This window comes from Perca flavescens, chromosome 13, assembly GCF_004354835.1.
Source record: "Perca flavescens isolate YP-PL-M2 chromosome 13, PFLA_1.0, whole genome shotgun sequence".
Classification (NCBI taxonomy): Eukaryota; Metazoa; Chordata; class Actinopteri; order Perciformes; family Percidae; genus Perca; species Perca flavescens.
The window spans coordinates 28,067,620-28,129,841 of record NC_041343.1 but is presented as its reverse complement, the minus strand read 5'-3'; the positions used below and the strand labels follow the sequence as shown (position 1 = coordinate 28,129,841).

At 40.6% G+C, this 62,222-nt stretch overlaps 5 protein-coding genes, 1 long non-coding RNA gene and 5 other non-coding genes across 12 annotated transcripts in view; 8 read left to right on the top strand and 3 right to left on the bottom strand.

Moving 5' to 3' along the window:
- The first annotated feature begins 1,644 nt into the window (after window positions 1-1,644).
- On the top strand, window positions 1,645-26,165 carry ap2b1 (adaptor related protein complex 2 subunit beta 1). Its single transcript, XM_028595146.1, has 22 exons — window positions 1,645-1,797; window positions 3,478-3,532; window positions 3,622-3,727; window positions 4,770-4,905; window positions 6,197-6,442; window positions 6,854-7,044; window positions 9,281-9,502; window positions 10,131-10,251; window positions 10,807-10,902; window positions 11,800-11,915; window positions 12,332-12,497; window positions 14,011-14,109; window positions 14,677-14,936; window positions 15,720-15,912; window positions 16,605-16,646; window positions 18,271-18,423; window positions 19,019-19,164; window positions 19,512-19,641; window positions 20,066-20,150; window positions 21,304-21,390; window positions 22,471-22,625; window positions 23,640-26,165. The coding sequence occupies exons 2-22, from the start codon at window positions 3,496-3,498 to the stop codon at window positions 23,712-23,714; spliced, it is 2,862 nt and encodes a 953-aa protein (XP_028450947.1). The 5' UTR covers window positions 1,645-1,797; window positions 3,478-3,495; the 3' UTR covers window positions 23,715-26,165.
- A 1,292-nt stretch (window positions 26,166-27,457) lies between these two features.
- LOC114567276 (uncharacterized) lies at window positions 27,458-40,830 on the top strand. The gene is made up of 3 exons (XR_003694145.1): window positions 27,458-27,686; window positions 38,254-38,500; window positions 40,308-40,830. It is a non-coding gene; the product is annotated as an uncharacterized LOC114567276 (long non-coding RNA).
- On the bottom strand, window positions 28,858-28,943 carry trnay-gua (transfer RNA tyrosine (anticodon GUA)). Its single transcript is given in 2 exon segments — window positions 28,858-28,893; window positions 28,907-28,943. It is a non-coding gene; the product is annotated as a tRNA-Tyr (tRNA).
- trnay-gua (transfer RNA tyrosine (anticodon GUA)) lies at window positions 29,962-30,047 on the top strand. The gene is given in 2 exon segments: window positions 29,962-29,998; window positions 30,012-30,047. It is a non-coding gene; the product is annotated as a tRNA-Tyr (tRNA).
- On the bottom strand, window positions 31,143-31,228 carry trnay-gua (transfer RNA tyrosine (anticodon GUA)). The gene is given in 2 exon segments: window positions 31,143-31,178; window positions 31,192-31,228. It is a non-coding gene; the product is annotated as a tRNA-Tyr (tRNA).
- trnay-gua (transfer RNA tyrosine (anticodon GUA)) lies at window positions 32,251-32,336 on the top strand. The gene is given in 2 exon segments: window positions 32,251-32,287; window positions 32,301-32,336. It is a non-coding gene; the product is annotated as a tRNA-Tyr (tRNA).
- trnay-gua (transfer RNA tyrosine (anticodon GUA)) lies at window positions 32,439-32,524 on the top strand. The gene is given in 2 exon segments: window positions 32,439-32,475; window positions 32,489-32,524. It is a non-coding gene; the product is annotated as a tRNA-Tyr (tRNA).
- On the bottom strand, window positions 34,978-42,553 carry hepacamb (hepatic and glial cell adhesion molecule b). The gene is made up of 7 exons (XM_028596307.1): window positions 42,371-42,553; window positions 40,299-40,640; window positions 38,209-38,490; window positions 37,182-37,275; window positions 36,985-37,058; window positions 36,790-36,863; window positions 34,978-35,663 (listed from the first exon to the last, which is right to left on the bottom strand). Exons 1-7 carry the CDS (start codon window positions 42,453-42,455, stop codon window positions 35,517-35,519), a joined length of 1,098 nt encoding a protein of 365 aa, XP_028452108.1. The 5' UTR covers window positions 42,456-42,553; the 3' UTR covers window positions 34,978-35,516.
- A 2,707-nt stretch (window positions 42,554-45,260) lies between these two features.
- Window positions 45,261-52,079, top strand: LOC114567273 (serine/threonine-protein kinase pim-1). The gene is made up of 9 exons (XM_028596305.1): window positions 45,261-45,423; window positions 45,956-46,171; window positions 47,211-47,357; window positions 47,484-47,578; window positions 47,659-47,706; window positions 47,850-48,068; window positions 49,781-49,961; window positions 50,083-50,253; window positions 50,355-52,079. The coding sequence occupies exons 1-9, from the start codon at window positions 45,369-45,371 to the stop codon at window positions 50,444-50,446; spliced, it is 1,224 nt and encodes a 407-aa protein (XP_028452106.1). The 5' UTR covers window positions 45,261-45,368; the 3' UTR covers window positions 50,447-52,079.
- Window positions 52,080-52,826: 747 nt separating this feature from the next.
- Window positions 52,827-57,979, top strand: LOC114567077 (splicing regulatory glutamine/lysine-rich protein 1-like). The gene is made up of 3 exons (XM_028595976.1): window positions 52,827-55,925; window positions 56,307-57,119; window positions 57,614-57,979. Exons 1-2 carry the CDS (start codon window positions 54,824-54,826, stop codon window positions 56,426-56,428), a joined length of 1,224 nt encoding a protein of 407 aa, XP_028451777.1. The 5' UTR covers window positions 52,827-54,823; the 3' UTR covers window positions 56,429-57,119; window positions 57,614-57,979.
- A 3,589-nt stretch (window positions 57,980-61,568) lies between these two features.
- The window catches only part of styxl1 (serine/threonine/tyrosine interacting-like 1), a 9,494-nt gene continuing 8,840 nt past the window's right edge, over window positions 61,569-62,222 (top strand). Inside the window, exons 1-2 of one of the 2 annotated variants that reach the window (XM_028596021.1) lie at window positions 61,569-61,648; window positions 62,172-62,222. The exon at window positions 62,172-62,222 is cut by the window's right edge and continues 92 nt beyond it. In XM_028596021.1, coding sequence (XP_028451822.1) covers window positions 62,212-62,222 — 11 coding nt within the window. In that variant the 5' untranslated portion in view covers window positions 61,569-61,648; window positions 62,172-62,211. Of the gene's footprint in view, window positions 61,649-61,932 lie in introns of those variants that run through there. The other variant, XM_028596020.1, reaches the window with a different exon arrangement.

Genomic DNA, 62,222 nt, shown 5'->3' with positions numbered 1-62,222 from the left:
AAATCTACTTTTAAATGTAATGTAAATTTGACTGCATGACTTTTATTTGTAACAGATGGTTAGGGTTATTTTCACACCGTAGTATTGCTACTTTTACTTAAGTAAAAGACGTGACTACTTCTTCCACCACTGCCGACATGTATAACCTACATTAGATGATGTTTCCAGCAGAGTTTCAGCCCTGCAGCAGTATAATGCCCTACATATGTATGTTTACATAACACAAGTTCCAGCCTGTTAAACCAAAGTAGGTCTAGAAACCATGGTAATATGACCATGAGTCATATTACCAGGAAAGCTTCAGCTGAGTCATCATGTGCCAGGGGGTGGAGGGACCGATAAAGTGAAAATATTGGATTTTGTGAGGAGCATTATTCTATTGTTGAGTGCAGGTTGTCTACTTCATTTGGAATTCAATTCTACCTGAGCAATAGCCTCGTTTAGCAGACCAATCTATTGATGCTTACTAAAGTTACAACTCAAACGGAAAAGCGTGACCGACTGACACTCGAGTAGGCCTTTTTTTAAAGTGTTTTATTAATAGTTAACAGTAAACCGTCTGAGAACTTCTTCCACCCCTGCAGAAAATAGCCAAATGTAATTATTCAGTCATTGTCACACAGACAGTTCATTGTGGCTTCTAGTTTCCTCTCTGTCAGTCAGGACATCACTGTGTGATCCCAACCAAGACTTTCCTCTTGTGCTAGATTCAATGCTGTGGGAAATTGTGGGTCAGTTACCAGTCACGCCTAAAAAATTAAATATAAAATTCAGATCTCAATTTAGATATAGCTCTTACTGTACACTGATTTATGTACTTGTGTGAACTTAAATGACAACTGAACTGATTGATCTGATTGACCTGTCCACATCATCCAAATTCAGTCGATTATGGATGGTGTCATATTGCCCCTGGTGACCTTGCTGCGTGATGTGACCAACGACCGCTATATATCGCAGGCCTAACCATATAGAGTATAGCCGTCTATTAAGCATCGGGTCGGTAGAATTTGTCTGTGGCACAACCATAGACTGTTAACATTAATATACAGTCTATGGGCACAACAAATCCTGTTATGGTTCAAGGAACCTATAAAAACAAGGAAAAGTCATACGTGATTAGAATTTTGCATTGGTGCCAGACGTTGGTACCACTTTTATTTAAGGTCATGGCAAATCCCATGTATAACACGTCATATCTATGTTGTTTCACCTTGAAGTGAAAGATATTTTCACAAAATAAAACGCATTAAGTGATGTTGACTGATGCTTTTTTTTTTTAAATCTAAATGCGTGCTTGTTTTCTTTGTTATTGGTCTCCATTTAAAAAAAAAAAAAAAAAAGTACCGGTAAATCTATTCGATTTTATTTACATCAATGAATATAGGTATATCTATATAAGTGATAGAGGTCGCAGATTCATAGAGGCAAATAAAATCTGACGAGTAGCGCCACCACCTGATAATAGGAAACATTATGTTAGTCCTCCTGAATATTATTAAATAGCATTAACAGTTGGATTTTTGGGTAGTTATTGAAAACAAAGATGCTCTATTATAATTAAATGCATGTAGAATGCTACAGGTTTGGCACCAATGACGTATGTTTTGAAAATGACTGTTTCTTCATTCTATTTTCCTCGGTATGCTATCAACTCGACAGGGAAGTTGTCTAGTTTCCGATGACAACGAATGTACCATCACAATCCCGATTCTCCATCTTCCTGCAACCAGGCAAGGGACCAACCTGCGTCTTGCACCCTCCGTAACATTCCCCCGCTGACATACACTTAACCAGGTATCTGGAATATTCCACAGTTTACCATTTCTATAACGGTGTTGCTATTTGTATGTGGTTTCGTGGCGAACAGTTAGCTGGGTAGTTATTCACATTATGCATTACGTTAACATAGCTCCCTGTCAGCAGCAATGGAAACTGGGCCGCTGTTCACTCTTCTGTTTGGATGTCAGATTTAATGTTATAGCAATACAAGACTGGCTGAAAACGCTGGTTACAACACAGCTAATTGGGTTTGTAACGTTAGTTTGTCGTTGTTAACTAGTTAGCACCGCAAGTCCAGAGGTAACGTTAGCGTTAGCACTGATCAGTTAGCTAAACTGGTGCATTTACGTTAACGTTAGCATGCAGCAAGCTAACGTTAGGCTGTGGTTCGAGTTAATTTGAACGTATGAGGGGGGTGAAACCATAGTCTATGTCTCGAACCCGGTAATAAAATGCATCCTCGGTCAAACCATATTCCATTGGTCAAACCATATTATCTTATGGGTCAAACCATATGTTGATAGGTCAAACGTTTTGACGCCCAGCGCATTATCGAAAATGCCCAAGCTAATGGCTAATTGGTTAACTATAATTATTTAACAAATGAAATTGATTTGATTAACACATAAGTAAAAGTACTCACTATGCAGAATGCATATATCACTGGATTGTAATTATTGATGATTTAATGTGTGAGCATCACTAATGTTGCAGCTGGTGTCTATTCTATCTATTAATCGATTTGTATTTTCATTAATAATTGAATCTGCAAAGTAACTATTGTGGTAAAATACAAGTAGTGGAGTAGAAGTATAAAGTAGCATAAAATGGAAATACTCAAGTGAAGTACAAGTACCTCAGAATTGTACTTAACAGTGCTTGAGTAAATGTACTTAGTTACATTCCACCACTGGTGGACACCTGCCCATTTCTCTCAGCCATATGTGATTGTTGAATATGTCATTCTAAAATCATGTTTGTTTTCGCAACATACACTTTTGAACCTAATCTTGCTTTATGTTAACTTACATTTTTATGTCTTGTACTTTAGCTGTGTTACTTTATACACTTGTTTTCTAGTTTTTTTCTTACTCTATTTTTTTTTACTCCTAAATCTGACTGTGAGCAACTGCAACTTAACAAGGAAATCAATAATGTATTCTGATTTATATGCTGCTATGATACTAATGATAATCCAATTTCCTTGCGGTAGTCATCCCAAAAGGATCAATAAAGAGAAGTCTAAGTCTAACAGCCTCTACTCCTCTGGGAAGGATTTTCACAATATTGTGGAACCTGCTTGGGATAAATTGCTCCCACTCAGCTTCAACAGCGTTAGTGAGGTCAGGAATTGATAATGGGTGGAAAGGCCTTGGATGGGGCTGAGGTCAGCGCTCTGTGCAGGCTAGTTAGGTTCTTCCACAAATCCAGCCTCAATCCATTTGAATCTGAATACAAATTACAGATCATATCAAAATGTCAGCCAAATCAGATAACATTGTAGGCAGCACGGATAAATTAAATTACTGAACTTGTGTCACACATTGTCGCAAACCAGATCTGGGTGGAAGTAAAAACAAATGGACATTGCATTATTAAACGTATTGTATGTGGAAAGGGAAACTGTGGGTGCTTAAAGGAATCATTGATGCAGTTTTCGCTGATCACATGATGCAGTGTGTTTCTTCTGTACAGACCTAAAGGACAACAATCATGACGGACTCCAAGTATTTCACAACAAACAAAAAAGGTGAGTAAGGAAGGAGGTGGTGCTGAACTGTGTCTGGCAGTACATTCAAACTGTGCTGCTGCCAACACTCACTGTGATTCATCCAACAGGGGAGATCTTTGAACTGAAGGCAGAGCTGAACAATGAGAAGAAGGAGAAGAGAAGAGAGGCAGTAAAGAAGGTCATCGCTGCCATGACAGTTGGCAAGGATGTCAGGTACTTATTTAAATCTAAACTCTTGTAGAACTGTCTGGATTTATGTCAACTATCAACCGATTGTGGTTTGTCCAGCAAATAAAGGGAGGCCAGACTACAATTTTGTTCATCACATACTTCTATAGAGCTGAAAATATTAATTGATTAGCTATCAACTATTTAATTTATCGCCAAATATTTAGTTTTTATTTATTAACTATTTTGATAATCGATTAACCAGTTTGAGTAAAAAAATAAAAGGAAAAAAAACTCTTAAAAGTTTCTTCTCTCCTCTTTGACAGTAAACTGAATATCTTTGAGTTGTGGACAAAACAAGACATTTGAGGACGTCATCTTGGGCTTTGGGAAACACTGATCCACATTTTTCACAGTTTTCTGACCTTTTATAGACCAAAAAACGTATCGATTAATAGTGAAAATAATCAACAGATTAATCGACACTAAAAACAATCGTTAGTTGCAGCCCTATACTCAAGTGGTATTATCGTGGTAGCTAACAACTGACTTCTGCTTATAATTCTTCACAGTCTTGTATCACTGTGCAAGTATCTGTCGATTCAGTTCCACTGAATTAACTGATTTAACCCTCAACTAGCCCTTTTGCACTGCAGGAACTGTAAGTGATAGGAAGTGATACTAAATACAAGGTCTAATAATTCTCATGGCTTGCCGACAGTGCATTCAATTGTAATTGGTCAAGCAAATTAGGCATTAGGGTGGAAACGCATGGAAGAACCTTGTGCCAATGCATTATACGGTTCCTAAAAGTGAGAAGGGATGTAGTGGATGTAGGAATGTGGAGAAAACAGTTCACATTTCCCCACCTTTTCCCATCTGGGCAACAAACCTGAACACTGTTTTGTAGAGTAACACAAATGAAGAAGGTTGAGCTTTCAGATCGTCCGAACATATCTGAGAGAGTTTATATTGGCCTTTAGGGTGACTTGTTTATCACACTGCTCACGATTTAAACATAAGATAAAAGAAACAGCCTTGAAGCCTCATACTGTAAACTGACGGAGTCCTCTTGCTTTGCTATCAGTTCTTTATTCCCAGATGTGGTGAACTGCATGCAGACCGACAACCTGGAGCTGAAGAAGTTGGTCTACCTCTACTTAATGAACTATGCCAAGAGCCAGCCTGACATGGCCATCATGGCTGTCAACAGCTTCGTCAAGGCAAGGCCCTGAATGAACCTGATTTGTTTTTCCAACTTGGTATTATACTGCCAAGGTATCTGAAACTATGACTACATATACTGTACTGTGCGCTTAGGCAGATAAATATAAATAAAAAATTGAGTTTATATTTTTCCCTGTCCACACTCCGATGAGAAAGCAGCCTTTTCAGATTTATCCATTCTGGACAGCGTTTTTGAAAAGCTCAGTTTTTGGGGAACGAAAAGATGGATTTTCATATTTAGCTGCTGTAGTGTGGACATGACTGTGACTCCCACAGTTTCCCATCACAGAGTTCCCACAGAAAAGAGTCATCAGAGCTCCAACGATAAGCCAATATGTGGATTAGCAGAAAGTTGATAATAATTTGTTTCAGTTATTTCTTTAAGTAAAAGTGATAATAAAATCAGTGGTTCCAGCTTCTCAACTGGGAGGTTAATTTAGTTTGTCATATAAGGCAGTAAACGAAACATTTTATGTGTTTCTGTCTGTTGGTCGGACGAGAAAGGAATTTAGGTAAATTCCCCTCGGGCTGTGGGAAGTTACAACAAACATTTCAGCTATTTTATCACATTTTATAATCCAAACGATTAATGGAGAAGATAAATGACAGATTAATAATCCTTAGTTTTAGCCCTAATTGTCATGAATTGAATTGAAGATGTGTTTTCTACACAAGACAAGTCATGAATTTCAAGTTGCATGCTCTGGAGATGTCAGGTAAAAATGTATAAAATTGTGATTGATTTAGCATGAACATGTTTAGGAAAGGAGTATGGTAGTATGCACATTTGTGTTGACATTGTTATTACATTATAATATTCTTTAAAGCTGTTTTTCTTCCCGAAAAGAAAAGCTGTATTGAAAACTTTTTCGTCATCACCACCCACCAGACAAAACTCCAGAGAAGATGACACAGTAACGATATTCCAGGCTATTATTAAACTAGTCTGGACCCAGCTTCTTATGTGCTTATCCATCCCCCTTAGGATTGACCCATCTCCCAGAACAAATAATCTTGGGCTGAAAGGAACCTGGGTCCCTGCAATCCGACATAGGTTATCATGTATCCCTGTCCAAAATTCCAGGACCTTAACACAGGACCATAGGACATGAAGTAATTGTCCGTCCTCTGTGAAAACTATGTTGGGTACTACTATCAGACGTTAATTAGCTGGAAGTTTGTAATAAATACACAAAAGGATACATTTAAGGTCTTAGATTTGCTCTGACTTAGTCATAGAAAGTTATGGAATTTCCCATCACAACTGCCTTTCTTGTCTCCCTCCAGGACTGTGAGGACCCCAACCCTCTGATCCGGGCTCTGGCCGTCCGTACCATGGGCTGCATCCGGGTGGACAAGATCACAGAGTACCTGTGTGAGCCGCTGAGGAAGTGCCTGAAGGATGAGGACCCATACGTCAGGAAGACGGCGGCTGTTTGTGTGGCTAAACTTCATGACATCAATGCCCAGATGGTGGAGGACCAGGGCTTCCTGGACTCCCTGAGAGATCTCATTGCTGACTCAAATCCCATGGTAGGTCTTGGTTCTTTTCAACCTGAGCCTTGTTTTGGTACGTTTTGACTTCATTCCCAAACAGCCATGGAAACAGAGTTTGATTAAAATGTATGTCATGTATATCTGTTGTTCAATGTTCAACACAGCTATAGCGCTGTCTACCTGCCGCACATCATTCTGTGACTCCGCGGGAAAAATGAAACCCGGGAGGAGGCCTTACTAAAAATGATATACTGTATAAATGGCGTTCTTTTCACTGTTAGTCTTGTTTGTTGTTACAGGTTATTTAAGACTATTGTATGAAAAATGACAGAGTTTCAGAAAAATTCAAAAGTTACATATAGTCACTTTTAAAGAAATGTTGATTTACAGTGAAGTTGTTGATGAGTCCAAATAGCATAATAGCTACTAAACGCCTCCGTCCTTTAGGTTGTGGCCAATGCAGTCGCTGCCCTGTCTGAGATCAGCGAGTCTCACCCCAACAGCAACCTGCTGGACCTCAACCCGCAGAACATCAACAAGCTGCTGACAGCCCTCAACGAGTGCACGGAGTGGGGGCAGATCTTCATCCTGGACTGCTTGTCCAACTACAACCCCAAGGACGAGCGCGAGGCCCAAAGGTAGCAGTCGCTCCTACTTAAGTATGGAATGTAGGCTTGTGCCGATTGGCCGTCATACCAACTATTGACTTTTTTTTTTATTTATTTTTTTTTTACTCATTTTCTATTTAAACTTCACAAAACCAGACATACACCATACACATGTTATGCATTCATTAGATTGTGCCAGTAGAGAGATGTGACTGAAGTCTCCAGAGGCCAGACTCAAACAGGGACGGTATGGTTCGTGGTCAACCCCTAAACGCCGGGACTCCCCCAAAAATGTACATAGGCTATTAAGTATTTAAAAGGAAAAATATTTTACATGTTGTAGTTTACAAGTTAATTTCTGATACTAAAGAATAGGGATGTAACAATGCATCGTGAATCAGTTAAAAATGGATTTAAATGTGTAAAGCTCACAACCGGTTGAGATAAAAAATGAACCGCAATGCAATTTTTAAACAGCCCAGGGCATGACGCTAGCTAACATTACACAGCAGGTAAATAATGTTAGCCTGCCGTTAGCTAGTAACGTTAGCTGGCTTGAACACGGTTAAAATGCTGAAAGCTAGATAGTGTAAAGTTTGACTGTATTTCACTGGAAAGGATTCCAACACCGGGACGTAATGTTACAACAGTCTGCAGCTAAAGACACAGAGGAGACTCTCTTATGACTAGCTTTGAGACAGAATGGACATTGCTGCTGTAAACAACAGAGACGGGACTTGTGTTGCGTTCAATGTTGTTGTAACATACCCTTCTGCTATCTAGGTTTTTTTTCTTTTTGTTGTTTTAACAGCAAATTACTGGTAATAAAAGTTGTTCTTATAAGTTATTGTTTTTACATTTTAAATAAATCATTTAAATGTAACCATATGGCCTTAGCAATAAACAAGCCTTTCTTTAATTTTAATTTTATTTTTTGTTATTTAAGATAAAATATTATTTCATTTGCTTTTGATAAAAGGGCACATCTGCTGTTTTGCACAGTTTATTTAAATAAAAGTAGGGCTGCAGCTATCGATTCTTTTTGTAATCGATTAATGTAGCACTTTATCGATCAATTAATTAATTTTCTTTTGCATTTTTAAACAACCCAAACTAGGGAAAAAAGCAACATTTTTGGAAAAAAGCAACATTTTGTATTGCCTACATTGCTTACAATATCATCTCTCAAAAACTAAACATAGTGCATTTAAGTGCCATATTACATTGTTTTTAAAGAATATTTTTTTTCAAATGATATCAACCTCAAACTAAGGCATACATTAAACATACACAAACATTACATTAAGTTGTGCAACTTAACTTTCAACCTGTTTCAAGTTTCAACCTGACTGATCTGTATATACAGTAGGCCTATATGTAAATATTAGTTATACTCAACCTATTTTCATTTATATATTTGATTATAATGTCACACAGCTCTGTTACACTTATGCTATTAGATCGTTGATCAGCTGTTTCTCCGTGTAGAGAGAGAGAGAGAGAGAGAGAGATGCGCAACAATCAGCTGTTTTTCCGAAGGGATAGTCAACGCGTCAGCTCTTTAGATCAGATCGTGGTCTCCACTACGTATTTTCTTGTCTTTGATTTTGGTAGTTGTTGTGTTTGGTGTAGTTTCATCGTCCATACGACTCTGTGATTTACTTTAGTCGGTCCGCTTCGTGGAATGGAGGATTAAGTTAGACTCCATGTTTTCTGTTGAGATGCTAAAGCACTGACGTTACGCTAGTTTGATTTTGCAGTAGACAGACTGTACAGAGTTTTAATTACGTTTGAACTGATTCCAAACTTTGGACACTTTCTGTCGTTTTCTCCAGCCTGTCTCTTAGCCCCTCGCTATAAACGCTCTGGCATTGTGTCGCCAGCAGCAGACTGAGCCGCGTCTGTGCGACAGTAATAATACTCCGTGCGGGAACACCGTCCGTCAGCAATACAATGTTGGTAACATTGATTTAACGAAGCTTCTAGGCAAGTCGTTTTGCATCGAGGATTTTTTATAATCGAATTATTCGAGGAATTTCATTCTGTTGAAAAAAATTGTATCGTGAATAATATTGAATTGTGAGATGGGTGTATCGTTACATCCCTACTAATGAAGAATGGTGAAATTTAAAACTGTAAGAGCAGACATAAGACCAATACACACTCTACTTTCTCTTTTTAAATGATGACTTACTTCAGATTCAGATTGTTACCCTCCATGTCCCTTACTGACTCTCACCTTCTCTTACCTCCCTCCCTTTAAAAGCATCTGTGAGCGTGTCACTCCCCGGCTGTCTCACGCCAACTCTGCAGTGGTGCTGTCAGCTGTCAAGGTGCTGATGAAGTTCTTGGAGCTGTTGCCCAAGGACTCCGACTACTACAACACCTTGCTGAAGAAGCTGTCCCCGCCGCTGGTCACCTTACTCTCCGGAGAGCCTGAGGTCCAGTACGTGGCTCTGAGGAACATCAACCTCATCGTCCAGAAAAGGTGCGTGATCACAAACCGCAAAAGCTGGCTTGTTTTCTCTGATGCAGTTGACTCCCTGTTGCTGCTGCCCATGATATACTGTGTTGCTATCTTAAAAAAAGCATCATTAACCAGTGGATTTAGCTGTGTGGGGATATCCTGGTCCTACAAGCTCTGCTAATAGGCATTTCTTCTTCTCTTTCTTCTATTGTTTTCTGTCAAACAGTCACACACTACAATCTTCTAGAAGCTGTTGGTCTTCGGAACGATTTTCTCTGACTGTTAGCATGTTCAGGCTGTTTTGGGCCCACTGCTTTCTAACATAATATTATTTTAGTGTAACTGGGCTATCTAGACTCTCAGCAGTTGAAGCGTTGCTAGCCTAGCAGCATGAGGGCTACAAACAACCCATAATACAACACTCTCCAACAGTAAGAGCCGGTAGTGCTCCACTCAAAGGGAACATCTGCTGTTGTAAATGTGTGTAAATGTCTCGTCTTTCATTTGAAAATGTTTTGTTTTTTTTCTTTTCAGATGTAATTTTGATAAAGACAAAACATTGTCATATATTCAGGCTTCTTCTATGACTTGGTTCTTTTGGATCAGGTCTTCCCACTGTCTGATGTGTAATGTGCTGCATTGTGTGCAGGCCTGAGATCCTGAAGCAGGAGATCAAGGTGTTCTTTGTCAAGTACAACGACCCTATCTATGTGAAACTGGAGAAACTGGACATCATGATCCGCTTGGCCTCTCAGGCCAACATTGCCCAGGTACCAATATAGGAAACAACTACATAGGGACTTACATAGGATACTTTTGCAACATAGGGGTTTGCTCTCTTTAACAATTATGTTTTATAGTAGCAAATGTAATTGTATGTGTACATGATTGGAGGGAGTGAAATATAATGAATTTCAGGATGGTATTTGGTCTTTTAGGGCTCAAAAGAACCAATATGGGATTTTCATCATTGTGCCTTTTGTATACATCCCACTACGTGTACGGAATTGAAGTAAACTACATAAACATATTAAAGCTTTAGTGCGTCACTTTTTGATATTAATGAACGTCCGTTACATTCCAGCCATTGCCAAATGAGTTGCTACAAAGCTAATTAAGACTATCAGCTCCACACAACTCTCCCTGTATTTTTTTTTGTTCAAATCAAGTCCATTGTTAATAGTTTTAATAAAAACCTCAAACTGGAACAAAATCAATAAAATTGAATCACAACTGAAAAAATAGCTGTTAAATGTGTGCGTGTGTGTGGCGTTGTATTGTGTACACATGCGGTACATTTCACTGCCGTTGTCTGTCACTCTCAGGTGCTGGCTGAACTGAAGGAATACGCCACCGAGGTGGATGTTGACTTTGTGCGCAAGGCTGTACGAGCCATCGGACGCTGCGCCATCAAAGTGGAGGTAAGAAATGCATAGTACTTCATTGTGATAGTAGTAATATCCGAATACAGGTGAAGTAGCTCACTCACTAATCAGAGAGTAAAATAATGAACCATTCATAACACAGTGAAGGATTTATGTGTCTCCTCGATGGCGAGAGCTTTGCTTGTCTCTTCGCTGTGTGGTTATTGAAGAGTTGATTCTACCTGTCGTTTCGGGGTCGCAGTTGAAAAACAAATTATGTCTTTAAAGCTACAATGAATATACTGCTCTTTTTGTCTCCTCTGTCCTGATTGATAGTGCCTGTGCCCTCCGTTCATTATTAACATTACATTTATCAGGTTGTGACATTTTTATTGCAGATTTAGAGCATCTAGTTTTTTTTACATATCATTTTAGCTTTAGTTTAGAGCTGCAAAGATTAATTGATTAGTTGTCAACTATTAAATTAATCGGCAACTATTTTGATAATCGATAAATTGGTTTGGGTAATTTTTTTGATTCCAGCTCCTTTAAAAGTGAATATTTTCTAGTTTCTTCACTTCTCTGTGAGAGTAAACTGAATATCTTTTGAGTTGTGGACAAAACAAGACATGTGAGCACTTCCTTTTGAGCTTTGGGAAATGCTGTTCGACATTTTTCACAATTTTCTGACATTTTAAAGACCAAACAACTAATCGATTAATCCAGAAATTAATCGACAGATGAATCGATAATGAAATAAATCGTTAGTTGCGGCCCTACTGTAAGTTTGATGTTATGGATTGTAGCTTCGGGTTTCATAACCCACTTCAGTTGACTGATTCATTCTCCAATCTCTTCTGCATGTAGCAATACTTCGAGCCACAGCAAACAAATTGCAATGACAAGTCATGTTATGAGTCGTTACTAACTTTTATTGTCCTTTTCCCCCTTCAGCAATCAGCTGAGCGCTGTGTCAGCACCCTGCTGGACCTGATCCAGACCAAGGTCAACTACGTGGTTCAGGAGGCTATTGTGGTCATCAGGGACATCTTCCGCAAGTACCCCAACAAGTATGTCTCCCACTGAACCCTCTACACCTCAAATCATTTTATCCCCAAAGATGTTTCTGTCATTTTAAGTTGTTCTGATCACTCGGATGTTTGTTCAAGTGTTCATTTTAGTTTTATTAAGTTATTTGATTCAATAAAAATGGTGTAAAACGGCATAACTGACAGCTGGGATTGACTCGTGATTGGTCGGGCGGGTGTATGGGCGGGAAAATTACAAGATAGCGGCGCCCGTATTTGGGATATTTTGGCTTCACTTTTGTACAGTGGGAGGAAGTGGGGACGCATCATCCATCTTTATATACAGTCAATGGTTTTTGACCAGCAATCACATTTACAGCACTCATAAAGATGCTGACCTCTATATGCCTGCAGTAAAGTTTCATTCTGACCATTGAGATTGAGATACTGTTCTTCAGGTATGAAAGCATCATTGCCACACTGTGTGAGAATCTGGACTCTCTGGATGAGCCCGATGCCCGTGCTGCCATGATCTGGATTGTTGGCGAGTACGCCGAGAGGATCGACAACGCTGACGAGTTGCTGGAGAGCTTCCTCGAGGGCTTCCACGATGAGAGCACCCAGGTGGGTCCATTCATTTTACTAGCAATTAACTGAGATACAGTATCTTTTTTTTTGTGTGATTAACATTTTTTTTTATCAAAACATACAACGTGAGATACAGAATCTTAAACCGTTACTGACATCAAGGTCAGCAAATACACAGGTTGTGAGATGCAAAGAGTTTGTCAAATTCTGCACCTGTCCAGAAAGGTGTATTTTGTTGGTAGGGTTGAATGTTGTAGAATTTGAGATCAATTCATCCCTGTTGAGTTTGGATTCATCCATCTTCCAGGACCATCTTAGAATTTTATTGATAGGCTAATAATAATTCCTGTTTATTTAACTATTTGTTTGTATTTTCTTGAATGATGTGCCCATGGTTTCCATCACTTATGATAACCTTGTGCTCGTCAAGCTAATTTCTGAGGTCGTGGACGTTAAGGAAAAACTTTTCATTTCATTCATTTCACATACGTGAAGAAAGTTTGGGAGACTCTGATTGAGAACAGAAGTATTTAATGAACACTTAATTGAGGAGAATTTAGGATCACACAGTATAGCGTCCATCCCAACTCTCTAAAGTTCCTGTCCTCCTGAAGGTGTATTTAAACTCATGCTGGAGACTTTAAGTTTAACTGAACCTTTTAATGTAAACAAAGATATTGCAGGCGCCTAAAACACAAATGCTGAAGCCTAGTTCAGCCTATCTCTCTCTCTCTCTGGGAAGTGTGGCTGTGTGGCAGGCTCACCGATCTCCAAAAGGAGATGGCCCTGAATCAAAACATACCCTTATCATGCAGCTGCCTAGATTCCCTGAATCAATAGAGGTAAAACGTTTAAGTACTCCTCTGCCTGGGAAGGTTATGAGGTTATGTTGGACACTGACCTGAATGAGACCACTGTCTCAACTTACGTAGCATGGATTTGTAAGCTGAATATTCCACCACAGCGTACTTTCAGACAGATTGTAAACAAGCCAACAGTTTAGCTGCCAGATTCTCTAAACCACTTTATTGGAGGTAAGAGTGAGCACACTCTATAAAAATAGTCTTGGTCATATTAAAAATGGACGGCATTTAGTCAATAATACCTCATTATACATAGGAAAACGAGAATAAAACTAATGAAAGTACGTTAGGTCAAAGTTGAACAAGAGGTTGTTCTGTAAACTTTTTTTTTCCCAATCATGCCCTGTTAAGCACTAAGAATTCAAACTAAACTACCAGTGACTAAAACCATTCATGTCATTGTGTTGTGCACACAGTTAAGCATTCAGTTTTCCTGAATGCTTTCGAGATGTTTCCGTAATTGTTGCTAGCAGCTGCATGTGGTAATGCCTTCATGGCAACCATAACAGCGTGGACATCCCCCCCCACACACATTGCTCTGTTTGGTTGTTTCCAACTCCCACTGCGAGGATGAGAAATGGACTTTTGGAGGCATTGTAACATTGAAAATACAGTAATATAACTGTATAATATTATAATAGAAATATAATAGTAATAAAAAAAAAATATATATAATTGATTTACAGGTCCAGCTCACTCTTCTGACTGCCATTGTCAAGCTGTTCCTTAAGAAGCCGTCGGAGACTCAGGAGTTGGTACAGCAGGTCCTCAGCCTGGCCACTCAGGTGAGTGTCGTCTTTTATTCTGTGAAAGTGTGGTTTTTCACCGGTTGGATGATTTATTTATTTACTGCTGGATAATGTTGCATGTTTTTTTTCCTGCTCTGGGTTGTTAGCATTTCTTTAAACCAATCACAAACGTCTAAGGCGCCCCAATCCGGACGCAGCGACGCTGGCTCTGCAAAACAGAGTCGGGAAGGAACTTGTTTTGGTGGAACATTTGCATCCCACAAAAGAAAACGCCAAATAGAATATTACATTAAGTTAACTGTTCACACAATACAGTAAGGTAAGCTATTTAAATTAGCTGGATGCATGGTTAAACGTAATTTCCTCTTACCAGTGTATCGCTGTGTGTACTTTATCGACAATAGTCCCACACAATGCAACCAAAATTTGTAAGGCTTCTGGAAAGCCGTGCATGTGTTTGGATCTCTCCTCCGCGCACCGTTGATCCCGACTACTACTATAGTAACAGCTAGTCCAACTGTAAGATCTAATTACTAAGCTAAATAAATGAGTAAAGTAAATGTAGTTTACAGCACGTGTGTTTCTCTCTCTGCTCCTCTGCAGGACTCTGACAACCCTGACCTGCGTGACAGGGGCTACATTTACTGGCGCCTGTTGTCCACCGACCCTGTGACTGCCAAGGAGGTGGTGTTGTCAGAAAAGCCCCTGATATCAGAGGAGACAGACCTGATTGAGCCCACCCTACTGGACGAGCTCATCTGCCACATTGGCTCCCTGGCCTCTGTCTATCACAAGCCCCCCAGCGCCTTCGTCGAGGGCAGCCACGGAATCCACCGGAAACACCTTCCTGTGCAGCACAGCAGGTCAATATAAAGGCATTTTTGCTCATCAGCCTTCTTATTATTCATTAACATCGTCATGCAGATATATATTACTAAACTAATATTTCATGCATGTGACAATTGAGAAGGCAACACAAAGACAAACAGACTGTACTGTATATGTGCCCAAACACCAGTTTTTATGCTCATGAGCAATGTTGCATGGCCTAAACTCATCAAGTAGGGAATGCAGTCTACCATATGATATATGTAGACTCAGAACACTCCAGTCCATATACAAAATGTTCTAGAGAACAGGGAAGTGCCCAACACTCTGAACATATTGCCCCATACAGTATCTCACTGATATTTTAAAAGATCCGGTGCTGTATATTGACAGGAAATTGTGGATAATAGGTTTCACTTAGTCAGGGAATGTTCACAGGCTTGTCTTGTTTAATAATAATTAAAAAGAAAAAGGCCAATAAAAATAACACATATGTTTTGAATATATTAAAATTTCTGTTTTTGCGCATTATGGGGGCATAAGAGGGCAAACCAATCCAACGGGAACACAATGATGTAGCATAAGGGGACAAAATGTACCAAAGAAGATGAGAACAACCTGCAGTGCTTTGCAGAATGGTGTTGCTGGCCTTGGTTTGAATGTGTCTTTAAAGACCCCATAAAATAGACACTTTTTAAAGTTGTATACCTTAAGATCTTCATAACATTAAACTGTATTTTTTAAGTATTTGTGGCTATTTTTAGCAATACCAGTTAATCTCAAACCCTTACCAGTACTACTGTTTTCTCCTGTGATAGCATTGATACAGGTGAGAGCCCAGTGAGCAGCGGACCAGCAGCTGCCATGGACCAGCCACATGTGATCCCCAGCCAGGGTGACCTGCTGGGTGACCTGCTGAACCTGGACCTGGGCCCTCCAGTCAATGTGCCCCAGGTCTCCTCCATGCAGATGGGGGCGGTGGACCTTCTGGGAGGAGGCCTGGACAGTTTGGTGAGCTTGAACACACGCACACTGACGCACACTGACACACACACACATTGATAGGTTGATTACATCCGCTCACACCACAAAATCTCTGCAGCCGTTATTAAATGCATTGTTTTATATTTATATATTAATATATTTATATTTTTAGAAAGCGGTAAATGACAATATTTTGTCTTGCATGTAGTCATGGCTCAAGACTTTTAATCTCATAACGGTCAATATCTTATTTTCAAATGAAGTTTTGCTGAAATTACACCTACTCAGGGTTATAATGTTGCTTGTAATTAAAATTGCTCAATGATTTTAGCTCTTTAAACTAAAAATATACCTCAAATATTTTTGAAATGTTTAAAAATCCTGACTAAATTAGGTACATTAACATGTAATGAACATGATTGTTTTCCCAACAAAGCTACATTAAACCTTGTTGTCTTTTTCCTCTGTTGATGGTCACTTTTCCACTTCTTTAAGCTGCTGGAATAACTGGACTCCTTCGTAACCTTCTGGCACATTTTGATGTCTTGTTTTAATGTCTAACACACCATGCCGAGTTGCTATTTTCCCAGAAAGTAAGGGGTTCCTCTTGATGGGCTGCGGTTGCTAAGAAAGTCTCTGTCTCTGTCTTTGTTTGTGTGTTTGGTTTGTGTGTGTGATGTTTGGATGCTGTCTTTGGGGGCCTCTCTTCTCTCCTGTAGCTGGGGGGAGACCTGGGCGGCGGTGTTGGGGGAAGTCCAGCAGTAAGTCAAGCCCTTCTGTTTGGCAGTCTACCTGTCTGCATGCTCGCTGAATTTAACCCTAACACTCTCACACCAACTTCTTCAACTTTTTTTTTTTAACTTGGCTCCTCTGTCTCATACACTTATATATTTTCGGTTAGAAGACCATGCTGAAGTTTTGCATGTTTTAGCCCATTTTCTGTCCTGAAAAAACCACCCCACAATTTTAATTTGCACTCATCTTGGTCTGGATAGGACATCCATAAACATGCTACTATCCATGATTGACAGTTCTCACTCAGATATCAATACAAAGCTTTTTGTTTTGTTTTCGGGTTATGCCCGTGAACACGATATCTCAGGAACCCCTGGAGGGAATTTCTTCAAATTTTGCTCAAACATCCAGTTGGACTCAAGGATGATGATTAGATTTAGTAGGTCAAAGGTAAAGCTCACTCTGACCTCACATAGCACGTTTTTGGCCATAACTAAAGAATTCATATGCTAATTATGACAAAGTTTCACACAGATGTCTAATAGGATAAGATGATAAAGTGATATTTATACCCAAAAGGCCAAAGGTCAACCTCACTGTGACATCATGATGATCTGCAAAAAACCAGCCATTATTTGCCATTTACTTGGGTTATTGGATTGGAGATTGTGAGCATATTTCACATTTGGTCGGGTATTGAATTAGTGACACTAATCTTGGGTGTCAACCTTGAAACTGTGGTGATCGTATAGATCTCCTGTGCTGCCGGGTTGAAGATGTGTGTGTGGTAGGGATGCTAATTTAGATTTTTATTCTGAGCAATAGTTCAGGTACCGGTATCGGTACTCTCGTTAACGGATTATTAACCGTTAACCGACAGCAGGCAACTGAGTCCCAGTTCACCCTTCCACAAGGCTTGTTTGTTGTATTAATCAGTCAAAATTAATGGTTAATTATTAACATCACTGGTGTGAATCATCCATGTTTTGCCAGAAATACGCTTAATACCTTTTTTATTAAAATCCTTCGAAGTCTTCACTACATATATTATTATGAGTCTGGACAGACATGGATGTAAACTGCAACTTGACTGGTTGGTGGAGGCGTACAACTGCCAGGTGGTAATTCTAGTTACATCTGGATGAATGAACAAACCTGTCACTCAGCTGTAACAGAGTTGCTTGCATGATGTTTTTCCCATTCGTGCAATTTACTTCTTTCTATGTATACTTACATGTTGACGACTTTCTAAACTATACTAGTTCACTAGTTTTCTTTCTGCAAGTGCTAACTGATCTGAAAAGTTTGCAGTTATAACTTTCAAAAATGTAAAACACAATCGTATGATTGGGAGAGTGGTCATTATTTTCATTGTAGCTTTGTAATTAATGGGCTAAAACACACAAACCAAATGTAGGCTGCTTTTAAATTCACCTCACATTTCACACTCTGTCATAAGAGCTTTGGCTTAACGCTTGCTATAGTGTATTTTTTTATTTTTTTATTGTTTCTTTCTTTTGGCATGACTTAAGATTGTCTGTGTGCTTCTCTTTGTAGGTTTATAGCAAATTGTCAAGTTGCCAGTGATGCGTACTACAATTTTGGTAACTTAGAGTGTGTGTGTGTGTTTTGTTGTTGTTATTGCTTTAGGTGGGCCAGAACTTCATCCCCTCATCTGTCCCCAGTACTTTTGCTCCGTCCCCTACACCAGCTCCTCAAGCGGTCAGCAGTGGCCTTAGCGACTTGTTTGAGCTTTCCACAGGCATGGCCAACACCACTGGAGGCTATATTGCCCCAAAAGCCGTGAGTTCAGACATCTTCAGAATTCACTTGAATAATCAATAGCACGCATTCAGTTCATTCACACAATAAATTACAAAGCTACAAAGTAATGTGAGACCTTTCACGGTCGGGCAGTGTTACATGTGGTTTAAAAGTGTAATAAATACACTACCGTTCAAAAGTTATGAATCATGTTATATAGATGGTTTTCTTCTTTCCTTCAATAATAACTATATTTACAGAGATAAAAAACATATATAATTCAGACACCAAATGTGTTATTTACACTTGAAATAGTTATGGCTCCAAAAGAAGAAGAATAAAATGATTTAAACCTCCATTTCCACAGTGTTGCATGATGGAAGAACACTGTTGGAATTTGGATGTTGAATTAGTTTTCCAGTCCAGAAAAGCATAAGTGATCCTTGATCGTTATTGAAGCACAACCGTGCTAACCTTTTGTTTCTATTGTGAAGTTTGAAGAAGAGCTTTGCCAAAGCAACATGTTGCCACCTGAATGGACCAAATCAAGCTTTTGTGAAAGGAGATTACAAACCTTTGAACTGCAGTTTATATGCTATCTGTAGAATTGATTACACTGGTACTGTTATCCCAGGTGTGGCTGCCTGCAGTGAAGGCCAAGGGACTGGAGATCTCTGGAACCTTCTCTCGCCGCCAGGGCCACATGTACATGGACATGACCTTCACCAACAAGGCCCTGCAACACATGACCGACTTCGCTGTCCAGTTCAACAAGAACAGGTCAGTGAGATGACGCACAGAAAAACTTGGTTAGGCTACGTTATAACTAACCTAATGTGCCAAATGGTTTGTTACACAAAACCATCTGAGAAGACATCATTGTTTGGAAAAGGGCAGGCACGTTTACCTACCTGGCAGGTGATTGGATGAACCATCTGTCTTTCACGTCTGCCATTGTTGTTTTGAACAAACAGTGGGGTCACATTTTTACCAGTAGAGCTGCTATATTAGTCTTTTAGCAAGGTGTACCTCATGAATTGGAAAAGGAGTGTATATACTGTATTAATGCTGAATACATGTACTGTACTGCCACCCATGTTTGACTTTTGTTTGTTTCCTACATGTAGTTTTGGGATGATCCCTACCAGTCCTCTGCCCGTTCACACTCCGCTGATGCCCAGCCAGACTATCGAGGTGTCTCTGCCTATCAACACCATTGGGCCAGTAATGAAGATGGACCCACTCAATAATCTGCAGGTACAGAAGCACTCACTCACCACACATTTGAACAGCAGTGCAACACGTTTAAAAAGTTACAGACTAGGGCTGCAACTAAGGAAGCCATTAATAGATTATCAAAACAGTTGGTCGATTAATTTAATAGTTGCCAACTTAACGGTGAATCGACTAATCTTTGCAGCTCTAGTACAGACCAACATTTGTTTCAAGTCCGCCTTTAATCACCATCTGTATCTCCGTCTTGTGTCTTTCTGCAGTGTTTTTCGGAGCATGATGTGTAGTTTCTGTTGTCCCGTGAAGTAATATGACGATAATTTAAACCCCAGCTCATCTCCGCCGTAGAGAACAAGCATGACGAGTAGAAAGAGTGTTGGAACATTTCTTGTTAAAGCCAAGTTATCCAACCCGAAACCCATGTCCGCTTTTGTTTTCTCGTGCTCAGGTGGCTGTGAAGAACAGCATCGATGTCTTCTACTTCAGCGTACTCATCCCTCTCAACATATTCTTTGTCGAGGATGGAAAAATGGGTATGATTGTGACGCACAACTTTATTAAACATCATCACATCTCTCTTCACACCACAAACAATATCTTCCACAATCTTTAAAGCAGGGATAAAACATTACTCGGGAGATGTTTATTTATAGTTATACTCCCATTGGATGTGAAATGGTTTATGAAACAGACATGCAGAGTTTAAGACACTCTGACATTTCATGATGGCTTTAGGATTTATATTTATGAAAGCAAAGATTTGAATGTTATAAGCAACTTAAAATCTAATTATGTAGGTGAATGTCACGTGCTGAATCTACAGTCCTGAAATATTGAAAAACCATCTGAGTGTAAATTAAAACCCTCAATTTTAAGTTGTGCAGTTTCAAAAATCTATATATTTGGGATTCTCATATTTCAGAGATAAAACCAAGTGACCCAAAAACTACATTCAAATGGCTCAAATTCAACAGGCTCAGGTCTAAACATTCATATCAGGTCAAAAAAAAATCTAATTGAAACTTGAACATCTGGTTATACCAAGATTAACAATCTATCCTAAATAAAATACATATATCAGACCTCTGGCCTATTTTAAAACAAGAACTCTGTAAAAAGAGTCTTTAATACACACTTGATGGCTACATACAGTACATGCAGTGGTGGAATGTAACTAAGTACATTTACTCAAGTACTGTACTTAAGTACAAATTTGAAGTGCTTGTCTGTTTTTTTTCATGCCACGTTCTACTTCTACTCCGCTACATTTCAGAGGAAAATATTGTACTTTATACTATTGTACTCCACTACATTCATCTGACAGCTTTAGTTACTTTACACATTAAGATTTTTGCACACAAAACACGTCGTTAATAAAATATGATGCTTTATTATAAATTAAACTAGCAAAGAATATAACGGCCAAGTCCAGCTGAAATGATGAGCCGATTAAACACACTACTGTTTGGATCGTTTCCAGTTTCTAAAATGGGAGGATTTTTTACACGGAGTACTTTTATTTTTTAATACTTTAAGTACATTTTCCTGATGATCCTTACATAGTTTTACGTAAGTAACATTTTCAATGCAGAACTTTTACTTGTAACAGAGTATTTTTACAGTGTGGTATTAGTACTTTTACTAAGATCTGAATATTACTTCTCTTTTTTTTCCTCCCCTCTTCAGAGCGACAGGTGTTCCTGGCTACCTGGAAAGACATCCCCAATGAAAATGAGCTACAGTACCAGATAAAGGAATGTCACCTAAACGCAGGTAGGCCACGCTTGCGATTAAAGTTGTCCTCAGTTTCACAGCAATGTTTCTAACGTCTTGTTCTTTCAAAACAGATGAGAAAATATCTCTGGTGGATAAGTACAGTTGATCAGTTGTTGAAAGTTGATCTCCTCCATATTATGAGGACCTGTACTTTTATTCAATCCATTGGTGACTCATGGGTTGTTTTTCTTCTCTGTTATAACTAATACAAATTGGTAGAAAAATACACTAATTAGAATTTGTTTTTTTTTTCCATAGGAAATGTAGTCCCTTCACTGCTCCCATAGGAGTGGTTGTTACTTTCTGTTTAAATTATTTTTTAACATTTCTAACTTTTTCATTGCTGCAGTGAAGCTTCATACACGCATAATCATAACACATAGTTCTGGCCTAAGTTATCTCCCACCCCCCACCATCATCTACAATAAAGCCTAGATCTTAGATCTTTTGCAGTTCTGCCGCAGTGTCACTTTAAGTTCTAGGGACGGGCATTGGACGCCAGCAATAGCTATCAATACCGTGATGCTGTACACATTGGAGATTTGTTGCACAAATGTCTTATGCCGCAGCATCTGTCCCTGTTGTTCAAATAAACATGAAATTAAAAAAATAAATGTCATCAGATGTCACGTCTCCCAGCTGTTTTGCCAGCTACAACTCATCCAAAGACCTCACTCTTCTCTCTGTGTTTTCTTTCTCCTCCACATGCCTATCTTGGGACATTTCCTCTGTAGGACACTTACAACTCGCCCATAATTGAGCCACTATTATCCTGGCAGCAGGACGGCTAACAACCCATGGTGGTTGTTCTTAGCCGGCCCGGTGCTGTAGAATACCTGGCCAGGTTTACTCACATCTGAAGGGTTTCCAGTCATAGTTAATTGCAATCCTCTTAGAGCTAATTAACTGTCAATTCCCTGATAACCCTTTTTGCCAATAGAGTGTGCATTAGCTCGTGTGTGTACATTAGTGTTAGTGCCTTTAGTGATTACAGCCTCTTGTGTGTGTGTTTCATGTGGTTTCTGTTTGTTCGGTAATTCAGGTGTTAATTACTTGACCTTGGTTCTGGTCTTGCAGACACAGTATCAGGGAAGCTGCAGAATAACAACATCTTCACCATTGCCAAGAGAAACGTAGAAGGCCAGGATATGCTCTACCAGTCCCTCAAGCTAACCAACGGCATCTGGATCTTGGCTGAGCTCCGCATTCAGCCCGGCAACCCCAACTACACGGTAGAGCATTCAACCATTTGCACTCAGCTTTTACTTTTGGGCTTTCAGCTGTGCTTAATGTTTGTCTGGAAAAAGTCCAGGCGACATTTTCATGGTTTACTTTTCAATGCAGGTCAGTCAGTCAGAAAGGCATAGAAAATAAAATTAAAAGAAGAACTTTAAGGTCTTGAAAACTTTAGGGATTGATTTTAATTTAATTTTACCAAAAGTCTAGACAATAGTATGGGCTTTTCTTTGGTCCTTTCTTTGTATTTAACACATGTATTGTCCTTGAGTAAAAGACACATTCTTCTGCAAACTTTGAATTTGGACAGATCATTTTTGGATCAAATATTGACTATGGTAGTTCCGACTACACCGACTACAAACAAATTAAAATGTGTGAAAGGAACAGTCGATCATTGCCGTTTACCCCTGTTCTCATCCTGCATTCCTCAACCGTACAGGGAGTCGTTTAAAGACTGGTTTGATTAGGCTCTTAACCCTTTGTGTTGTCTTCCTGTCGACTAGCAACTTTTTGTTTTTTGTGTCATAATTTTAAATGAAATTTGTTTTTCAACCTTGTTGTTGTTCTTTTTCGACACTTGTCACTATTTGCTGTTTTTGTCGATTTTTATCCCCAGGTTTTTTGTCACTATTTCCGACGTTTCTGTCTTTTTTTTTTTATTTAAATTTTTTTTTAATGTTTTTTTTTTTTTTTAAAGCTTTTTCCAACATTTTTGTCACTTTTTTTTCAAATGCTTTAAAATGAATTAAAACTCCCAAATTCAATAAAGGTAGGGAACTGATCATTTATTTGACCTGTGAAGAGTAATGGTTGTATGGAACCATCCACGTTAGTTTCTTTGACAATTTGGTTGAAAGAAACCCAAATTTCTGATGTGGAAACTTTTTAAAAACTGGTCAAATTTGACCCGAAGACAACAGCAGGGTTAAAACAGCATCTTGGCCGTATGTATGAGTAAAAGGTGTCCCTCCGTTGTAACTGTGTGTTTCCTCTCCGTTTCCACACAGCTGTCCCTCAAGTGTCGGGCCCCCGAGGTTTCTCAGTACGTGTACCAGACGTACGACGCTGTGCTGAAGAACTGACCTGCTCTCGCACTTTGCAACTCTTCTTAATCCTGACAACACACTGCAGTGTTTTATCCTTTTCTGCCATCTGCAGCTAACTGCCAAAACAAAGGAACCCAAACAGTAAATGATACTCAATCATTTGGAACATTGGGAGTGTTTTTCCTCTGAAGAGATCAACCAGGCAAAATGTTATACTGGATAAGTTGAACAGTACAAACACTGTTGACGTTTCCTTCGTTTTGGCAGTAGCAAGCGTTATTGAATCCACTTATTCAACTCCCCATTTTAATTTTCACCTCCCAGTGAAAACATGTCTGCCATTCCATCCCTAACTCAGTGTCTCTAAATGTTGTAAAGATGTGACCGATGGTGAACCTGTCATGACTGAAAACGAATCTCCCCAGTTTCCATGAAGCCATTGTTTTTTATTTTGAACGCTGTATGGCTCACACTCCTTTTTTGGTTTTGATTTATTTTTGATATTGACTTTGCTTCAGTTGCACCTACAGAATAATACCAGTGTTGATTTGTTCCTTTTTTGCCTTTTAATGTGTGTGAAGAGTCGAAACCAACGATGTGATCGTCAGAAGCTACTTACGTCTGTCCTACAGCAGGTTATAGCTTATTTCTAGCAACATGCTAAATTAACCAACATTATAAATCACATTGAGCACATTGAGCAGCATATGTACTCCTGTTTTTCCTGTCATGACTTTAACACAGCATCTTGTATTTAATGGCATTACTTAGGATATGTGCAGTGTGTAGATTGAAACTACTTTTTCCTCCCTAAGTATGAAACTGTGCAGTAATTGAAAAAAAAAAAACTAACTTCAAATGACATTCCAAAACGTTGGAAAAAGAAAAGAGCACCAGGAACTCTAATGTAACTACTAAATCCTGGCATTTTATTGCTGCTTCCCTCCTGTGAATTATGTTACTCACACTTTCCTGCCTGTCTCTTGCCTTTTGTGGTCCATCTGGAGACCTCTACGTCGCAGGTGGTAAAACACAGAAGCAGGTCCCGCAGAGGTCTTAATCACAAACGGCTTTCCATCAGCTTTCATGCATCAGTCTTTAACACTCCACCTTTTTTTTACCTCAGTTGACGTGAATGACTTAGGAATATTTTTTCTTTTCAATGTTTTTAATGCTCAAATTTTAAAACAAATTGTAAAAACAGGTGACTAGTATGCACTAGAGCATTCTAAATGCAAAAAGCAATCAAATGTGAAATGCCAATGCGAAGAAGCTTCAATGGAACGGTTTTGGCATGAAAGAGCAAATATTTACGTGATTATAAAGTCATGTTAGAACAACAAAAAAATGCATCCAGCGTGGTGAGGTTTCTGCAGGCTTGTTTAAGTGGAAGAACACAAAACGTCAGTAAAACAGACGGTCAAGACGCTTCTGACTGCAAGTAACGCACAGTACATTTCTTTAATTCCTGTTTAAATTGCAAGGTTGCCATAATTGAAAAGTGTTCACTTATGAGCTTGGAACCACTACACAAACCACAGCAGCCACTGACTATGTGCTCACACAGCAGTGCCACTCTGTTTTAAGAACATTTGCTAGTTCATTTCACATGTAATTCTTTTTGTAATAGCCCCGTTTACTGCAACCACATAGTTTCACATGGCTTTATGCACCTATATTGTCATTCCTATTTATTGTGCATCTACCTCTGCTGTTTCCTTTTTTAACCGGCTTTATTGTGGCTGTAGCTTCAATTCTGTAATGTGCTTTAAATGTTGTCGCCTTTTCTTTTCATACCAGTGTTGTTTCTGTAATCTTCATGCCATTGTTGTCAAGCCAGTCTAAACCTGTGGCAAGTCAGGCGGACCAATCACACAGGACCAAGCAGTCACGCAAATTAAATGCCAAGCTTGTGTTTTAACACCCTAGTGTCAATATAATCTCCTAATGTTGGCTTTGTGTGTGCTATAGATCATAGGGTGCATACGCCCTAAGGCCCAGAGTTGGGCCAGTTAAGTGTAGTCCAGTGATGGTGTAGTTTATGTAGCTAATAAATTAAAATGTCTTGGTATTAGCCTGAAAAGGAAATGAAGCCTAACTTCTATCTATTCAACAGAAAAGGCCCTTTCAGCGTAACAGTTGTGTTGGTAACACTATTTTCCTACATGGTAATGTAAAAATACATTTATGTGCCTGCATGAACCCACTGTCCATTTTATCCTTTTTTCGTTTAGGCTGTGGCTTTGCTCCATTTAAAAATTATTCTCCCAACTTCATGTCTCTGTTGTAGATCTCATGTTTCTTTTTTTTGAGCAGCATTATCTCCAGCACTCCCACACATAGAGGTATATCCACAACTTTTGCCAGCAATACAGAAAGTATGGTGAGAGCTATCTTATTCCTAGCATCATTACTGTAGCCCTGTTGTCAATGATTTGTTATTGTCACAGTACCACATCTTATGTCATTAAAATGTCAAAAACATGATGCATCACTGTGTGTTCATATCCTACTGCTATGATTGTAGAGGCGGGTGTATTGCTTGGGGGACCCAAGTGCGTGCAGTGTTGAATTTGGTGCAGTTTGGACACGTTGAATATTAAATGATCGAACAGCTCTTTTATTCTTCTTTTTAATACTGTAAATACTTGATCAGTGGTTCCCTGGGGTCGTTAATTCCCCAGCAAAAGGGAATCATTTCTTTTCACTGTAATTCCATCCATAAGTAACACTATAATAATGTATGACTATTTTGGGCATTGGTTTCAAACCTTTTCTGTAATAAAACATCTAAAAGCAAAACGCCTATCAGATGATTATGTGACGAAACCTTATCTTTATTTTATTTTATTGAGCACATAAGTATACAGTCACAAATGTATAAAATACGAACAGGTCAAGTACGCCAGGGGAGATACAACCAATAATAGAACAAAAAAAAGAAAGAAAACAACTCAATTTACATAAAGCATTTGAAAAGTACAAATAGTGTGTGAGTTCTAACAGCTTTCTTATTACTGCAACAGGATATATTAGATATATAATGTTTAATGTGAATGGACAGCTCAACGAAGTTAGGTGTTTTATTTTGGAATTTTGACTTATGGATGTAAAATTTGGTCAAAATTAAAATCAGGTTGATTACATAAAATTGAGAGGTGAGATTTGTGTCAAAGTTAATGAAACCAAAAAGTACATTTTCCCAGCACAAGGAGAATTCAGGGATGACAAAACATTATCAAATGCGGGTCCATGGTCTAATTTGCGTCACTTTGAGGGGTCCCTGATGGGGAAAAGTTTGCGACCCAATGTACAAGATGTTCTGGTTCACCCTCCACACCAGATAGTGGCGGCAGTGGTGTAGTCTATGTGAAACGCAGGTATACGCAGTAATATACCCACTGAGAAATCTCCAGGATTTCCATATATCCACTTAAAAATGCTCAATGACCCACAACAACATTCTTTCCATTATAGTTTTCATTTAATTTGAATTGTCATCTGTGTTTTTTCTTCTTCACATAGGCTAAATAAAGGTATTTCCACCGTCAATTGGTGTATCCGAACACAGGAAAAGAAGTCGTTGATGCTCAAAACTTCCCTGGGGGAGGACACCCAGACCCCCCCACTATGATATGGCCCCCCTTCCTCAAAGGCAGATTCTGGCCAATATACAGTACAGTATACCCACTACAATACATTAGACTACACCACTGGGTGGCGGTATAGTACCAAATAGTATAATACTGCCACTTAACATCAAAGAAGACGGTGGAAGAAGCAGCAGCGGGGCGGGCTTCAGGCTCTGCGGAGTCGAGCATGTCGTCCGCAGCGGTTACCGGTACTTTCTAACCCTAACCACGGTGGTTATGTCAAAGTAAGCGACTGAAAGCCTTTTTGTATTTCACCGGTGTTTCCGACCGCGGAAACTGGATATACTAAAGTTACAACTGGTTAACTTCCCCCGGAGTCAGAGCACCAGCAAATATCCTACACCTACAGGATTGTGTAAGTTTGCCATACTAATGTTAGTTGTAGTATAGCCTAGTTTGTAGTTAAAGACAACTACGTGTGTGCAATTGACAAAAACATGATCATACACCAGTCCAGTCCAGTTCACATAATATGACGCACAACCGAAAAAAGTAAAGTAAGTAAAGGCTTGTTTTTCCCTATCCTATGCTAGCTTAGTTATAACACTAATAGTGTTACCCTTTGGCAAAATACATCCACAACTTAAATCCATCTACTTTATAACCGCGGTAGGAAATGAATACCTTCGCTGGTGTTTATAACCGTGAGCTGTGAGTTTTTCAGGGGCGAATTTTGTGTCCAATCTGAGTTTTCTGTTGCACGACTAAAACCATAGATATATCTATGGACTAAAACAACTTTTGAAGGTACACATGTTCCACCAAAGCAAGTTCCTTCCCGAGGCTATTTTGCAGCGACACCATGGCTCCGTCCTGCGTTTAGCACCGCCCATGACGTTTGTGATTGGTTTAAAGAAATGCCAATAAACCAGAGCATATGCTGTGTGGACTCGCCATACCCTCCTCCGCAGCGCTGTGGAGGAAGGTCTGGCAATGCGAGACTACACTCAACTTAACAGGATGCTGTGCGCACTGCACATAATATGGCATTAAAGGAGAAAGGGTATACACAATGCACAGGGGGTGGGAGGAAGGGTGGACCGATAAGGTTAACAGGTAAATCCAGCATTGTGTGAAACTAGTGGAATCCTCATTCCTTGACAACATGTTTGCAATGTTTTCTTTTTTTAAGTGAACATCTAGAAATAGGGGGCAATGCTAAAATGTGGATAAATACAGACAAAACTGGGAAAACCTTTTTTCCTATTTGTTATTGAACGCAGAATAACAGATCACTGCAGATTTACGCTAATGACTTATATACAGGGAAATTAGGTGTTTGTGGCATGACCGTTTGACTGCTCATTAAAATGGTTGTGCTACAGCTACTTGATGCACTTGTGAACGTGGACGAGCATTCATTTGACGGACAGAATTAAATGCAATGAAACCCACGGCTCTAAAATAAGAAAAACATCTTTCCATTCTGAATGGAAAACTAACAAAAATGACATCCTTTGAGCTGAACGAGCAACCTAAGGATAAGGATATACAATTTTTTTTAACCTGGCAGCAATGAAAAAACATCCTTCGAGCCGGAATTGAACCAGCGACCTAAGGATAACTGGTATTAACCTACAGTCCTCCGCTCTACCAACTGAGCTATCGAAGGGAGATAATATCTGTTAATTGTTCAGCCAATGCATGGATGCTGAAACTGATGCTTAAAGGGTAACTACTGTTTTTTTCAACCTGCATTTGTGTCTAATAGACTGATGTGACCAAACATCTTTGAATTTGGTCCAGTATTGAGCGAGATCACAATGACGGGCCAGCGCGAACGCAGCTGCAAGGTGATCTAGTGGACCTTTTTCACAACAGACATTTCTGACTTGTCATAGTAGGAAAAGCACAGCTGAAATTGATAACCTTAACGATGGCTCAGTTCCATCAAGTGTCCCAGTAAGATATTTCAGTGAGTCAGCATGTACAATACCAGGACTTCTCCTAAGTGGAATGCAGCCATCATTAATGGTTTTGAATACACCTGTACTTTTCCTACTATGACATGTCAACATGTCTGCCGTGGAAAAGGCCTATGGGGCAGTTGTGCATCCTTGATTTTTTTGCTACTGACTCAGATTGTTAGTAAAAGTGTCAACACAACAACACAAATGAATACGGGCGGCCATCCAATTATAATGACCTCATCCACATTGCATAAATCATTTAAATATTGAGCCATGGCATTGTAAATCTTTTAGATAACAGGAGCCTATGATTTCTGTACCTTACTCCGAAACAACAGACTCCCAGAATGCCTTTTTCCCGACTTGCGTTCCACTCTCTACGCCGCTGTCTTTGGACAAAAAGTCATGTCCTGAGATCGTTAATGTTGTCAGACACTTTTAGTAACAATCTGAGCCTGTCAGTAGCAAAAACGAAATCATTTAGTGGACAAAAATCAAGGATGCACAATTGCCCCATTAAATCACCTTGCAGCTGCGTTCGCGCCGGCTCGTCATGGCGATATTGCTCAATACTGGACCAAATTCAAAGATTTTTGGTCACATCAGTCTATTAGACACAAATGCATGGGGGGATGGGTTGGAAAAAACATCAGTTACCCTTTAAGCATCAGTTTCAGCATCCATGCATTGGCTGAATGAACAGTTAAGTGACTCTCACTCCCTTCAATAGCTCAGTTGGTAGAGCGGAGGACTGTAGGTTGATACCAGTTATCCTTAGGTCGCTGGTTCAATTCCGGCTCGAAGGAGGTTTTTTCGTTGCTGCCCAATGGAACGATGTCAAGGAACTCAAGGTCCATCATTTAAAAACCAAGCAAATCAAATGTCTAAGTCCATAACTTGACAACCAACTACGCTGTGTAGTCAATCTTTCTTTTCCAAGGGGTTGCTGACTGGCCGCTTCAGATCACCAAAGCAGCAATATGATTACTGAGCTTTACACTCGGTTTTCACAGACAGCTTCAATAACAGCAGAGCAGAGCGCTTCTATTCATTCCCTGTGAGAACAGCGGCATGAGCGAAGACGCTGACAGTGGCAGTAGTAGCTCTATGAAATGTTAAACTTTGGTTAAGCATCACGTCAGCATCCATGCATGGGCTGGACAAGCAAGGGCTGCTGACTCCCTTTGATAGCTCAGTTGGTAGAGCGGAGGACTGTAGGTTAATACCAGTTATTGTTAGGTCACTGGTTCAAATCCTGCTAGAAGGATGTCATTTTTGTTAGTTTTCCATTCAGAATGGAAAGATGTTAAAGTATTTTTTTTTATTTTAGAGCCGTGGGTTTCATTGCATTTGATTCCGTCGGACAAATGAATGCTCGTCCATGTTCACAAGTGCATCAAGTAGCTGTAGCACAACCATTTTAATGAGTTGTTTTCACAATTTTAATTGTATCCACATTTTTAGCATTGCCCCCTATTTCTATATGTTCACTTAAAAAAAGAAAATATTTGCAAACATGTCAGCCCGAGTCAGCAGCCCTTGCTTGTCCAGCCCATGCATGGATGCTGACGTGATGCTTAACCAAAGTTTAACATTTCATAGAGCTACTACTGCCACTGTCAGCGTCTTCGCTCATGCCGCTGTTCTCACAGGGAATGAATAGAAGCGCTCTGCTCTGCTGTTATTGAAGCTGTCTGTGAAAACCGAGTGTAAAGCTCAGTAATCATATTGCTGCTTTGGTGATCTGAAGCGGCCAGTCAGCAACCCCTTGGAAAAGAAAGATTGACTACACAGCGTAGTTGGTTGTCAAGTTATGGACTTAGACATTTGATTTGCTTGGTTTTTAAATGATGGACCTTGAGTTCCTTGACATCGTTCCATTGGGCAGCAACGAAAAAACCTCCTTCGAGCCGGAATTGAACCAGCGACCTAAGGATAACTGATATCAACCTACAGTCCTCCGCTCTACCAACTGAGCTATCGAAGGGAGTGATAGTCACTTAAGTGTTCATTCAGCCAATGCATGGATGCTGAAACTGATGCTTAAAGGGTAACTGATGTTTTTTCCAACCCATTCCCCCATGCATTTGTGTCTAATAGACTGATGTGACCAAAAATCTTTGAATTTGGTCCAGTATTGAGCAATATCGCCATGACGAGCCGGCGCGAACGCAGCTGCAAGGTGATTTAATGGGGCAATTGTGCATCCTTGATTTTTGTCCACTAAATGATTTCGTTTTTGCTACTGACAGGCTCAGATTGTTACTAAAAGTGTCTGACAACATTAACGATCTCAGGACATGACTTTTTGTCCAAAGACAGCGGCGTAGAGAGTGGAACGCAAGTCGGGAAAAAGGCGTTCTGGGAGTCTGTTGTTTCGGAGTAAGGCACAGAAATCATAGGCTCCTGTTATCTAAAAGATTTACAATGCCATGGCTCAATATTTAAATGATTTATGCAATGTGGATGAGGTCATTATAATTGGATGGCCGCCCGTATTCATTTGTGTTGTTGTGTTGACACTTTTACTAACAATCTGAGTCTGTCAGTAGCAAAAAAATCAAGGATGCACAACTGCCCCATAGGCCTTTTCCACGGCAGACATGTTGACATGTCATAGTAGGAAAAGTACAGGTGTATTCAAAACCATTAATGATGGCTGCATTCCACTTAGGAGAAGTCCTGGTATTGTTCATGCTGACTCACTGAAATATCTTACTGGGACACTTGATGGAACTGAGCCATCGTTAAGGTTATCAATTTCAGCTGTGCTTTTCCTACTATGACAAGTCAGAAATGTCTGTTGTGAAAAAGGTCCACTAGATCACCTTGCAGCTGCGTTCGCGCTGGCCCGTCATTGTGATCTCGCTCAATACTGGACCAAATTCAAAGATGTTTGGTCACATCAGTCTATTAGACACAAATGCAGGTTGAAAAAAACAGTAGTTACCCTTTAAGCATCAGTTTCAGCATCCATGCATTGGCTGAACAATTAACAGATATTATCTCCCTTCAATAGCTCAGCTGGTAGAGCGGAGGACTGTAGGTTAATACCAGTTATCCTTAGGTCGCTGGTTCAATTCCGGCTCAAAGGAGGTTTTTTGTCGTTGCTGCCAGGTTAAAAAAAACTGTAGTTACCCTTTAGGCATCAGTTTCAGTATCCATGGATTAGCTGAACAATTAAGAGGTTTTTGCTCCTTTCAATAGCTCAGTTGGTAGAGCGGAGGACTGTAGGTTAATACCAGTTATCCTTAGGTCGCTGGTTCAGATCCAGCTTGAAGGGTGTTTTTTCGTTGCTTACAGGTTGAAAAAAAAACGTAGTTACCCTTTAACACGGTGTCCTTTTGTGCTGATGGTCCATTAACACGTCACCACTTTCCATCTCTAGAGCGCTGCATTTCCACCGCTATAGCAGCAAGGACACACACATAAGCAGCCCCCACACACACACACTCTGTGTGTCCCAAACATGCGTGTGCCCATCTGTTCCCATTGGTACCTGCTTTGACATTTTTTTCAGTGAGCTCTTAATCAGGAAAGATGAGAGGCAGCCCCAAAAATTTTATTTACAGTAGTAAATCTATCTATCTTATCTGTACAACTTGGACTGTGCTTTCAGTGGGAACAATAACAAAGACAAGTTTTCAGGATGATGTTCTTGAGATGGTCCTGCAGGTGGAGATGCATGTACAAGTACTGTATGTCGGTTTACACTAATAAACAGCATGCTTATTTGTGACTAACTTAAATTTTTATTTAGCGTTGTAGGGTTAAATGAGTGGATGTTGAAAAAATACAAAAGCATCAAAAAATACAGCAGAAATACTACAAGAAACTTGAGAAATATTTCACATTTTATTACAGTTTGTATAAAATTGAAATGCCCTCTACCAACATGTCTATCTTCTCACTGAAAATTCTATTAAATCATCTAGTATAACTAAAATAGTCATTTACATTATTTCACAAAATATTACAAAGTACTGCTGTATTTCAATTCATCAACACTACAGAAAATCACACGTAACACTGCAAAAAGAGTAGCATTTCTGAAGGGGGATTTCTTTTCATAACATTTAACATTTACAAACAACAAACCACATCTTGATTTTGAATTGACAATAAAGTGTAAAAAGAAGTATCTTCATCACACTACAGTTTGACAGTTGCATCTAACCAACCCCACTTGAGCCTTTACTGTTCATTTCTCTACATGCTGTGCTTCTATCTTTAAAAGCAACTTATATTTAAGTTACAGTTTACTTTAATAAAAACATATAACGGGCAAAGTCCGAAATCAACACTTGCCAAGAGCCCAAATGCGGGTAAGTTTTCCGTCTGGTGAGTAAATATCAGAGGGCTGTCAGGGGTCAGCCCTATGTTCCCACAGCCCAATGGTCCCACAGCCCAATGTTCCCACAGCCCAATGGTCCCACAGCCCTATGTTCCCACAGCCCAATGGTCCCACAGCCCAATGTTCCCACAGCCCAATGGTCCCACAGCCCTATGTTCCCACAGCCCAATGGTCCCACAGCCCAATGTTCCCACAGCCCAATGGTCCCACAGCCCTATGTTCCCACAGCCCAATGGTCCCACAGCCCAATGTTCCCACAGCCCTATGGTCCCACAGCCCTATGGTCCCACAGCCCTATGTTCCCACAGCCCAATGGTCCCACAGCCCTATGGTCCCACAGCCCAATGGTCCCACAGCCCAATGTTCCCACAGCCCTATGTTCCCACAGCCCTATGTTCCCATAGCCCAATGTTCCCACAGCCCTAGGTTCCCGAAGCCCAATGTTCCCAATGCCCTATGTTCCCACAGCCCAGTGGTCCCACAGCCCTATGTTCCCACAGCCCAATGGTCCCACAGCCCAATGGTCCCACAGCCCTATGGTCCCACAGCCCAATGGTCCCACAGCCCAATGTTCCCACAGCCCTATGTTCCCACAGCCCTATGTTCCCATAGCCCAATGTTCCCACAGCCCTAGGTTCCCGAAGCCCAATGTTCCCAATGCCCTATGTTCCCACAGTCCAGTGGTCCCACAGCCCTGTGGTCCCATAGCCCTATGTTCCCACAGCCCTATGTCCCACAGCCCAATGTTCCCACAGCCCTATGGTCCCACAGCCCTATGTTCCCACAGCCCTATGTCCCACAGCCCTATGTTCCCACAGCCCTATGTCCCACAGCCCAATGTTCCCACAGCCCTATGGTCCCACAGCCCTATGTTCCCACAGCCCTATGTCCCACAGCCCAAGGTTCCCACAGCCCTATGTCCCACAGCCCAATGTTCCCACAGCCCTATGGTCCCACAGCCCTATGTTCCCACAGCCCTATGTTCCCACAGCCCTATGTCCCACAGCCCTATGTCCCACAGCCCAATGTTCCCACAGCCCTATGGTCCCACAGCCCTATGTTCCCACAGCCCTATGTTCCCACAGCCCAGTGGTCCCACAGCCCAATGGTCCCACAGCCAAATGTTCCCACAGCCCTATGTTCCCACAGCCCTATGTTTCCACATTTCTAAGATTTTTCTTAAAATTAGGCCCTATGTTAGGGTTAGGGTTACATTCCATATGTAGTCCATTGCAACTGGATAACAGGTTGGGTGTAATTGGCTACCAAATTGGGAGAAAGGGGGATAAAATCTATGAAACTAATTTATGAAAAAGGAAATGTGGGAACATGTCTTCGCAGGGGCGGGCCGACACACACACACACACACACACACACACACACACACACACACACACACACACACACACACACACACACACACACACAAAAAAAACATACACTGATGCAAACACCGGAACGAGAGCCAACAGGTCACTTCTGTTTACTGATAGCTAGCATTTACCACGGGCTAATTAATTAGCCAGAATGTGGCGATTTTTGGCAAGATCAGCCAGCCTTCCAAAAGAAAGTACGATGAAAACGGAAGATAAACCAGCAGGACTTATAACCGCAACCAGACAATTGTGTGATGTACGTTACAAAAACAAATGCAATTTAATATTTTGGCTGGTAAAAATATGCTTGGCCGGTAGATTTTTTTTCATCTACCCGCCAACTTGGCCGGAGAGTCCAAAAGTTAATTTTGGACACTGATCACAGGCAGTAGTGACATTATTTTAAAAACCCAGAAAATGGTTTTGAGATATTTCCCAAACTCTGGGCAGATGTGCAGCAAGTTGCCACCCAGAGTCAGGATACAGTAAGACGGTCTGACCTTCCACTTGCGATGTGGAGAGTTTAAACTGATGGGCGTTCAGGATTAGCTGTGGGAGGAGCAGGCAGGGGACCCATTAGATTGGGTAAGAGAGCCGGTGTAGTTGGGGCCACTGGTATAGCATGGTGGGTTGTCAAGCTCAGAAGATGGAGATCCAATACTGTTGCTGGAGGAGTCATCCATGGAGGGATCCTGCAAAACAGGACAACTTTAGCCCAAATCCCTTCTCTGCTACCAATTATCCAGTAAAACAAAGTTCATGTAGTAAAATAATATGTATATTGTGGAAAAGGCTCCTAGATTCCGTCATATCTACTCTACACTCTAGACTAGTCCTGAGTTTCTGCAGTTGAGGAGATGGGTCATACAGAGGCTGCTTGTTGCTGCTTGTGAGTGTGGGCATGCAGCTATTTGTAAGTGCCTAACCTTTCTATTTGTAATGTTGTGTTTTATTGTCTGTGTGGGGTGCTAACAATGACAAGTATGCATGTTCTTTACCGTTAGCATTAGTAGTTTTATGTAAGAGCATGGTGATTTTTGCAGAGTCTGCATAGTTTATTTACGGCCGCACCTAGCAATTCATTTTTATTGTCGATTAATCTGTCCATTATTTTCTCGATCCAGTTGTTTGGTCTATACAAAAAATCAGAAGTGGTGAAAATTGTCAATCAGCGTTTCCCAAAGCCCAAGATGACGTCCTCAAATGTCTTGTTTTGGCCACAACTCAAAGATATTCAGTTCACTGCCCCAGAGGAGAAAAGAAACCAGAAAATATTCCCATTTAAGAAGATTAGATTTGACAACTAATCAATAATCTATGCATCTTAAATATTGCTGCATTTATTCCTTTTAACGCTTCATATTTTCCATTGCTGCTTATAAAAATACAGTAAGTGAGAGAAGATGATGAATATTGTAAAGTAATACCATAAGTTTAAAGTTTTTTTTAATTTACAACTGATAATGTTAATTTAGCAAATGTGTAGTTGTGAAGATTCCCTTAGTATTAACTTTAACTATTTAACTACTGTATATTGGTGTGCCTGTAACACACAAAATATCAAATTATTATTAGAACCCCATGATATGAATTGAGCACATTCATGTTCCCAGATGGATAACTACCTCTGGTTCCAATAATCACATCAGTCTTTCCTGTATCACCACTCTCAGGACAATCTTACATTTTAGTTGCTCTATTGATAACCCTGTATAAACAACATCTTCAAGGGGATGCTGGAGTCACTTCAGATTTTTAGTCTTGCTATCTTTTTGTGAGTCACAGAATGTAACATGACAGTGGTGATGAGACAGTTACCTTTTGCTGCAGGATGTAAAGTGAAGTTACAGCTTTTATTCCATTATGCGCTGTCATTTTTGGAAGCACATCATCTGTGGCAAAGAACAAAACATTTCTCTTCTTGCCTCATCGTAGATTAGCTGATCACTATTTGTATTATTTGTACTAACTGTCATCACAGTGGACTATTAATTCAGTATGACAATACTGTACCTGTGTGATTGATTGGTGAGAGATCAGCGTGGTCATAAAAGTGGGTGAGAGGCTTTCTAGCTGGGTGTCTTTTCCTAGCAAAGACAAAATGATGTGAATGCATCAATGTTGTGTTATTTGCACCCCAGAGCTGCCTTTCTAAAGTCAGTCTTGTGCTTTTTAGGGTTGATTTAAAAACTTGTTTTAGCAATTCTTACTTTTTGGAAGGCGTCCAGCAGGCACATACTGTTACCAAGGTGATGAGGAGGAAGATGCCCCCCGTGGAAAGGATGATATAGAGAGAGCTTCTTCCTGGTAGTATATGAAAAATTACAGTTGAAAAGCATAAACAACAACACAGACTTACATGAAAGGATTTTACAGAATATGATTGTTGAATATATATTTTTAAAAAATGTGATTGGGGGATTTATGCCATGGTTTTGGTTGGGTCCCACTTGCGATAATAGAGGACCAGGTGAAAAACCCTGTAGCTACAGCTTACGCCTGGCATGATAAAGACACGGACGGAGAAATGTGCCAGTTCTCCATCGTATACAGATCACTAGAAATATTCGTTGGCAACGATAAATGGAAAGCCATCCTGCCGACGTTTCGGGACTGATTGGTGGGGATGGTTATAGACCAGGGGGGTCAAACTCATTTTCACTAAAGGCCACACTGGAAAAAGAGAATCACACCAAGGGCCAGACATGTAGAGTTTATTGATGTGCTTTTGTTACGCATGTTTTTTTTCCTCGTTTTTGTGGCTTTCTCAGACATTTGTCACCTTTTTGTAAATGCATTTGTAAACTTAAATAGTTCATGTTACTGTATTGTGTGAACAGTTAACTTCATTTAATATTGTACCTGGCGTTTTCTTTTGCGGGGTGCAAATGTTCCACCAAAACAAGTCTCTTCCCGAGACTATTTTGCAGAGCCACCGTCTCTGCGTCTGGAGCTTAGCGCCGTCCAAGACAATTGTGATTGGTTTAAAGAAATTCAAACAACCCAGAGTGTTTTTTTTTCTCCTATCCCACAATGTATCTGTGGTGTAGCCAGACCTTAGTCCACAGCGCTGTGGACAATGCGAGACTGCTACCTGGATAGCTCTTCTGTGTTCTCAGGTCTGATAAATATGTTTAGATAACATCTCTTATGCTGCTTCCCATGTCACTGTGTCTAGCATGATGTGTTTAACTATTGTTGGCACTGCCAACTGATAACTAAGACAGTATCACTTACTGTAGACAGTCAGTCTGATAGGCAGGCTTGTCATATTGCCCACAGGATTCTCCACTGCGCAGCTGTAGATGTCATCATCTCCCATCAACACTCGTGTGATGGTCAAGAACTTCTGGTCAGGGGACAACACGAACCTCGTCATATTGGTCAGCGGCTTTCCACCTTTGAACCACCTGTATGTAGTCCTGGTTCCATTGTCGTGGGAGCAGTTGAGGACGACGTTTTCGCTGAGCTCCAGGACTGACAAAGCCTCCATGTGGATATAGGGCCTGGATATAGACTCTGAATATAGGTGACAGATAGATAGATAAAACAGTTTCCAAACATGTAAACCCTGAGGTCTAAAACACAACATTTCCGAAAATAGAACAATTTCCGTTTCAGTTATTGATCAGATGTAGGCTATCTGGGGCGGGAGCAAGAAAGTAAATACAGGAAGAAGGTCCTGGACGTCTCCATGGTCAAAACAGCTCATTTCAATTAAATCGTTTTTCAGACACTGTTTTGCGAGGGAAGTTAATACATCTGCTCTGCCGCCGTCTGTCTTAAAGGAACACGCCACCATTTGTTGAAATAGGGTTATTCACCGTCTCCCCTAGATTTAGATAGGTGGGCAAACGCATTTTTTGTCTCAGTGCATGCATTGTCTTAGTCCGGCAGCGCCACCGCTAGTTTAGCTTAGCATAGTGAATGGAATCCTTTGTTTCTAGTTAGCATGTCATGAGTAAAAAAGTACCTAATTACTTCTTGTGGCCTGCATAGTAGAGATGTTCCGATACCGATACCACGTAATAAAGCTTTAAAGAAAATCTACGTTAAAGTAGTTTATTTATGTTCTTTTTACGTTATAACTGACTGTCAAACTGGAGAATAACAGAAAGTTCTGGGGCATTCATTGTTTGTGTTTGTTCATGTTTCACAAAGAGTTTAACCTGAGCCAGACCGACAACAAAGATAGAAATCATATCACATCCATACAGGGATAGTAGTATACAGCTGTTAAAACATAATAAAATATATGACACACTGGTATCGGATCGGTACTCGGTATCGGCCGATACGCAAGTTCAGGTATCGGAATCGGTATCGCGAAGCAAAAAAGTGGTATCGGGCCATCTCTACTGCATAGTCACGACGAGTACAAATAGCAATGCAGATTAAGACTAGGCGGATTTCCTAGGCAGATATTGACTTGGGACTATATTGGGGCGAAGCACTGCTACTTGAGCGCAGAGATATCACGCAACAAAGGTTCCTTTAAACTTTAGCGACGGCTGGTTTGACCACAGAAATGCGAGTGACGGCGAGCTTGACCGCAGTCTGTTTCTGTAAGAGAAACACTGCAAGCTGCTACAGTTTGCATGCTCTGCTCTGCCGCATCGCAGATTGCAAAGCCCACCCGACTACAGGAGCTGATTGGCTCAGACTGGAGGAGTACACGTAGTTGGTGCGGTTCGAGGTCAGATCACATTTTAACCACAAACAACAAAAATATTTATTAATTTAATGATTAAATAAGGTAGTGTCTCCAAACTTAAATAAGGTAGTGTCTCCAAACTTAAATAAGGTAGTGTCTCCAAACTTAAATAAGGTAGTGTCTCCAAACTTAAATAAGGTAGTGTCTCCAAACTTAAATAAGGTAGTGTCTCCAAAATATGCTTATAAAAAAAATATGTTTGCATCTCTCTTTTTTCGGTCCCGAAGCACTCGTCTTGCCGTCTCAACACTAAACAGAGCTGAATTAGCACACATTCTATGCATTTCTTTCACATCTACTGCAGTCAGATTCACTGTGTTCACTCTGAAGGAATCCCTTCACACGGGTAAGCTCTTGTAATGACATTTCGAACATGTTAAGAGGCTAAAAGCAGGTTTAAAACTGGCCCTGTTTCAGCCTCCTGGGTGCTAACGCTAGCAGGACGTTAACACGGTGTAGACAACGCCGATTGTTTTCATTTTTCTCGCTACAGACGGCACTCAACACTACAAACAACAGAGCTACGTGTTGAAATTGACCGGAATTCTCCTTTAAGAGGAAAAAGTGATTTAACTTTTACATTACAACTCCACAATATCACTTCTCTTCCTACCATCCACAGTGAGCGTGATGCTGCCCTCTCCTGTAAAGGTATCATCTGTGATGGAGATCTCCACGTCATAAATTCCGTCATCAGAGATTCTGAGGTTGTGGAGAAGCAGAGTCCCATTCTCAAATACCAGGATGCGGTCACGATACTCGGGCCTCAGGGTCCCAATGATGTCAGTTCCAATCGACTGGACAACAGTGACGGACTTTTCTCTCTTGAGCTGCCACTTGATGACCGGCAGGTCGAGGCTGAAGCTATTGTAACGGACAGACAGCAGGGCCTCCCCCCCTAGTGTTCCTCTAATGAGAGTGTTGGGGATAGTCATATTCACTGCCAGCACCCCACCTGCAGACAAACACAGGAGAGAAACTATGTTAGATTTCAGGGTTTCCCCCATAAAAGTTGTTAAGCCCAGTGGCAAGTGTCTTTTTGTGATGAGGGCCCGGCTGGAGCCAGTCCCAGACTGATGGCAGCATTAATGTAGAGTCCAATAGTTTCTGTAATAACAGAATCATTGACAGAATTGCGAAATTGAGAATTTAAAAAAGCTATAAGACAGATTTTAGGCAGACTGATCTCATAAAGTGGCGTATGTGCCGTTTTTTTTAATTTATTTTTTTTAAGCCTTCCTCAATGTTTCTTTCCTAAACCCAACCTTTTTATTGTTTTCCTAAGCGTGTTTTTAGCTATTCAGCTATTTATAGTTTCACATTGTCTACTCTTTCACTATCATGTTGCTGAGAATTTCAAAAATCCTCAGGAACAGCCCCCTTTATTGTTCTTTGTGCCTGGGGTCTATTGTAACCCCAGACACAATGTTGATATTGATATAATTTGTTAAGATAAAAAAAAAAAAAAGATTATTTATTTATATAACATCTGCACGTGGCAAAAACAGACATCAATTGTCGGTCCTCAGTGGGATGCAAACTCGGTCTACTGAATTAAAGTTCGGATGAGCTACACACCCATCCAGCGCCCTGACTCCACACTCTATTCACACTCTTCTGCCATGCTATGAAGGACACGCCAATTCCTGCATTGGTACTAACTGTTGGCATTGGACAACAGTCCCCTATGTACATTTGAATCATCCAATTTAAATGTCATTTTTAGGGATACCGCTTACTATTGAAATAGCTTCATGAACGACAGCTCTTGCACACAGGCGAGATGTAAATAGTCGTGATTATATATTGTACACGTAAGTTTTATTGTTTTTTCAACTACAGTAAGCGATACAGTAGTTAGCTGAGGGTTTGGTGTGCACCACGCCCCATCTCTGCTGTATACTGGATCCAGTTTGCATGGCAGATCCACATTACCATGGGAACAGCTGTCAGTCCTTGGGATGGGCCAGCATTACCCAACAAAAGTCGGGATTGTTTAGCAAAAATGTCCTTCTTGGCAGTTCATGAAAAGAACACTGGGAAAAATCCAGATGCCATCCCAGTTTTGCAGAAACAGAGCAACTCAGTGACTGTGAGCCACAGCTGAAATAACTGACCATCTGAAAACGCTGCTTCTGAGTCAGCCTGTATTAATTACAAAGGGTGGGCACAAGGCTGTAAAAGCAGCCACACAGTCTAATGCAATCCAATACCCCAACAACAAATACTGTCTTTGTGATGTCTATAATGTTCACTTTTCAGAGCGTCATCAATTCAACTGATATTGACAAACATGTTGCAATACTATGCATAATACTGCAAAAATGACCATGAGTAAAACTTGTACATGTTCTATTTGTATTAAGTATGCAACGTTAAAATCCCCATCCAGTTGGCTCCTGTTCATGACATTTTCTTCCGACCCTCAGCTAGTATTGTGAAAGCACAGCAGTCCCAGTAATTGTAAATTATACAAAAAATGTGAGTGTTCATTTTCATAATAGATCGTTTCATCCAGCAAGTTAGTGTTGATTGACACTGCATTAGTAAATTCGTATCTGCAGTTTGCATTTTTTATGCCCTCATACTGACACCAAACTTAATCTTTGCAAAATGCATAAACATGCAAGTGACCATCGTTAGGGAAATTTTAAAACAAATTCTAAAGTAGGAAATTTGACATACCTGAATTGAAGGAACCGAGACACATGAACAGAACTATTTGGGAAATTATTTTAGCTTTTGAAGGAGCCTCCTTCTCTGCCTTCATCTTGGGTCTCAAGCTTTGTTTTCCTCCCAGACAACCAGCATGATTCGTGACTCTGGGCAGGACGGAGAACACAAGTCGTCCATTCAGACTCTGCTGGGACTGAGTACATGTTGTTCTCAAAAGCCAATAGAGGCAGGACAAAGTGTGTGTGTGTGTGTGTGTGTGTGTGTGTGTGTGTGTGTGTGTGTGTGTCTGTTTTGTACATTTAGTTAGCTTTATGTTTTTATTGCAACAATAACTGATATGTTCATAAACAGAACAAAAGCTTTAACATCGTCAGTGTTCATCACCCCACAATATGAGTGTATTAGTATTGTTTAAACAAACATATTGTTGTTTGTCTTTCAACCTCAACAGTGGTGGGGCTAAACTTGTAAATTATAAAGTGATAAAAAGAAGAAGTTTATCCTCTGGGAAGCAAGAATGTACTCAGGAAATATAATGGCAATTGGCTCATTAGACTTTTATATTCCCGGTGTACAAGCTGACATTTAGGTCCAATGTTGGTGCTAAAGGAAAAGGCAGGAGGTGTCACCAAAACGTGGATTAATAATCTGGGGACCATGAATATCTATGGTTGTATTACCGGTAGTTTTCAAGACAAAGTTTTACAGACTTAAGGGTTGCTCAAAGGAAAATATTACCCGTTGGTAATGGAAAGGTCGGGGGGATCACCAAGATTATTAGCAATCATCCTACGGGGACCATGAATGTCCATATTGGGAATTTTGCCTATATTTGTCAGTATAGTATTTTACTTTGAACCAAACTGTTGGACATGAAGATGGATCGATTTACCGGCCAACCAAATGACCAACCAACCAGCAAACGTGGCCATCCTCAGACCCTACTAGTCGGTATATAAATGTTTGTTTTACCTGCATTCTATTGCTGAGTTTATGTTAGAAGAATATCATGAAAACTTTCCATTTGCTGTTCTCAGCGATGTTTTTCTTTTGTCACACAGAAAGTGATGCATTTCATGTTTCTTTGTTGTCTGGAGCAAACCGTAAGGCCAGCTAGTTGGCATTAGCTACAGACAAGGGCTCACTCCGGACAAAAATATACCTTACATGCAGTCACCAAAACACATGGTGTATATCACACAAGGGATATTTCAGGGATATTTGAAACATGTATAGTTTATGTATATCCATTTTCACTTGCTAGCAGTGTTTTTCCTGCCTTTAGCTGGCACAGTGCTGCTTTTCTTGGCACGTCATCGTTACCTTAAGATCAGTGGAACAATGTGAAACCATTGGCAGGAATGTGTATTGCGTTACCCACATGCACAAACCACAAATGCCTTACCGCACATATTATATACATTATGATGACTACAGGTGTGTGTCGTACGACGGGCAGTGTGCAATTTGTTGGCTGGTGTCGTGTTTCAAAATCCACTAAGTAGGCAAGAAGAGGACTTAAAAGTTTAACAAGTATTTATTTAAGTAAAATCATAAGAGCATAAACGTGTACACGGGTCCAAGTTGAGCAGGCACACAGGCTTCTCTCATCAGACTGAATTTTCTGGCTTATACATGAATTCATATATCAGTCTCTAAGAGCATTTTGATTTGTTTATTAAAAGTTGGAGGAGTACCGTGGTTTAGACTTAGCGTCCCCTGGTTGGTGCACAGACTGGTCCCAGTCTTTTGGCACACGCCTTCTTCATCAGCTGTTAGGCAGACTTTAGCTATGCTGATGGTCAGAAAGAACAATGCGCCGCTGTTGCCTGTCACAGGTTGAGGAGTAACTTATTCTCATGGTCAAACTGATATCAAACTGATATTAACTTTGTTGCTGCACTCTTGTTGCTTTCTGACCACCGTCATACAGTGCTGCTGTACAACAGTACAACAGTATCCTTTTCTCATTTTGCATGACTAAGCTGTCACAGTGCTCTTCCACTAAACACACAACTATGATTTGTATCCTCATAAAGCATAGCCAGCTTGACTGATTATTTTTATTTCTTACACTGGTGGCAGTCTGTGCATGTACTGTGTATGCACTGTTACTTTTTATGTATTAGTATGTTTTAGACATTTTAATGTAGAAATAGTACATAATATATCTTTAACAGCAGATACTGAATGTGTTCAAGACAAATTTTCTTAATCTTATCTTAAAAGTTAGGAGATCACGTAAGTCAGCATAGATCCTCTACAAATTTGCCTGGCAGTCCATCTAACAGTTTGCCATCCCTAAAGCCAAAAATCCTTCTGTATTTAGTGTTTGACTTTTAGATCAATATGAACCGTTCATAAAAATAACCTTAGGACATTATGATAGGTAGGAAAGTCAGCCAGATGACTGAGAAGGAGTCGATATCAAGCATTTAATGAGCTGGTCTCATTGGTCGCTTTTAAGAAGATGCTAAATGACGCTAAAAGGAGGCAGACACATCTGGCTGTAGATGTATTTATGATTGTGGTTGACTTGGGAAATATTTGCAGCTTTAGTTGTTATTATTTATTTTTTATTTTTTTGTGTACTTTGTGTGTATGTGTGACTGTACTGCTGCCTGTCTTGGCCAGGACAATCTTGAAAAATAGATTTTTAATCTCTTGGATTTTTCCTGGTTAAATTCAAATTAAATAAACTCAACACCCAATATGCTTGTATTGTAAGAATCGTTTGAAAAACCTCTACCTATTCAAATACACACACACACTAATCTATTCTGAACCCTAATTTGCATATTCCAGAACACTTCTTTGTGATGTTACTGACATGACCTCATGATAGAACTTGTCCCAATGTTCCGTGTTCCGGTCACCTGACCTTCAGAACACACACACACACACACACACACACACACTGGGAAGTTCACTCTTAAGATACTTGTGTTGGATCTTCATTCACTCGTTACTCTGAAGTTATTGTGTTAGAAACTTCTTTAACATTATCATGAAAAAAGACTATGCAAAGACTGTCGTTGCTCTGGCCCTAAGAAGAGTCCGAGGTAAGTGTGAAATCAAGGCATCAAACCTGCCATCACTCATGTTAATGATCCATTTAACTTATTAGGTAGAGTAGGCAGAATAAATACTAGGGCTGTGCTCGATTAAAGAAATTCTTAGTCGACTAACACTCATTCAATTGTATCGACTAATCGATTAGTTGATTTAATCGACAGATCTGTAAATCCGAGTTTCTCCTCAAAGAGTCATGCAAAAGCACCACTTTAATTCTTGTGTTTACCAGAGATGTGCTCGTACTTGGAAATAAGTCATTCAGCATGAAGAAAGTATAAAACTTGACTAATCGACCAAAGAAATCTAAGTTGACTAAGACCAAAACAACAGATTAGTCGACTAATCGACTAAGAGGGAGCAGCCCTAATAAATACCTTAAAATATACACCTCTAATTTCTGCTATTGAGCCCTTTATCACACTGTGATCTGTGTCTGTACTGTGGGATAATAAGAAATGACAATTTAAAACATTTAGCGACTATAATTCACAACAAATTGATGTTTTTTCTCATTTGTAGAGCGCAGGTGTTCAGCGTCTGCAAATGATGGCCCGACTAGGACGATTAAAAGAAAGGCCACTCGTGGCAGGAAGACCCTTAGAAAAAAGACAAGGGTCCTGGAAACTGAACACCCAAACACCTCTAAGGGTGATGTCGGTGTGAGAGGAGTGAAGAGGACAAGATTTGACCTTAACAAGCATGACATGGACACGGCATCCTGCTCAGCAGACACTGGTAGGCTGTGGCCTGATCATGTGATATTACTGCTGGGAGTGTACAGTATACCTCTATCGTTTTACTGAATACGAGGATCTGGACAGTGGTGGAAGAAGAACTAAAATCTTTAACTTAACTTAAAGTAGCAATACATAGGTGATACATAATTAAAAGTCCTGCATTCAAAATCTTGTAAAGTACAAGTATCTTTAGAATTGTACCTAAGTACAGTATTTGAGTAAATGATCTTAGTTTCTTCACATCCCTGGGTTCAAATTTAGTGGATTCGTTATTACAGAAATGTCCATTAACTAGGGAATTGGCAAATTGATCTAAATACACTTTAGTTCACCTGAATTACAAAGGAAAACACATTTTCTTCCCTCTAGTGGTATCTATTTATGCAGATAGTTTTGGATTTTTTTCACCCAGGTTTTGAGATATTTGTCTTTTTTGAGATTTTTGCATCGGAATAGTGCCCTGGGAAAAAAAGATAATCCACTGAACACACTGGTGGCAGATTCTTTGGGACTATTTCTTTGGTAAAAGGTAGTTCCAATATGAACTGTTCATGCTGAGGCTTGTGGATTATCCAGAGTAACAAGGAGTTTTTGGAGATAGATGTTGCTAAAATGTTCTTAAATGTTTCATTGCTGTGAGCACCACAAACTCCACTCCATTCACCTCCATTGTATTGGGGTGGAGAGACAGATATCTCTAAACCTGGACAAATAAAACCCAAACTATCTGCACGGATAAATACCACTAGAGGACAGTGAGAAATATTGTTTTTAATAAAGTCTTGGCAGAATTTTTTAAAACTTTAGACAGAACCAGGCTAACCGTTTCCCCCAGCCTCAAGAGTCTTTATGCTAAGTTAGGCTAACTACAGCTCAACTCCAGCTTTGCCGGCAGAGCAGAAAAGATTCATATGTGCCATTTTGGAAGGCACTGAATGACGGCCTGTTTTTTCGTTTAGTTTGGAGGACTTATTGTCCAAGTTAGTGCTGGTGACTGTCAACAAGCTGATGTTCCTCTGGGGGGTTTTCTCATATAGAAAGCTGCAATACATCTGTGTATGATGTGGGCAAGAGAGGTGTTAAGAGGAAGGCCGTCGCCGATGGAGAAGGACCAAGCAGGAAAATAAAAAAGAAATCAAACCTGAAGGAGATCAAACTGGATTTGTCCATCGCTGCCCTAACAGGTCAGTAGATAGTAATACATGTAGGGTTTGGCTTTATGTTAGCATGATTTACATTAGGTGTAATATTACATAATTGGTGTTCCTCACAGCTGTATTAAAACAAAATATGCGTCTTTGTCTGTTTAGCAAAATTTAAGGCCAAATACCTCGAGCAGGATCAGCTGGGCGTGGGAGGATGTGGATCTGTGTTTGCCGGATATCGCAGAGCAGATCATTTACCTGTAAGTGTTACACACGCATTCTTGAACACAGACACAGTATGGTCCGGAAGTGCTAACCAAAGTCCTGTTTTTCCTCGTAGGTTGCCATCAAACGCATACCAAAGGACAGAATCCTCTGCAAAGAAGTGGTAAGTGAGCAACACCTACTGCTGTTGAAATGAGCTGTATTCAGCACTGCACTCTCTTACTGAATGCATTATGGATGAATGATTCTATATTATTCTCTAAAACGTTCCTCTGCCTCATCCTCCATTTTGTTGTGATGTTTCAGGACCAGAATGGGAAGCAGCTGTCCGCGGAGGTCGCCGTCATGTTAAAACTTGCGGCTGGAACAAGTGGATCAGTGGGGACGTCAGCATCAGTGTCCCTACTGGACTGGTATGATTTGAACCAGGAGCTGATCCTGGTGCTGGAGAGACCAGTTCCCTCCAAGGACCTACTCAATTACATCGAGGACAACGGAGGTTCCCTACCGGAGGAACAGACCAAGGTAAGCTACTAGAGGATCCTGTGTGTGTGTGTGTGTGTGTGTGAACATTGTACTCACCATAAGTCATTGCTCTGATGGAGCAAGAAACAGGCTGTGGAGGCAGTCAAACAGGTTGTAAACAAAGCCCCAGCCAAACAAAGAGAGAAACAAACGGAAATTATAACCACCTCCACTGAAAATCTTTTGAGTATTTCGGAAACTTCCGAAGAAATTTGAGATTCGCTGTGCAAGTCAGTCAAACCCATTTCCAATTTTTCCAAATCGAGGCACCAATCACAACCGTTGAGGCGGGCTTTACACAATGACGATAGCGCAGCGACGGCGAGCAGATTTTTGTTTACATTCGCCATCGAAGCGCAGCAGCCCATTGATGCCGCGGTCGCTTAACCTGACTCCGCCAGATGGATTGCTTCGCATTTGCTCGGCATATCCATCTGGGAACTTTCCGTTGGAGAACTTTTGGGAAGGGGCGGAAATACTGGTTATTTGATTGGATGAACCATCTGTCTATCACTTATGTTGGTGATAGACGGGCCAAATCAACCAATCAGATCAACGAAGCGTATGAAAATACAACCACAAGCCCGCCCCTGCTGTTGCAGGCAAAGCATAGCTCGTTAGCTCAGCATGCTAGCAACATGTCGGTAAAGGAGATTTGCCGGTTGTGTAACGAGAATTTAGGAATAAAAGGCACCATTTCAGGTTCCCGGACCATATTCCGAAAGAAGGATCCAAGAGAAAAAAAGCATTAGCGAGCGGCTAACAGAATTAGGGCTACCGCTGTCTGAAAATACTGGTTAGCTGATTGGATAAACCATCTGTCTATCACCACCTAAACCCGCCTCAAAACCAACGCTGATTGGCCCGGTCGTTTGGCTAACGGCTCCAAATTTTCTCTGCCTCAAGATGCCAGACTGATCTGCGAGTGGAGAACTGGAGCTCGCCAGATCAGGACGGTCTCACGAGGCTAGCGGTCGCTGCTACGTCACCAGGATCGTTGGTCTGATTGGTTGGTTGAAGGACTATCCAATTGCGCCCAGAGGCATTTGAGCGGCGTCCGTTGGTGACCCCCTCTTTGGAAATGAGCTGCAAATGAACGTTCCCCAGACCCACTCTCAGTTACAACTGAGAAGGGTCTGGTGTCAACCAGGCTAGGCTACAGGCAGTTGTAGTTAGAGATGGCCCGATACTACTTTTTTGCTTCCCGATACCGATTCCGATACCTGAACTTGCGTATCGGCCGATATCGAGTACCGATCCGATACCAGTGTGTCATATATTTTATTATGTTTTAACAGCTGTATACTACTATCCCTGTATGGATGTGATATGATTTCTATCTTTGTTGTCGGTCTGGCTCAGGTTAAACTCTTTGTGAAACATGAACAAACACAAACAATGAATGCCCCAGAACTTTCTTTTATTCTCCAGTTTGACAGTCAGTTATAACGGAAAAAGAACATAAATAAACTACTTTAACGTAGATTTTCTTTAAGGCTTTATTACGTGGTATCGGATCGGTGCATAAACTCCAGTACTTCCCGATACCGATACCAGCGTTTTAGGCAGTATCGGAGCCGATACCGATACTGGTATCGGTATGGGAACATCTCTAGTTGTGGTCAACTTTTAATGACAGCGATCACAGCCATGAGAAAATGTCATACAACCCTCCTCTCCTGATCCCTCATCTCTCTCCTTTTGTCTCTCAGATCATACTGACACAGCTTGTTGATGCAGCAATTGAACTTGAGAACCATTGCATCTTTCACCGAGACATCAAGGTTGAAAATATACTAATCGAGACCGGTTCAGATGTCCCTCGCGTTCGCCTTATCGACTTCGGACTGAGTTGCTTCACTAAGAAAGGATCCCTTTACCGCAATTTCTACGGTAAGGAGTCTAGCTTCTACTCTGCTCTTCACTAACTTACTTATTTATGACTCTTACATTTAGACAAAGCTTCTTCTCCGCCTCATCCTCACCGTCGTATTATTACGTCCGTGTATTGTAGGTACCCCTTCTCACATCCCTCCCGAGTGGTACAGTCATTGTTCCTACAGGCCCGGCCCCACCACAGTGTGGCAGCTGGGAGTGGTCATGTTTGAAACTCTCCAAGAAGTTCCATTTGAGACCACCAAGTTCCTTGAAAACAAGCTGAGAATCAGCAAACAGCTGTCCAAAAGTAAGAACAAACATACAGCAGGCACAAATCGGTTCATTTTAAGTTCACGTGATGGATCACTGTATCCGTTACCGTCATCTTTCTTCTTCTTCTTTCTCCAGACTGCCAGGATTTCTTGACAATGTGTTTGACCGAAGAACCCCAGCAGCGTCTTACCCTGGAGCAGCTCCAACTTCACCCATGGCTCAGATAAACCAGCACTACACAGACACACACACACTCGCTTAAAGTCCATAAATCTATCCAATGCCATACATAAGTGTCATCCAAGTACTAATGCTGCTCTTTCTTTGACAGAAAGACAGATGTGAGAAACTGTTGCTTGACATATTTAATCGGACCTATCTAATTGAACTTGGATATTGGACTTTTTACAGTAATTGGCCTTTGTTCAGATCCTGTAGCACCCCCAGCCGTCCCAGGAGAGGGGATCTCTCTTTGAATTGCCTTTCCCGAGGTTTCTTCCCATTTCTGCTAGCCTCAGGATTTTGGGGAGTTTTTCCTTGTCTTCTTAGAGAGCTTGGGCTGGGTCAGGAGCTGCTGCTAATATAGGCTGTGAGAGCCTAATTAGCTATTATGTGATATAATAGTCTAAATCCGAGCCATAAAAATAAACTGCAATTAAAATCAAAACCCAATGAATTCACCTTTTCATCATAAATTAAAAAAGAGTGACATAAACAAAACAAAAATGAACAGGAAAACTTGAACAGACACTTGAACAGAAAAACATAATACATAGGGATAACCTAAATAAAATCGTTTTAAGAGATTATGAGAAGCTCCAGAGCTGAGGGGCCCGGTCACCTGCAGGTCTGGATTCAGGAGCAGCCTGAGGAGACCTGCCTCTGGGATAGCGCTGTGTTAGTATGTAGGGGAGCAGCAATTCCCATCAACTCTAAAACTGAAAATAGAGGTAATGTGATCTTGTTTTTTGGAATTTGTGAAAAGCCCGGCAACTGCATTTTGTACCAGGAAGAGTGAAATGGTTTTGAGACTTAAAACCAGCAGTGGAGGAAGTATTCAGATCCTTTACTTAAGTAAAAGAAGGCTACTTCTAGGCTACTAATACCACACAGTAAAAATACTCTGTTACAGTAAAAATCCTGCATTAAAAACGTTCCCTCAGTTAAAGTCTGTAAGTATAATCAGGAAAATGTAGTTAAAGTATTAAAAGTATATCACATCCATCCCTGTGACTGTTATAATATTATATATTATACATAGAAATACAATGGATTTTATTTCTATGATATTATATTGTTAGATTATTATCACTCATGCATTCATTTAAAAGCAGGATTTTACTGTTGGAGTTGGTTGAGCTGGAGCTCATTTCATTAACTAATGATTTTGTTTTTTATTATGGATTCATCTGCTGATTATTTTTCAGTAAAAAATACAACACCATTTAGAAATTAGAGGAAGCAGGTATAAGTAGGTGAAATAACTTGTTTACTGGTCTGTAGCCAGTCATCAACTGCTACTCAGCATGACTGCTGAAATGAAACTATTAATTATAAATCAAAATCAAATAAAACAAAAATGTTTTTATCTACATCAAGACTAAATGTGCGAATAAATGATGACATAGTCATTTACATGGTCGAGCAATGGATAGCTGTGACTTTAAGGCTCTACATCAGGGGTCTTCAATGTTTTTTAAACCAAGGACCCCTTTACTGAATAAAAAGGGACCTCCTAATAAATATTGTATAAAATAAAGTTGCATATTAGACTAGGCCTACAATACTGTGTAGGGCGGTCTAAAGCCTTTTTACATACCTTTTTTGGATAGAATACTAAGCTATTAAAATCATAATTTTTGGCATGATTTTATAAATCATCTTTTAATGTTACACATACATGTGGCACAGTGAATCCTCAGGATGAACTGGATCTGTGGATGGCTAAGCCTATCATCAGTGTGGATTTATATTTGCTGATAATATGTTGGATTCATGTTAAGGGCCGGGACACATCAGGCCGATTATCGGCCGTGGGACAATCTGGCGAGGTCAGTGACTCAAATCGGTTCGGTGTGTCCCGTGCCGTCGTCCGTCTGGGGGGCTGTCGGCGTTCATTTTGGTCGACGGCAGGCGATATTACGAATCCCACTATGGCCACGCCAAGACCCGCCCTTCAATAGCATTCACACACTACTATTGGCCAGGCGTCCATGCTTACGTGTACAGGTCCTATCCCCTGACCAATCCCCTAACCCTAACCTTAACCACTCGAGGTGAAATGCCTAACCCCAACCAATCAAGCTGCTTCGTAGGGCGGGTCTTGGCGTGGTCTTATTGGGATTCGTAATTTTGCCGGCGGCAGGGCAGTCGGGACTCACCTGGAAATGACGAGCGGAATGAGGTGACTAGAGTCTCTCCCCCTACAGTGACTCTGAGCAGGGGCGTCGGACTGGGGGTAAAACCAATACTGATTACCAGGGCCCAAGGGGAGAGAGGGCCCTTGAAAAGTCTGGAATATATTTTATTTGACCTGGATATTTTCATTTCCTAATTAAATTTCATAATACATGTCAGATGAAATGTAAAATGTGTATTGGCTGGATAACTTGGTTGATTGACTAACTACATTTTGTATACAAAAAAGACTATCTACCTCTATAAGTTTATATGCTAACAGATCCCTATTGATCATATCAAAAGCTTTGTGAAAATCGATAAAGCACGAATATGTTGGCTTATTTTCTCTTATTCTTTTTGTTATAATTGTAGACAATACAAAAATGTGATCTAAGCATGATCTTGATTTCCGGAACCCATTTTGTTCTTCCACAAGGAGCTCTTTTTTCTCTAAATACAACATGAGCCTCTCATTAAGTATTGTAGAATACAGCTTATAAACTTTGCTCATTAGACTAATCCCTCTATTTAAAGGCACCCTTGGATTCTCATTTTGGGATTTTGGTATCGGATTAATAATTGATTTAAGCCACATAGATGGTATTTTGCCGGATTGAAAACATCCTTTAAATAAATCACACAAAATATCAAATAGTTTGGGTTTCTAATAGTTTCTTCCTTTCTATATTATTATTTAAGCACTTCAGAAACATATTTTCTGTTTTACGCATAGATTGCCACAATTTTTTTAACTCTTTGTTCCAATAAGGTTTCGTATTAAATGGCTTTTTTGTTGTAGTTGTCTCCATCTTTAATATCAGACTCTATATCTTCTTTAATCAATTTACAAAGGCCGGCATACCAGTTATCTAGATTTTCTTGTTCTCTAAAACATAATTGTATATCATTCTTAATTTTCAGAAGGGTTGATTGCTGTAAACTGGAGGATAAGAAGTTAACAGGTAAAATCCTGCTGACTTTCCTTTTTGTGGATGAATTTTGTAAACTCTCCTGATAAGCTACATGACAATGAGCCTCAGTCTTTATAAGACATTTTAACCACAGTAAAGAATGATCTGGGACTCTGCTTCTTTCTCCAATCAAATCCATATAATTTGCCATTTTAATTAATTGAATTAAAACTTGAAACTAAAACTTACAGCTAGCTAAGTTAGCTTTAATTGATACCATTAGCTTTTCCCAAACGATAAAAAAAATCAACTGGGAAGTACAAACAGTGAGTGTAATGAAGAATTAATTATTTCAGGCTTAGTAAAAATATAAGCAGTGAGTGTTATAAAGACTTATTTCATTCAGACTTACCAGAAATACTGTAGGCTACGATCACCGGAGACCTCCGTTGACCGCAGCAGTAGGTTCAGCTTTGAATGTCGGCGTGTGATTGGTAGTCTGCGGTCAAGAATCCCACGTTTCCAATTGGTAATCTACAGTCAAACGGAGCAATTTAATTGGGGGAGTCTACGGTCAGTCGACGAATCAGAACGCGTAACTGAACGTACACTTTGCAGGTTCAGCTTTGAATGTCGGCGTGTGATTGGTAGGCGGTCGGCGAATCCTACGTTTCCAATTGGTAGTCTAAAGTCAAACGGAGCGATTTAATTGGGGGAGACTACGGTCAGTCGACGAATCAGAACGCGTAACTGAACGTACACTTTGCACAACGATAGACTCAACTTCTGCTTTTAACAAAGCAACAGAACACAGAGTTCCTTTCAAAACAATCCTTTGGAGAGGTAAGTCGCACTTTACAGCAGAGCTGAAACTACTTTTTTACTCAACTCTTTCTCTTAAGTAGAGCCGTATTTTGTTGGGGAAGGAGTACATTTACGAGGACACTTTAAATTGACCAAGAAGTAATTTCTATACTCTTTGAATTGACTAAGAGGTTTGCAGTCCCTGCACTTGTGACTTTCTGCAGCTTCTATCACAGATCACATGTGAATTAAAGATTATTTCTCAAACGTATGACTAAATAAGTCCTGTTTTAAAATTATCTGTGGGTTGTTGATCTAAAACAAAAATGTCTAGTTTATTTAAGTTAAGTTAGAAGGTTTAGTTAAGTGAAATAACTTGCTTAGTGTGCTGCTTGAAACAATAATGTGATTATCAGTGAAGTAATTGCTGTGTGTGTTTGTACTTGCAGTTTCACAAACGCCAGTATACAACAAAAAATCATTGAGAAAATGTTTAGATCCATTTTTGGACAAAACTTCTTTACAAGACCTCGGTCTTCAGGAGATATGGACTCTTCTTCAAAGAAGTCCAAACAAAGGAGTGAGAGACCTTCGTCTCCTGAAGACCTCAACCCTCCCACCATCTTGAGGGAGCACGGACGAAGGGGTGAGAGACCTTTGTCTAGTGGAGGCACCAACCCTTCTAACATCGTGAAGGAGCGCAGAGAAAGGGGTGAGGGCTCTTTGTCTTGTGCAGAACACAAGCCCTCTACCACCAGGCAGCAAGCATGGAGGGGTGAGAGCCCTTCGTCGTCATCTTCTGAAGATGACCAGCGTTGTACCACCAGGCTGCGAGTTCGAAGGTTTGAGAGCCCTTCCTTTTCATCCTCTGAAGACAAGCAGCCTACTACTCGGAGGCGGCAGCAAGCATGGAGGGGTGAGAGCCCTTCGTCGTCATCTTCTGAAGATGACCAGCGTTCTACCTTAAGGCAGCAAGTACGAAGGGATGTGAGCTCTCTGTTCATTGTGGGCACCAACCCTTCTGCCATCATGAAGGAGAGCAGGCAAAGGGGAGAGAGCTCTTTGTCTTCCTCTTCTGAAGAGGATGAGCCTTCTACCATCAAGCAGCGAGTACGAAGGTTTGAGAGCCCTTCCTCTTCATCCTCCGAAGACAAGCAGCCTACTACTCCAAGGCGGCAGCAAGCATGGAGAGGTGAGAGCCCTTCGTCATCATCTTCTGAAGATGACCAGCGTTGTACCACCAGGCTGCGAGTACGAAGGGATGTGAGCTCTTTGTTCTTCGTAGGCACAAACATGAAGGAGCGCAGGCGAAAGGGTGAGAGCCCTTTGTCTTGTGCAGAAAACATGCCCTCTACCACTAGTGCAAGAAAGGAGACGGAGATCATTGAAAGAGAAAAGCAGCGTTTGGAGGAGGGTTTAAAAAGAGAAAGAGAGAGGTGTGAAAAGATGAAGAGAAAGAACCAGAAGAAGGAGAGGAAAACGTTTAGTCTGCGTTCACGAATGTACATTTGGTGGCTCAATGGCAAGATAGACAACATTGCCAGGGACATCCAATCAACCGTGGTGGATGAGAGTTACCGCCTCCGTCATGGTAAGAAAGTAAACTTACATTTTGTCACATAAAATGTCATACAGGTGTATGTATAGCCTCCTTTTAGATCACAGTAGATCAGTGGTGGAACAAGTATTCAATTTCTTCAGTGGTAAAAGTTCCAACACCACTATTAAAAAGAAATGAAAACTCCATTACAAGTAAAAGTCCTTGATTTAAAGTCCTAAAAAGTGAAATTATTATTCACTAAATTCATTGAAAGTAAGTAAAAGTAGTCAGAAAACCAGCCCATGTGACTAATGCAGGCTAATTACATTACACTGAACCGTTACAATGAAACACACAAGGTGTGTTAATTAGCGAATTAGCGAGTGTACAACTGGACTCCAGACTTAACCTTTCATATGCTTTTGGTTACAGATCCCCTCAGAAATCCAGAGAAAATGGCAGAAAAAGAACGTCTGCTTGACCTAAGGAGGGAGCTGGTCATGTACAAACGCAGACAAGAATTTAAGGTGGAGAGGGAAGTGAGGAAGCAATGACTGAAGGCATTGGAGCGCAGGTGAAAGGTTGAGAACCCTTTGTCTTGTTCAGAAAACACGCCCTGTACCACCAGGCAGCAAGAACAAAGGGCTGAGAGACCTTCCTCTTCGTCTTCTGAAGACAACGAGCCTTCTACCACAAGGAGGCCGCAACAAGGAAGTCCTTTGTCCTTCGTAGACATCAACCTTTCTACCACCTTTAGGCAGAATGGAGGAATTGGTAAGAACCATTTGCCCTGCATTGACATTGACCAGCCTAGCATCTGGTGGTAGCACGTACGAAGGGGAGAGAGACCTTTGTCTCGTGGAGATTTCAACTCTTCAAACACCTTGAGGCAGATTGGACGAAGTTGTGACAGCCCTTCCTCTACATCTTTGTCTTCTGAAGACGACGAGCCTTCTACCACAAGGAGGCAGTAAGAAAGAAGGGCTAATAGCCCTTTATCTGTCAATCTGAGTGCAAGAAAGGAGAGGGAGTTCATTGAAAGAGAAAAGCAGCATTTGGAGGAGGAGGGTTTAAAAAAAGAAAGAGAGAGGTGTGAAAAGATGAAGAGAAAGAACCAGGAGAAGGAGAGGAAAATGTTTAGTGTGCGTTCAAGAATGTACATTTGGTGGCTCAATGGCAAGATAGACAACATTGCCAGGGACATCCAATCGACCTTTGTGGATGAGAGTTACCGCCTCCGTCATGGTAAGAAAGTAAACTTACATTTTGTCACATAAAATGTAATACAGGTGTATGTATAGCCTCCTTTTAGATCACAGTAGATCAGTGGTGGAACAAGTATTCACTTTCTTCCCTGGTAAAAGTTCCAACACCACTATGTAAAAAAAAAAAAAAAAAAAAAAAAAAAAAAAAAAAAAAACTCCATTACAAGTAAAAGTCCTTCATTTAAAGTCCTAAAAAGTGAAATTATTATTCACTAAATTCATTGAAAGTAAGTAAAAGTAGTCAGAAAACCAGCCCATGTGACTAATGCAAGCTAATTACATTACACTGAACCGTTACAATGAAATTAATTAGAGGTGTTAGCTAAGATAGCTTTTATCTCACTTATGGCGCCAGGCCAACATGTATTCTTAACAACTTGCAACAAAACAAATATGTTGATTATTTCCTTTTGGGAGGGGTGCAAGTGTACAACTGGACTCCAGACTTAACCTTTCATATGCTTTTGGTTACAGATCCCCTCAGAAATCCAGAGAAAATGGCAGAAAAAGAACGTCTGCTTGACCGAAAGGAGGGAGCTGGTCATGTACAAACGCAGACAAGAATTTAAGGTGGAGAGGGAAGTGAGGAAGCAAAGACTGAAGCTAGAGAGGAAGGAAATAAATGCGAAGAAGATGGAGAATATCTTTGAGTTATGCAGCAACTCAGAATACCCAGCTATGTTAAATTTTTTCTACGGACCAATGCCAGTCAGGTCACATATATATAAAATGGCACCAAATAGAGAGAGGTAATTGAGGGAGACGGCAAACATTTCAGATTTGGTAGAGCGGGCGCCCATATATAGAGGTTTACTCCTCGACGCAGCGGGCCTGGGTTCAACTCCAACCTGCAGCCCTTTGCTGCATGTCATTCCCCCCTCTCTCTTCCCTTTCATGTCTTCAGCTGTCCTGTAGAAATAAAGGCTGAAAATGGCCAAAAAAAATAACTTCGAAGATAAAAAGACAAGGAAGAAAGGCAAGAATAGGTCAGAACAAGCGACAAAACCTTTAAAAAAAAGAAGAAAAGGTGACAAACTTCAGAAACAGCGACAATAACTTGGAAAAAAGAGACAAACTTGGAAAAATAAAGACAGTAGAAGTAACTACAGTCTTAAAACTGAAAAACATTTAGCAAAAAATGTCACGTACCCCCTGCAGTTCTCCAAAGTACCCCTAGGGGTACACGTACCCCCATTTGAGAAACACTGGATTAGATCAATGGCTCACAGGTGGAGTGGGTCCTGAGTCCCGAGGAGACTTAATAATAGATTTAATAATAGATTTTATTTGTAATGCACTTTACATTTGGAGTAAATCTCAAAGTGCTACAGTTAAGATCGTAAAAGCATGGTAAAAACATCAATATAACATACAAATAGACAGCGCAACGACTTGCAGGGTTAATTAAAACTCATAAGTTCTGCTAAATAGAATTTTGTTTTTAGTCGTTTTTTTAAAAGTCTCAATAGTTTGAGGTGCCCTGAGAAGGTCGGGGAGGGCGTTCCAGATCCGAGGAGCGGCAAAACAAAAAGCCCGATCACCCACGGTGCTGAGCTTAGTCCTGGGGGGAAGGAGGCGGTTTGAGTTTGTTGAACGGAGGGAATCGAGTTGTAGTTAGAGGGCTGAGTAGTTCTTTCAGATGGGGGGGAGGCATTTCAATAGATGCACTGGTGGGTAAGGATTATATTCAATCGTGGCAGAACCAGTTTTTCAGCCTCTGCTAAGGTGAGTGCCCTCCAGGAGGCGCTACAGGAGCCTCTGTTCCAGCCCCCCCCCCTGCTGCTCAGTGCTCCTTTGTTTGGTTCGTGCTTCATGATGAAGATGAGAACAGGTAAACAGCCCAACCCATTTTAACGTTTCATTGCATTGATTCAGATGTAGATTGTATTCATCTTTTGTTTAGAAGTTTTTTTATCATAAGGAGCTTTTTATACTTATATTTTAAGTTAAAGTAGCAATTCCACAGTGTAAAAATACTCCATTAGAAGTAAAAGTACTCATTATAAAAAAAATTGACAATATATGATACCTTATGAAAGTGAATTATTATTGCAAATGGTGAGTAAGCAGCATTGTATTGTTGTAGCTAGTCGACATGTAGCTCATGTCACGCCCCGGCCTGCTGTGACTTCTGCACGGTGACTGTGTGTGTGTGTGTGTGTGTGTGTGTGTGTGTGTGTGTGAGAATGTGTGTGAATGTGTGTGAATGTGTTTTGGTTTATTTCTTCATTTTGTTATGTCTGCCGTGCGTTTGGTTTTTTCTCTTTCTGTCTGTGTTTATGTTCCCCCCCTACGTGTTCCACAGAGTGAGGACCCCCCATTGATGCTCCCCCCCCCTCCCCGGTACCAGGTGCAGTCAGCGCCCCTCCTCCATCATCTGCCTTCAGATGCCAGTCTGAAACTTTCCTGGATTGTTGCTGACCACTGAGTATGCTCTTTCACCAGCCTTCTAGAGTTGAGTCTAGTTTGTTGTTGTTGTACTTCCCTGTCTGCTCCGCTCCCTGACGGGACTAACTGGAAGATCTCTGTTCTCAGGAATAACCTCAGAGTCCTCTGCTGCCAATAGCCACGCCCCGCACTGGAACAGCAAGTCTGCAGCCCCACTGAGGAACACAGCCCAGCACCACCACTGCCAGTCCAGCCATCTTCAGCACCCAGCACCCCCTCTGCCAGACAGTCCAGCCGTCTTCAGACCCAGCACCCCCACTGCCAGTCCAGCCGTCTTCAGACCCAGCACCCCCACTGCCAGTCCAGCCATCTTCAGACCCAGCACCCCCACTGCCAGTCCAGCCATCTTCAGACCCAGCACCCCCACTGCCAGTCCAGCCATCTTCGTACCCAGCACCCCCACTGTCAGTCCAGCCATCTTCGGACCCAGCACCCCCACTGCCAGTCCAGCCATCTTCGGACCCAGCACCCCATCTGCGTCATTTGTATGTGAAACATTAAAGGCCACACTGGTGTTTTCACTTTAATTGACATCTCCCTCATCATTCTGTTGGAAACTTAGCCGGTTATTTTTAGTGTGTAAAGTCTGGTGATGTCAATGAATTTCAAAGCATAGTTCCACTCAACTTAGCACACAAAATGTGAGATTAGCTTCTAAAATATGATGTATTACAGAATACAACAATTAGTCAATTAATCAATGCAACTGATTCACAGAAAATGAATTAGTTGAATTCAACAACTATTTTGATAGTTGTTGAATTCATTTATTAGGCATAACTTCCATGTCAACATGTCATGGTTCTACCTTTCCAGCTTTTAATTAGACTATTTTTAATAATCTTCATTTATTTGGAATGATTTTGAGGATTAAACTGGCGGTTTGACAAAATAAGCATTGCATAGTGTCAGTGTGGGCTCTGGGTAATTGTGATTTCCAAACTATACAACTTAAACACACATGTTAAAAAATTATAAATGAACAATAAGTCATTACGTTTCAAGCAGTGAGAAACCAAAGCAAGTTTATTCTGACTGAAAAAGTTAAGCGTTAGCTTATTAGAGCTATGACTTTTCATTCATTATTTAGTACAGTTCCCTTTAGATTACATGCTGAGAATGAAAGAAGTAAACAAAAAAATATGTGTGTGTCATAAGCTAAATACACCCAAAAGTCTGGATATATTTGTGCAAAGACTTTGAAAAGTCTCCGAAAAGTCACTGTCTTCCAGGCCAGATTACTAAACTTCTAGAAGTGCTAACGTTACAAAGACACCAAACATATTGCCTGAAAGATGGAGCTATATGGCTACAAGCTACAAACAAGATATGAAGCTGGGTTTAAAGGTCAACAAATACACTGTAATTCCATGATGGATGAAGTATATATATATATATATATATATATATATATATATATATGAAGTATTTTTTACGACCTGGTAGTAAATGCACTTAGTTACATTCCAGCACTGCCAGTGGGGGTCAGCTAGCATGACATGGTCAGATTCTAGTCAGATTGTGAACTTCCTGACCTCGAATGTTGTGGGCAGGGCTAAGTTCGGCTGGCATCCAGGCTAGGGGTCAGCTGTACCCAAGTACAAATTCCCTCAACGTGATTGGATGACATTATGCAGGTGTGTGCAGGTGTGCCTTCTAGTGGACAAATATGTAAATATCAGAAGATGGCAATGAATTCAGGGTCCCTCCCAAGTGGTCAAACTATTTTGTGAGCACTACTGAGGACCCCCTTGGGGTCCCAGATCCCCTGTTGAAGATCTCTGCGTCTACATCATCACCAACACCAGAGACGGTAGTGGTCTTCACTATTTTATTCATGAGAGCAACACTGACAGGACAAAGTCAACAGGAGAGCCACTTTTACCGCAAAGTATCCCAAGTTACATCCAGTCATAGATAGAATGTATGTCTGCTTATCAGTCCGTGTCATCCCTGAACATACAGCAATTTCTTTCTACATTAGCCCATCATGTATCTAACCATCCAAGAGCACATTCGGCGTCAAGAGGTGGAAAGACCGTCCAAACTGGCAACTCCGCAGTGAGTCAGTGATATGGATGGAAGGGCAGAGCAAGTTGAAATATCTAGTCTATATTTCCATCTTGTAATGCCACTAGGTTTATTTATTTTAAATATAAATGATTTGTTATAATGCAGATATAGTGTTATGTATGTATGGCTTACGTGCTTACAGTGTCACAAATTATTTTCCAAAAAAAGGGTAGGGTAGGTAGGTAGGGTAGCACAGGTGGTTTAGCAGGTTCATAATTAATTAAGGACATTGTATGGGGAATTTGGGACACCTAACTGCACGTATACCACACCTGTATACTGCATGCTATCACCGTATTATTTACTGCCACACGAGCCACAAATTAAACACCAAACCTTATATACTGTCTATGCACCAAACACCAGGGTAGACGCTGAGTTGCTTAGCAACCGAAGTGCAACAAACAGGAAACGTGCTCTTTGAAAACAACGTAGCAAGTTAGTTAGTTAGCTAGCTAGTTAGCTAGCTAGACAAGGCGGTCATTTGTAAGCTTTTGTGTTTTCCCTACAGGTCAGGCTAATTCTAATGTTGCTAATTGTTTCTTCCTGTGATGGCTGACAT

Bases quoted from the DNA above. Each gene is read 5' to 3' on its own strand.
- ap2b1 (XM_028595146.1), top strand. From the start codon at position 3,496: ATGACGGACTCCAAGTATTTCACAACAAACAAAAAAG. The intron at 18,424-19,018 runs GTGAGTTCAGAC...CTGTTATCCCAG, and splicing joins GCTATATTGCCCCAAAAGCC to GTGTGGCTGCCTGCAGTGAA. The intron at 22,626-23,639 runs GTAGAGCATTCA...GTTTCCACACAG, and splicing joins CCGGCAACCCCAACTACACG to CTGTCCCTCAAGTGTCGGGC.
- hepacamb (XM_028596307.1), bottom strand. From the start codon at position 42,455: ATGAAGGCAGAGAAGGAGGCTCCTTCAAAAGCTAAAATAATTTCCCAA. The intron at 37,059-37,181 runs GTAAGAATTGCT...TGTCTTTGCTAG, and splicing joins TGCTGGACGCCTTCCAAAAA to GAAAAGACACCCAGCTAGAA. The intron at 36,864-36,984 runs GTACAGTATTGT...TCTTTGCCACAG, and splicing joins CTCACCAATCAATCACACAG to ATGATGTGCTTCCAAAAATG.
- LOC114567273 (XM_028596305.1), top strand. From the start codon at position 45,369: ATGAAAAAAGACTATGCAAAGACTGTCGTTGCTCTGGCCCTAAGAAGA. The intron at 45,424-45,955 runs GTAAGTGTGAAA...TCTCATTTGTAG, and splicing joins GGCCCTAAGAAGAGTCCGAG to AGCGCAGGTGTTCAGCGTCT. The intron at 47,707-47,849 runs GTAAGTGAGCAA...GTGATGTTTCAG, and splicing joins GAATCCTCTGCAAAGAAGTG to GACCAGAATGGGAAGCAGCT.
- LOC114567077 (XM_028595976.1), top strand. From the start codon at position 54,824: ATGTTTAGATCCATTTTTGGACAAAACTTCTTTACAAGACCTCGGTCT. The intron at 55,926-56,306 runs GTAAGAAAGTAA...TTTTGGTTACAG, and splicing joins GAGTTACCGCCTCCGTCATG to ATCCCCTCAGAAATCCAGAG.